Source organism: Taudactylus pleione, unplaced genomic scaffold (assembly GCF_031769625.1).
Source record: "Taudactylus pleione unplaced genomic scaffold, aTauple2 ptg000019l, whole genome shotgun sequence".
Taxonomy (NCBI): domain Eukaryota; kingdom Metazoa; phylum Chordata; class Amphibia; order Anura; family Myobatrachidae; genus Taudactylus; species Taudactylus pleione.
Window position 1 is genome coordinate 13,938,529 of NW_028284421.1, and position 72,089 is coordinate 14,010,617.

Here is a 72,089-nt window from a genome sequence, read left to right on the forward strand (position 1 = left end):
GCAGCAATGGGGCGTCCCTATACTTAGCTAAGCTTTGGAAGGCATTAGCATATTTTAGCAACTGCGATCCATGAAAGAATGCAGTTGTAAATGCATTAGCATAAATCTCTGAATCAGGCCCAAAGTGTACCAGAGACACTGGGCTGTGTCCAGGGGCGTTTCTATAGAGGAGGGGGCCCGTGTGCAGTGCAGTCTCTGACACGGGCCCCCTCCTCTCCTTCCGGTGGCCAGCAGCGCACTAGAGTGGGCCCGGAGTCTATAGCGCATGCGGCGGCCATTTTCCCTGTACTGCACATGCGCAAACGATGGGAAAATGGCCGCAGCAGCCATTTCCCAGCTGTCTTTAGAGCGCCGCCCCCCCCCGCACCAACATGGGACTCCGGAGAGGTAAGTATACTATGGGTGCAGGGTGTGCGGTGCGGGGCCCCCCATCATAGATACACCCCTGGCTGTGACTTTAACTACACAGGAATAACTTTTAATCATGTACAAAGTCGCAGATGAAGCACAATGGAATTTGGTGTGAGAAAAGGCCGTGGTCACTGTATCAGGCAAATTTGTATAGAGATTCCAACTCATTCGCACACAATGTACAAATGTTGCACATTAAATAAATCAGTACAATCTAGCAAAGTAGTTTTGTCGCTTCCAGTTTTATTTGTGCGGGTAAGAAATCGTCCTCATCTGAATCGGGCCCATAATAAGTAGGTTTAGCATACTATCCCTTTTAATCGGGACACTCATGAACTACACAGGTTCTGTGTCTGACTAAAACCAGGTGAAATGCAGACATGAAGTGCCAGAACTTGTATAATCCATGAGTGTTCTGAAGGGATAATATGGTAAGTAACATACCTCCCAACATTCAGCGGGACATTCCCGTTTTTCTGGGGCTGTCCCACCCACAGGTCACCGTGTACCGTGGTGGGGGGAAGTTGGTGGGAGCAGAAACCGCTGCATGTGCACAGCATCTATTCAGAGTTGTCTTAACAGCAATGTGGGCCCTGGACAAAGCAATGCGCTGGGGCCCCTACCAACTATTCAAGGGAAAAAAATGTGAATGGTCAATAAAATTAAACCCTCCTGCATGCCCACCAGACCTCCCACACATGCAGAGAGAGGGGAAACGGATGGATGGGGGGGAGGTTAGATCAGAATACAGTGCACCGGCGGCCGGCATATACAAATATCACAAATATACCAATGGCCGCGGCTGCGGGGGGGTGGGTTGGCGGGCCCCTGCAAGCTTCAGGCCCTTGGGCAACTGCCCAACAAGCCCAATGGAAGAGATGGCCTTGCATCTATTCATTAGTGTAAGGAGAGCCTGGAGGCTGCCCAGAATCTTGGAGAGTGCTGGGCATGCCTCCACAGTGACGTAAACGGGGGTGCCATGAGGCTCCGGCCCATTTTCCCAGGCTCAGTCCCGTCTAACTGATAATCTGCCCCTTTTACACAAAGCCCCGCCACCTTTTTGGAACTTAAAACTTGGGACGTATGTGGTAAGCTTAATAATAAGCTTATTCCAGTAATTAAGGATAGTGTAATAAATATTGGTCAATAAGAAACATTTTTAAAAGTGTTCAAGCAAACTGTAAAAAGCACACTCACTTACACATGCATAAATCATACTTGCCAACTCTCTCGGAAGCTGCGGTGGCTCCCGACTTTTCGGGTAACCCCCCATCCCCCCCACACCTCCAGAAGTGTAGGCACTTCTCCTTGCATCCCTAGTGAAATGGGCAGAATGGGGAGAATTTTCCCAGGGCTGGTAGGTGGCCAATGATGCGATTCTATGAGCATCTATAGCAGCTTATAGGCTACCATGTGGCTACTATGTGGTATAAAAGTGGTTAAAAGGACGCGCTGTCCCTAGATAATATTCTGCAGCCTACTCCATGTACGAAGGCACCCCCCATGCAAGCATTTCTACAGAGCTACAGATGACTATAGTAGCCTATATTTAAAAAGAAAAGTGTGGAACAAATGGAAAAAATGCACTGATTGTGTTAAAAATCCTTTTGATCACACTCAGCGCCATTTTCTCCATTTCTTCCACACTTTTCTTTTTTTTTTATATCCTGCAAATATGCCAAAAAGACACAAAAGCACTCACCATCAAATTTCAAGATGACAAATGTATTGTACTAAACGGAAGAAAGGCAATGGATCAAAGACTAAAGGCGCATACACATGTAAAGATTATCTGTCCAACCATCCAACTAGTTGATTGGTTGGAATGAAAATCTGGTAAGGTATGAAAGCAAATGACAATCAGCAATTTGCTCCCAAACGCCGGAAAATGGACAAAAGCTGTTGTTTGAACAAATTGTTTAGATCAAACATTTAACAAACTTGTCTGACGCCCATTTGCATCTGTTTTCTGGCATTTAGGAGCAAAATGCTGATCATCAGTTACTCCCATATGTTACCAGATTTTCATTCCAACCAATCGACTAGTTGGATGGTTGGACAGAAAATCTTTAGGCGTGTACGCAGCCTATGAGTATCTTCATCATCCAAACACCACACAAGCTACAGTCACTTTTATAATAAAGAACAATGATGAAGTATTGGATAAATTACAGAACTATGGGCCTGATTCAGAGCTGTACACTATGCCGATATTTACGCAGTTGGCCAACGTTGCTATTATTACAGCGTATGCGTCTAAGTGGTATGGCGGATTCTTCCTGGTGCCTCTAAGATGTTGATTGCAGAGAGGATTTAGGCCTATATTCAATTTGGAGCGAAAAGCCGAGATCAGCGAAAAAGTTTCGCCGATGCCGGCATTTTGCCAGGCGGAAAAGTATTGCTGTATTCAATTTCAAAGACTTTCCGCCTAGGCGGAAAGTCAATGCAATGTAATAGGCGAAAAAGTTTCACTTATGAATAGCAGGCTGAAAAAAGTGCAGAATTGGGGTTTTGGTGTGCAACATTGCGGGTACCCCTGTGCAGCCTTCAGACAGTCCCCCAAAGGTAATCTGTGTCAAACAATTCTTAAAAAAGACTTAATACCCCAAAAAAATACTTTCATTTTGGGGGCAAAAAAAAATAATAATATGGGTGACAAAGTTAAAAACTAGCGAAATATACTCCAGGGGTGTCCCCAAGTATGCCCCAGGTGTTTTTTTGATTGCAGGTGTTTGCGGCAGATGGATTTTGTACATATTTTTAAATGATACTTTAGCAACTGTAAAATATGCTACCCCTCATTTTCAGGTACCCAAAATTTGCAGGGACTAGTTATTTTCTCCAGAAAATAAAACAAAATGCTATTCTTCACCACTTATGCAAATATGCAAAACAGCGCCTATTGAGACCATTTAAAAACACCAAATACCTTCAGCAGGCCAATTCGGGGGTATCCATAGTGAGCCCCATGTCAGTGCATCTTTTGGGGGGTGCCAGGCTGATTACCCAATTTTGGAGAGGACTTTCCGCCTGTTCAAGTATCGCCGGGCGCCGTTTTCGCGTACTTTCATATTGAATACGGGGAATCGTGGGGACGCGCGTAAAAAGTTTCCGCACCCAAAACACGTGATATAGGGGAAAAGTCCACCAGGCGAAGAGTATTGCGAGTGCGAAACATATTGAATACAGGCCTAAGATGCAGAGTGATTGACAGTTTCTGGGTGTTAACAGGTGGTAATAGAGGTGGGTAGAAAAAACGTGTATATCGCAACTGTTTCATAGACGTGTCGGATTCAGCGACTGTGTTCTGTACGCAGCTTCACTAGTGCCACTGTCTTAGTTCTATCTATAGGCTTACTCTGGACTACGATAATTGAATGATCTCAGCTGATGCTGCATCTTTGTACACAGATGTTGTGACTTTCTACTTGGATTCTTGGACTTGCAAAGCCGCAGGTGGGTGTACACAGATGTAGCAGCGGCGTCATTAGAGTAAACTCTGAATCAGGCCCTATGTAACAATGACTAGTAACAAGTTTCAGTGAGATTCACTCACATTTCAAAGTGACAATTGATGCTTCTGTATTATGTGAATTTACAGTAGGGATGTGCAGGCTCGGTTCTACTCGGTTCCGTTCGGTTCTTTTTACCGGATCTTATTGGGTTTCAGCTGTCACGAGTTTTGGATAGCCAATAAGATTCGGTAAAAAGAACCGAACGGAACCGAGTAGAACCGAGCCTGCACATCCCTAATTTACAGGAGACAAAATAAAAACCTCTTAAGAAAACATGGCACAGAGCATCAAAAGACAGTTCCAAATACACTGGGGCAAAATAGGGTAGCTAAAAAGAAGAAGAAAAACCCCTGACTGAAATGATCAGATGCATGCTCACTGTCTCTAGATTATCTGATAAAGCGTTGGGTATGACATACCGGCGGATCAGTAGTCACTGATTCAAATCCCCACATTGGCAGCCCGAACATGCAGAATCCCGACGGTGGCTGTAAGTATAATAACCCTCCCCCTGTCCCACCACTAACCCTCCCTTAGTGGTGCCTAACCCTAACCCCCCCTTTCTGCACCCTAAACCTAACCCTCCAGGGGGAGGTGCCTAACCCTAACCTCCCCTTGGGGGTGCCTAACCCTATTTCCCCCTCCCCGCAGCATAATCCTAACCCTCTCGGGAGGATGCCTAACCCTAACCCCCCCCCCGGGGGTACCTAACCCAATTTCCCCCTCCCTGCAGCATAATCCTAACCCTCTCGGGAGGGTGCCTAACCCTAAGTCTCCCCCCGGGAGTGCCTAAACCTATTTCCCCCTCCCCGCAGCACCTGGGTCTGCTGTCTTACGATCGGGATGCCGGCTGTTGGGATTCTGACGCCGGTATCCTGATCCCTAAGGGAATAGCGGTGTTGGCATTTTGCCGGGCAGCAGGGTTCCGGCGGTATATCGACGGCCGGCATCCCGTCCGCTGGCAATATTACTACATCCCTCTGAAAAATTCCGGGGTGAAGCAGCAATAACCTCTACCTACTTGAAACAGAATGGGTATGAAATCCCGGCAGTTGGGGTGCCTGCTGTCAATATATATCAACAGCAGCATTCTGCTTCTTAGGATCCCGACCAGGGACGGGTAAGTATACCTACCTACTTTCCCTAACCCTTACCCTCTGTTTCTACATCCTAACACTAACCCTCCCCCTACGCCATCCTAACCCTCCCCGTTAGTGCCTAAACCTTCCTCTCCCCCTTACTGCCTAAACCTAAACCCCACAGTGATGCCAAACCTTAATCCACCTAACCCTAACCTCCCCCCTCCCCTAGTCTAACCCTAACCCCCACCCCCCTGTGATGCCTAAACCACCTAACACTCCCCCCCCCGCAGCAAAGTCATAACCAGCCCCACTATACTTATGTTCGAAATCCTGGCTGTCGGGATTCCGGTGTCGGGACGTCACCTCCTGTTGGTATTCCGCTGCGGTCTTCTAGCCGGGTAGTGGCATTCCGGCGCCGGTATTTCTTCAGCCGGGATGCCGCATATCGGTATAATAACTACATCCCTTGAAAAACAGACTAAACAAGGTATGGAGGAGAACACTAAATAGACCACCAATGATTGTGTGCAGTGTGGGGTTGGATACCATAGATGAGTGCAGACAGTCAAAAACAGAAAATGAAGTAAGACATTTCACATGGGGAAACCACCTGTACACCTCTCATATAAAGCAAGTGCAATGATGTAAGTGAATCAACATTAAAGGAAGACAGCTTCCTTTCGGAAGCCAAAAGATGGACAAAAGTAACAACTAAATGTAGATACTCTTTGCCTCCGACAACTCACTGCAGCCTTGCTAACTGTTGCGCCACATTCCTCCCAGTCCCTGCCCACCGTCCAAAGCCTGGTGAAGAGAGAATTGTGAGATGATGATGTCATCATCTCGAGAGACCTCAGACCAGTAGCTCTGCAGCTACGGCATGGCGGGTGGAGACAAAATGAGTGACCCGCCCCTATCCTGTCCCTGCCCGCCTGTGGAATTTTAATGAACGGTGAATAAAAAATAAAGTCTACACGGTGCAGTGGGTTACTTGCTGGGCCGGCGGGCCCCATAAGCCGCCGGGCCCTATAGCAAGCGCACCCCTTGCACCCTCTATAGTTACGCCAGGGGTGAACGTACTTTACCCCCTTGGGCTTTATTTACGATGCAGCGGGCATCTCAGATGGTTTCAGGGTCAAATTTAAAGCTGCACTAATACTCAGTGTAAAGTCTAGCATGCTTTACACTGATTGTTAGTGCCGCCTTAATTTTCCCCTGAAAAAGAGTGTCATACTGACATATGAAAATGAGCCTGTACAGCTAAACATAGCTGCCCCAAAGCAGTGTCTGAGCAGTGACCATCATTGTTACTACCGCAGGTGTTTTCTGGAATATAATTCCGACCACCATAATCCTGCACTCTGAGAGCTGTAATCACTATTGTACAAGAGAGCTGGCAGTATAGAGCTGGCAGTAGCTAGAGAGCTGGCAGATAGAGCTGGCAGTAGCTAGAGAGCTGGCAGTATAGAGCTGGCGGTAGCTGGAAATCCCTATTTGGTCTTTCAGGGCTCATTTACACAAATGATAATAAATGTGTGGAAGGTGCATTAAATACACAACAAAAGAGTCAATGATGAAGTATCTACCATTGTGATCTAAACTTTTAATGGTACATTCAACATTTTCTAATACTCTGCATCAAGCGGTGTGTCCAGTCATCATTATGTTACCATCCTGGCAGTCGGGATGCCGGTGCTGGAAACCCGACAGTAGTCGAAATCTTGGCGGGAGAATCCCAACCGCTGGCACCCCGACGGTAAGTATTAGGATTAGGGGGGGGGCTTAGGTTTAGGGTTAGGCATTAGGAGGAGGGCTAGGGTTAGGCTGTGTGGTTAGGCACTAGGGGGAAAGGTTAGGGTTAGGCTGCGGGGGGGAGGGTTAAGGGTTAGGGTTAGAACACTTACCTAGTTGGGTTGGGATTCTGACTGCCGGGATCCCATACCCAACCCTTATATAGTACATGCACAACTCACTGCACTGCACAGTCCCAGGACAAAGATAATTAGGTGAAGGGGAGGGCACATTCATTATTCCAATAGCATGTCAGGATGTTGGGTGCTATGTTCTACTCACTGTGGCTCTGTGCAAAGTAGTAGTGAACAGATGCTAGAAAGACCTGCTGCCATAGTGCACCCAGCAATGCAGGGGAAGTTTAAGGAGGGCTTAGTAAAGAAAAACATCACCCTGAGGGACCTGACACACTGTTATTGTGGCACAACCATATTCACAGTGCAATGTTCTCAAATAGGGGGTAGCCATGGTCTAATTCCAAAACATAGGGGTCAATCCAATTACTTGTAATAGTGCGATTTGCCATTTCCATGGCATTAAAACGGGTTTAGTCTGCCATAAAATTGCCGCGCTAACTAGCACCCCCGGTGTAATTTGGATTGGCCCCATAGACTGTTATGTAGTGTTTTGCACTGAGGCCTACCCTAAACTGTAGTTACACACTGCTCCTTGATGTGGAATTATGAATGTGCTACAGTCAGCTTACAGTGGCAATCACATTCATCACCATACACATTACATAAAATGAATACTGTTCTGTTAGCATCATATTTCATATTCCTTATATAGTTCTTTTTTTATATTACTTTTTTTTAACACATGGAGCTTGATATGGCCCCAAGTGAAATGATATCCACAGACTTTAAGTTACTGCAGAAGCATCTTTATACACTACAATTATATATATATAAATAGTGATAAAATATTACATCTGAAAAAAAATAATATAGTAACAAATACAAACAATGCACACACAAAATATTTGCAAACATTCTGAAACATATAATTCAGTATAAATAAACATATATATATATATGCTAAAATATTGTAACTGAGGATTTACCTACCGTAACACGAGTTACCAATATATACAGAAATGACCCATTATCTATAAATATACTTGGATAAAATGGTCTTCACTTAGCCCTGTATTTTCAAATACCATATTGTATGAATATACTGATAAAAATACACTAATAAAAGACCTACTTAAAAATGAGCGAATTAGTTTTATAGTTTTTAAAAGACATACCTTTTGTAGTAACGTTAATATTTCTAGATGCAACAGTAAGGAACACACACACACATACATTGAAAGCAGGGATCAGCAATGCACATACTAATACAGAGAGGTGCTAGAAGTGAATGGTATAAGGGACCATTACCTTTTGGGATCCAGAAGATGAGCCCTTTAGTGATGTGCGTTTGAAGGATCCACTCATCCTTCTTAAAGAACCTGAGAGTTTCCCTCCTCTAGATCCAATGGGTCTTTTGCCCCCTTGCCCCTTTCCTTCCATGAATAATCTAGCAGCACCAGGCCATTAAGAAGAACTTTATTTTCATGCATATAGCCTGAGCCGTAGTTCAAGGGTCTTACAGCTCAGGAGTGTGGAAGAAAGCATATGTCTAGGGGAAGAAATATCACATTTATATAAAAAAGTCCCAGAGTATAAAGGCTCTAGTGGACATAGCTAGGAGGGAATGAGCTATCATGGAAAGGGAACAAAACAGAGCAACACATGGGTACAGACTGCTACATCCCATCCCCCTTGCTACAGCCTCTATAATCAGGCTTAATGCACGCAGCTCCAGCAAGCTATGGTTTTTAATGGATGGAGATTTAATAAATGGTGATTGAAGGTAAATCTACTTTGTAAAGCATCAGCCCAAAAAGTTTTTTTTTTTTTTCTAAAGCAAAACATAGGTCAATCATTCTGGTTTCACTGCATAAGGAGCAGATGGTCTCCAGGCCAGAAGCTAGGAGCCTGCACAGCGAAATGTCAGGAGCAGCTTGTGTAGCAAAAGTGCCTACAGCAGATCGACAGATAAGGACAAGATCTGGATCTTAAAAACAAGAGTGGGCTTAGCATAATGCAGAGCAAAAGAGAGCATTCATCCAAAGTCCAGCCTTAAAAAAAACAACACACAAGCGTTCACATCATGTTGTACTTTACATTCATACTCCCGGAGAGCATGGATACAGAAATCCCTGCTTAGAGGAGATTACAACTTTATTTATATCCCTTGTAACTTTTGTACCTCTTGGCCCTTAAAAACAAACTACTTATACTGAAACATTGAAAACTAACAACACTGGAATTTACATAAAATGGTTAATAATTTTTCAAACTCTGCCCTGATGTTTTACATACAGTAAGTGTGTAAGAGTCAGTGCTGTTTGATGGTTATTTTTTCATTTAAATACAATTTGAATGTAAAAAAAGAAAGGTACATATGAGATCAAATCATATACATGACATTCTGTATACAGAGAAAATACTCTACATATCTATAATAGAGAACAAGTTTCCAAAATGTAAAACATTGTAAATTGTAGAAAACTCTGGACATCTTGTAGCTGGTTCAGTCTCTATGAAAGTATAACCATGGGAGATAGAATCAGTATAACCAGGGGCGTAATTAGAACTTTGTGGGCTCCATAGCAAAACTTTTAAGGACCCCTCCCCCCCATCTCAGGTCTCAAACAGAGTATAAACATATATTTACATGTATATACGTTTATATACACATATATATGCAGTATGTTCTGTGTTGAGCTCCCGACCTTATCTGTATGTTCTGTATTGTGCTACCCCATCATCTGTATGCACTGTGTTGTGTCCCCTTTCTCCCTCCTGTGTCCATTATTATGTTTTCTCCCTGTGTCCATTATTTATGTCTCTCCCTGTGTCCATTACCTATGTCCCCCTCTGTGTCCATTATTATGTCCCCTCTCTGTGTCCATTACCTATGTCCCCCCTCTGTGTCCATTATTATGTCCCCTCTATGTGTCCATTACCTATGTGCCCCTGGTGTCCATTATTATGTCCCCTCTATGTGTCCATTACCTATGTGCCCCCTGTGTCCATTATTATGCCCCCCACCTATGTCCATTACTTATGCCCCCCTTTGTGTCCATTATTATGCCCCCCCTTTGTGTCCATTATTATGCCCCCATCTGTGTCCATTATTATGTCCCCCCTATGTGTCCATTACCTATGTGCCCCCTTTGTGTCCATTATTATGCCCCCCTCCTGTGCCCATTATTATGTCCCCCCTATATGTCCATTACCTATGTCCCCTCTGTGTCCATTATTATGCCCACCCACCTGTGTCCATTATTATGTCCCCCCTCTGTGTCCATTATTATGTTATCTCCCTGTCTCCATTATGTCCCATCCATCCCCCCCAGTGTCCATTATATTGCTCCTCTCTGTGTCCATTATTATAACCCCCCTCTCTATGTTCATTGCTTTGCTCCTCCCCTCCACCCTTCATATGTTTAGTGTTTTGTAGTTTAGTTACCTTCTTCTCTCTGCCTTGCCTCCTCCTCCTCCATGGGGGCTTACATCTTCCATGGATCTTCCTGACAGGAAGGTACAGCACAGCCACAGACAACGCTCCAGTAGTAAGTCAGTGGCGCCTCCTCCTCATTCCATCATTGGGTAAATCCCCGTGGCAGGCACCCACCCATGTAGAGCCCAGCGCGCAGTGCATGGCGGCACTTATGTGGCGTCACGCGATGTGACATCACACGACATAGACTAGAGGAGGGGCTGAGACACAGTACGCGGCGCAGGGCTTATGAATCAAAGTCATCCACTGCGCTGTGGCTGCTCTAGTTTGTAATTAATATGTTCATCAGCCAGGACTCGGAGGATTTGTCAGGGTGCAGGGGGTTGCTTGCTGGGCCAGTGGGCCTCCTAAGCCCTTGGGGTCTATAGCAAGCACACCCCCTGCACCCTTTATAGTTACGCCACTGAGTATAACATAAGGCAATTTGGAAAAAGAAATAATCGGTTGAGATATAACCAAACTACATAATAATATGGGTTCCCGACTTCTTCTCTAACTTTTAAGGAGGTGTAATAGAAGAAATAAAACAAAGAGAGACAGGTAGAAAAGTAGGAAGAATAAATAGAAAAGAGTGAGATAAAGAGAATGGGGGAGAGGGGAAGGGTTGTAAGGGTTAAGGGAGCCCATGTCTACTTGTAGCACACTAATGCCTTCAATTAAAGAGAAAAAGTAATTATCTAAGCAGCAATAAAGATGGGTATACACCTAGCATAGTTCTAAAGAACTTTCAGGACATTAGGAGAGATCATGCATCAGAGACCACATAGAGTTTTCAAACACTTTCATCATTTTTTCAGTTGTGGTTGAAGGCAGATAGTCAAGGTATATTCCCTATCTATTATAAAACTTTGCAACTCCCTTTTCGATATCCAGGACTGCAGTGCATCTATCGTAACATAATATATTAAATAGTTCTACCTTAACAAGCTCTAAGGCAGGGGTGCGTGAAGAGATCCATTTTTGTAGTAGTATAGTAAGACGGGAGAATGTTAGGAGGTATGAGTGTTGGTGACCAGGAATCAAAATCCGCTAGTATGATTGCTTCCCATGAAAATGGTATTATAATGCCTGTGATGTGTATAATAAAGAAATTAATTTTGTACCAAAATGTCTTTATCTTTGGGCATTGCCAGACAAAAGTTGCATATGATTCATGACACTTTGGGCAGGCGCTCAATTCTGAAGCTATCATACAGTACAGTATGTCTCTTGGGCTTGGGAACTATAGTCCCTATTAAGTAATTTAAAATGAATCTCCTGTAATAATTAAGCTGAGCCCACAAAACGCATAACAGATGTGAAAGAATCTATGATGCATTCTGTAAAAATCTACATTTGGAAAATCCTGAGTTCATGATAACCACACCTTGGATCATAAACAGGTGAGATCATTAGGTAATAGGTGAAAATATAAAAAGTGTAGTTTAAAATTAGCTGAGCTGGAAAGTATAAAAATGTGAGTGCAGATTGCACTGGGCTGTAGGTATACTATGAAAAATAATAATAATAATAATAATAATAATAATAATTTTATTTATATAACGCTTTTCTCCATCATGCCTCAAAGTCTCTTTACAACATCAAAAACAATTTCATGGGTTTAGTATTACAGAAAGAAGAAAACAAACCGAAAACAGTCAACATAATGGCTATGAAGGACATAATGCAAGCTTGGAGGAGGCATTTTGTGTAATAATTTTTATGGGTTATATATCCCACTCATGAAGGGTACCAGGCAAGGCAGCCATTTTAGGCGCAATACATAGATTACCCTGGGTGGAATAGGTAACACTTAGAAAAGATAACACACAATGGGGAAGTTGCAGCCTAGTAAATCTAAGAGCAGAGACCTTACATGGCCAGCAGATCCCAGTATTTTCTTTCATCCCACCCATGATGTACCAGGTGAGGCAGCCATCTCAGACGCACTACGAAGGATACAGTGTGTGAGATTTCATGCAGTACTGTACATATCACAACACACATGTTTCAGTGACCCGTATCTGTTTCTTGTATGATTAGATCCACAAGTTACTCATTCTGCCAATGTCAGCACCATTTGAGGTAGCCATCTTGGGCGCACTGCATAGGTTACATTTGGCAGGATGTGCAACCTGTAGAAGCATAACATCCAGGGGAAAAAAAAAAGATGAATAGAGAGGCAAAATTGGCAGTATTAATACAAGGGTGACAGTAATATAATATCTATGGAAAAGTTAATATAAGCTTAAGAGGGAAAGACCATGAATAGATCAAAAATTGCGCCAAGCCTCATAATTTGGTGACCACAAATGGGAGGCAAGTTGCTGTATACATAATATCTAACCTGCAGGTAGAGAAACAAATTGGGAGTTGAGAACATTGTCCATATCTCTGAGCTGTTGAAAAAGAGTAGAGTTGACCTCCGGGGTCAAAAACATCTCAAGCTGCTGCTATCCCTTTTTGTGTCCAGGTGTTATAATGACAAAAAGTGAGAGAGGGAGCAAAGTCAGGGTTTCTCCACAATGGTAAACACTTAGTAAAATGAGAGCTAGATCCTATTCATTTATGTACATCATGTTCCAGGCTTTGTAAGTATTCTTAAAATAATTGTAAAATATATTTAAATGTAGTCTGTATAATAGAAAACTAGTAAAACTGAATTGTAAGAGATCATCAGCTAATAAAGCCTGCATGATACATCATTTATTATGTATTATTAGATTATGTTCACTTTATAAATAACTGAAGTAGCTCTAAAGTAACATGAGAAGTGGACTGGGATGGGTCACAAAAAAACCATAGCTTGGGGCTCCAATATGTCCTAGATGTTCATCTCCCAATATTTGATAAAGGAAACTTGTGATAACCTAAATAAAATTAGTTCCCAGCCTACACCCATAATTCACAGAGCCAGGACTCCAATCTGCCCAACCGTGCCTTCATTTCACCAGTCATACCTCATTATTAAAGACCACTCCATTTAGGGAGTAAGAAATCAGAACAGTCCTGACAATAATCAAGACTTCTGGGAGGCAGTCTTTCATTCTTAGACTAGAGTACCTTCGGACAGAGGCATATTTGGTCATCAAATTGGTTCTGGAAACTATTTTGAAAGTTGGCTCATGTTGTAGGTGGGATCAAATCAACTGGAGGCCGGGAAATGCATGTGGCTCAGTGTAGCAGAGCCATCACACTGATGTGGGTGCTACTATAGCATTTGTGTGGGCATAGTCAGCATGAAGGGGCATGACTATTCCTCTTAGGCTGCTGTCCAACTTCTTTCCTTTCCCTTTAAACACACCTGCAATGCTGTGCACAATGCTGTCAGCTGCATGGGGGTATAAATTTTTTTAATAATGATGTTGGAATGTGACTAGAGCAAAAAGTGGCAAAATACTGTAGGCTCAGCATAGGGATGAGAGGGTCTTCAAAGGGATTATGAGAAAGTGGAATCTTCACAATACTTAAATGGATTACATTGAGTATAATGAAGTATAATACAGTTATTTATAGATAAGATCAGAAGTGTATTTACTGCTATGCAACACAAATGGTCGCTTAGGAACCAGGGGCTCCCAGGGGGGGGATGTAGTTAATTTGCCGACCCAGGACTAAACATAGTCATCTAAAACCCAAAGCCAGTTTAGATACTGATGCCGGAATCCCGACAGCTGCCATCCTGAATGTAAGCATAGCCGGGCGGCTTAGGTGTTAGCTGCGAGGAGGGGAGGTTTAGGTTTAGGCACCACGGGAGGGTTAGGGTTAGGCTCCAGGGGGGGAGGTTAGGGTTAGGCACCACTGGGGGGGTTAGGGTTAGGCACTAAGGGGGGAGGGTTGGGTTTAGATACCAAGATGGGAGGGTTAGGGTGTGGGGTGGGGAAGGTTAGGGTTAGAGGCAGAAGGGAGAGGGTTGCTGTTGTCAGTATTTTGACAGCTGAGGTCCCAACTGCCGGTATTTCATATCCAACACAGCCAGCAAAGCAGTATAATGGATGGCATTTTGCTTGCGCTAGGCTTGTTGAATACTTTCTGGCCCCGGAAGGCTGTCAGCACATTGGTTCGACAGCTGCCGGGTGCTGACTCCAGCTCACACCACTCTGTATAAGTGAATTCACCACTGAAGCAAGCTAACATTGCTGCCTTCAGGTGTGGGGTGTGGTGTGGGCAGAGTAGGGATGGACATTGGAAGCCGATGGTTAGCAACCATCAATGTTTCTGATTAAATGGAAGTGCTTTTTCCAACAAATACTGGGAATTAGATGGTTGCCAGCTATTGGATGCAGCTTTCCGTTGCCCATCTAAAGGCTGGCTTAGGGAGGGGGAGCACACAGCCATGGGAAGGGTGAGCAGCAGGAGAATAGATTCCATGCACAAGTGCATGGCATCTATTCTCTGCATAGGGGGAGTTTGGCGGCAGCCCAGTATCTTGGAGTGCTGGGCACGCCCCCACAGTGATGTGGACGGGAAGAGTGTGAGGCTTAGTCCACTTTCCCACAGGCCCTGCCCCCTTTTCACACGTAAACATCACATTGCGATGGTTATACTATCGAATTCTAGCAATGCAATGGCTAGTTGCCATCGCATCGCATGATTCTATGTCAGAAGCCCGGCAACTATTCGATGCCGGGCTTCTGATGTCCATCCCTAGGGCAGGGAATTGGTATGAAATACCGTCGCCCGACAGAAGCAGAGTGCGACGCAGCGGAAGCCCGACAGCGCTGGAAATCCCGATCGTGGATAGGTAAGTATCCACTAACCTAACCTAACCCCCCTAACCCTAACCCTCCTTAGGGGTGCCTAACCCTAACTTCCCCCTCAAGTGCCTAACCCTAATCCCCCCTCTAAGTGCCTAACCCTAACCACCCCCTTTCCCGCTGCCTAAACCTAAGTGCCCCGGGGGGGTGCCTAACCCTAAGTCCCCCCCGGGGGTGCCTAACCCTCCCTCCCCCTAGCCTAACCCTAACCCTCCCGGGGGGGTGCCTAACCCTAAGTCCCCCCCGGGAGCCTTAAACCGTAACCCTCCCCCCCGCGGCTGTCTGCTCGCGGCGGCCGGCATCACTACGATCGTGATGCCGGGCGCCGGTCTCCCAGCGTCGGGGAAATGCGGGCGTCTACATCTAGACGCCTGGCATTTCACCCTTGCCGGGATAAGACAGTCGGGAAGCCGGTTGCCGGTATTTAGGCAGTCGGCTTCCCGATTGCCTCCCCTAGGGCAGAGCCATCAGCGCTGATGGGAAATGGGGAGCAGGAGCAGTGATGCATTGTGCCCATCCCCTTTAGCACCACCCCCAGCACAGAGTGACAGAGGAAGATGACGGGCCCCTCTATTCAAGAATAACATCTAGCCACACACTACAGTAAGTAACCTGTGCTCCTCCTCCCCTCTGTGCTTCCTATCTCAGCATCTCTGTCCTTGCCGTACTTCACATTATGGACCTCATTCAGAGTCGGTCGTTGCGGCCGCACGGTCGTAAGGGAAAAGGGGCCGGATATGCAAATGATGCACTCGCAAGTTGCGTCCTTAAGATCGGATCGTTAGCTGGCCGACCAAGGGGAGGATGCGGCCGTAAGACAAAAAATATGCCCCCTTCTCGTACGCATTACACGTCATCTCCGGCCATATAAGGATTAATCGAGACCATCGGTAACCATCGGAACTGGTCGTAGAGCTTAAGGTTGACCATACCCTCTCTTAAGCACTACGATCAGGTCAGTGTACAAACCACCCATGTCACGTGTGCCATGACACTACTTTGTTAATTATGCACTCCCATAAAACGCCGTTCGCATAATTAGGCACGCCTGCGTTCGGATCTCCACTCCCCCGTTTTCAAGCACCTTCCCCTGTTACCACCCACAAATGCCTCATCCTGTCACTCAAACTACCGACCTGGCTGTGTTCAAGGAGAGAGAAATTTCTGATCGTAGCAGCTAGTTTGCGCACGCGCATTGCGAACTTTACGCGTGCGCAGTTTAGCGAACATCGGTGGCGTACGACCGTGCGGCCGCAACGACCGACTCTGAATGAGGTCCTATATGCCTGTCTGTCTCTGTGTGTATGTCTCCATGTCTCCCTCCCCTCACCAGCAGTGTGTATGTCTCCATGTCTCCCTCCCCTCCTTCCTCTCACCAGCAGAGAGTATTCCATGTCCCCCTCCCCCCACCAGTAGTGTGTATGTCTTCATGTGGATGTAGATAATAGACCGGCAGACGCGATGCTGCCGGTCTAAATCCCGACTGTACATGACTATAGGCACCCCCCAGGATGGTTAGGATTAGGGTTCGTGAAGGGGGGTTAGGTTTAGGCACCCCCAGGGGGACTTAGGTATAGGCACCCCCCCAGGGAGTTTTAGGGTTAGGCACCACTAAGGGAGTGTTCTGGTTAGGGAGGGAGAAGGGAGGGTTAGGGTACTTACCAGCTGGCATCGGGATGTCCTCCTGTCGGGCTGCCGTAGTCAGGATTTGAACCGGCGGCTAAACAGTAGTCGGTATTTTAATCCCATTCCGTCTCCATGGACCCCTTTCCCGTGTATGTTTCCATGTTCTCCTCCCCCACCAGCAGTGTGTATGTCTCCATGCCCCCCTCTCCCCCACCAGCAGTGTATATGTTTCCATGTCCTCCTCCACCCCACATATCCATCTCCCCCCACCAGCAGTGTATATGTTTCCATGTCCTCCTCCCCCCACATATCCATCTCCCCCCACCAGCAGTGTATATGTTTCCATGTCCCCCTCCCCCCACATGTCCATCTCCCCCCCCCAGCAGTGTATATGTCTCCATGCTTTTCTCCCCCCAGTCACAGTGGGTACGTCTCCATGTCCCCCTTTTCCCCAGTCACCAATGTGTATGTCTCCATGTCCGCCTCCCCCCACCAGCAGTGTATATGTCTCCATGCTCTTCTCCCCGCAGTCACAGTTGTATATGTGTCCATGTTCCAACCCCCCTGTCATGGTGAGTATGTCTTTGTGTGTGTCTGTGTACCTGACCTTTGTTTTTCCTCCTGCATTTGTCTGTCTTCCATTACTCCTTCTATATCTGTCCCCCACCTAATTCTATCATTTATCCCCCACCACCCACCTTTCCCTTGTGCTCCTACCACTGTTCCTCTTACACCGCATGACCTTCCGCCACCCCCTTTCTTCTTTCACTTGTCCCTTCCTAATCCCTAACCTTCCTCTTCCTCTTCTACTGAAGGTGATGGAGTCCTGCTAGGCGACGATGAGAAGCGACGTGGAGAAACCTGAGGATGGCAGATAAGCACACTCTTCTGTTTTAATAATTTTTTTTCTCTATAATGCTACTGTCGCTGGCAAAAACTTGGGCGGCAGTAAAATATGCCAGAGAAGCTTCCCCATATGAACAGCACAGGTATTATGGCGGTACTTTTATCTCCACAGTACCTGTTATTTCAGCAGATTAAAATCCTGTAAAAAATGCTTTATTCCTTGCAGAATATTTTTAGTTTATGTAGAATTTATAAATATATTTTTTTTTTGTAGGAATGGGCGGGGGGCCCCAGACTAGTAACTTGCCTAGGTCCCCATGACGTGCAAATACAGGGGCTCTGGGGGGAGGGGCTCTGGGATGGCTTATAGACATAAGGGAAAGGGGACTTTGGGATGGCATAGAAGTACTTGAGGTGACCTCTGGATGGCAAATAAAGACAAGTTAGTTGCTTTGGGTTTTCATATAAGGGGGAATATCTGGGCTAGCATATAAAGGCATAAGGGGGAATCTCTGGGCTAGCATATAAAGGCATAAGGGGGAATCTCTGGGCTAGCATATAAAGACATAAGGGGTTCTCTGGTCTGGCATAAAAAGACATAAGAAAGGTCTCTGGTTTGGCATATGAAGACATAGTGGGGGTTCGGGGCTGGCATATAAAGACATAAGGGAACTCTGGGCTGGCATTTAAGATTTTTTTTTATCAGCAAAGAACCCCTACCCTGTGTCCCTTCAATCAAAGTAATTTTCTTTATATGGTACTAAGGTCATCTAAAGGTAATGGCCTCAAGAAACAGGTAAATTAGAAAAAAAATTAATCCATTAAATTTAGCTACAAAACATTATGGCCCTGATTCAGAGCTGGACGCTCTGACAGAGAGCTCGCTCTGAATCAGGGCCGTCCTTCCTGATTTTAGAGCGGCCTACAGGCCGCTCGCATAGCTGTGGGTGACCACCCACAGCTATAGCGAGCGGCCAAAAAGATGGTCGTGATGGTGAAGACCATCGCGACCATCGGGCTTGCGACGAGGCCCTTGTGGCTATCAGAGTCGAGAGCACTCACTTGTGATGTCAGTGGGGCCGGCCCCAGACGGTAGGTGTTCCCATGGGAACGCCTCCATCTGGGCAGCCACGCCCCCGGCACGCCCACCAAAGGGGGTGTGCTGTCACTCACCATCGACAGCACGCCCCCTTTGTAGCGAGACCCATAGCGACGGCTTGGCCGTCGCTATCCGGGTCTCGCGCATGTGCACGATGGAACCGGATCCCTCGTGCGCATGCGCACTGGGCCAACATCGACCCGCTTGAGAGCGCTCAGCGCTCGCGAGTCGATCTGAATTAGGCCCTATGTTCAAATCATATGTAAATAGAATTGATAGAACAACAGCTTACAAAATAAATTATATTTATAAATATAATTCCATAAAGATACAGTAATGTCAAAATGTTATACAGTATATAAAAGTATAAAGACTTTCAATGAAAAGAACATCATTGCTTCGAGAGATTTTGAGTAAGGGTCAGAAGAGCTGTGCCTGTTATAAAGCCATAACTGGACTGGGCTCAAGATTAAACTACCAGAGCGAATACAAATGTACCTGTCTTATGCACAATTACATATTTTAATTCCTTCAAAGTACTTTAAATTGAAATAATAACATATTTATTCTCACATAAGCAAGATAGCATGCAAAATGCAGACCCAGAGCTTGTGAGCAAAGTATTGATTGATTTATATTAGGGGTGTGCACCGGCCACTTTTCGTGTTTTGTGTTTTGGTTTTGGATCTGGATCTTTCTTCGTGTTTTGGATCTGGATTGGTTTTGCCAAAACCACCCTTCCGTGTTTTGGGTTCTGGGTTTTGTGTTTTGGATCTGTATTTTTTTGAAAAAAAGCATAAAAACAGCTAAAATCACAGAATTTGTAGGTTTTTCTGCTCCTATGCTATTATTAACCTCAATAACCTTAATTTCCACTCATTTCCAGTCTATTCTGAACACCTCACACCTCACAATAGTGTTTTTATGTCCAAAAGGTTGCACCGAGGTAGCTGGATGACTATGCTAAGCGACACGAGTGGGCGGCACAAACACGTGACCCATCTAGGAGTGACACTGCAGTGGCAGGCAGGATGGCAGTTAGAAAAACTAGGCCCCAAACTGTACATAATGCAAAGAAAAAAAGAGGTGCAAGATGGAATTGTCCTTGGGCCCTCCCACCCACCCTTATGTTGTATAAACAGGACATGCACACTTTAACAAATCAATCATTTCAGCGCCAGGGTCTGCCACACAACTGTGGCTGAAATGATTGGTTCGTTTGGGCCCCCACAAAACAAGCTGGCAATTAATGTGTCCCTGCACAAACTGGCTCTACGGAGGCAAGATGTCATCCTCATCCTCCTCATCCACCGATTCCTCACCCTCTTCAGTGTGTACATCCTCATCCTCACAAAGTATTAACTCGTCCCCACTTGAATCCACCACCACAGGTCCCTCTGTACCTTCTGGAGGCTGGTCTCCCTGGAAGAGCTGATAATTCATTTTGATGAACATCATCTTCTCCACATTCTGTGGAAGCAACCTCCTACGCCTTTCGCTGACAAGGTTCCCGGCTGCACTAAACACTCTTTCGGAGTACACACTGGAGGGGGGGCAACTCAGGTAAAATAGAGCCAGTTTGTACAGGGGCCTCCAAATTGCCTCTTTTTCCTGCCAGTACAGGTATGGACTGTCTGACATGCCTACTTGGATGCTGTCACCGATGTAATCCTCCACCATTCTGTCAATGGTGACAGTATCATATGCAGTGACAGTAGACATGTCAGAAATTGTTGCCAGGTCCTTCAGTCCGGACCAGATGTCCAAACTTGGTCCTGCCTGCCCTGCATCACCGCCAGCGGGTTGCTTAGGATACCTAAGTTTTTTCCTGGCAGCCCCAGTTGCGGGAGAAAATGAAGAAGGAGCCGTTGACGTGTCACGTTCCGCTTCAGCTGACAGTGTGTTCACCAGCAGGTCTTTGCACCTCTGCAGGCTTGTGTCGGCCGGAAAGAGAGACACCACATAGGCTTTAAACCTAGGATCGAGCACGGTGGCCAAAATGTAGTGGTCTGATTTCAACAGATTGACCACCCTGGAATCCTGGCAAAGCGAATGAAGGGCTTCATCCACAAGTCCCACATGCCGAGCGGAATCGCTCCGTCTTAGCTCCTCCTTCACTTTCTCCAGCTGCTTCTGCAAAAGCCTGATGAGGGGAATGACCTGACTCAAGCTGGCAGTGTCTGAACTGACTTCACGTGTGGCAAGTTCGAAGGGCTGAAGAACCTTGCACAACACGGAAATCATTCTCCACTGCGCTTGAGTCAGGTGCATACCCCCTCCTTTGCCTATGTCATAGGTGGATGTATAGGCTTGTATGGCCTTTTGCTGCTCCTCCATCCTCTGAAGCATATAGAGGGTTGAGTTCCACCGCGTCACAACCTCTTGCTTCAGGTGATGGCGGGGCAGGTTCAAGAGTGTTTGCTGGCGCTCCAGTCTTCGGCACGCAGTCGCTGAATGGCGAAAGTGGCCAGAAATTTTTCGGGCCACCCAAAGCGTCTCCTGCACGCCCCTGTCGCTTTTCAGAAAATTCTGCACCACCAAGTTTATTGTGTGAGCAAAACATGGGACGTGCTGGAATTTGCCCAGATGTAATGCCCGCACAATATTGGTGGCGTTGTCAGATATCACAAATCCCCAGGAGAGTCTAAGTGGGGTAAGCCACTGGGCGATGATTTCCCTCAGTTTCTCTAAGAGGTTGTCGGCGGTGTGCCTCTTACTGAAACCGGTGATACACAGCGTAGCCTGCCTTGTAACGAGCTGGCGTTTCTGAGATGCTGCTACTGGTGACGCTGCTGCTGTTGCTGCGTAAGGTGATACATCTACCCAGTGGGCTGTCACAGTCATATAGTCCTTAGTCTGCCCTGTTCCACTTGTCCACATGTCCGTGGTTAAGTGGACATTGTGTACAACGGCATTTTTCAGGACACTGAGGACACTTTTTCTGACGTTTCTGTACAGTCTCGGTATCGCCTGCCTAGTGAAGTGGAATCTAGACAGGATTTGGAACCGGGGACACACTACCTCCATCAATTGTCTAAATCCCACTGCACTAATGGCGGATACCGGACGCACGTCTAACACCAACATAGCAGTCAAGGCCTCAGTTATACGTTTTGCTTCAGGATGACTGCTGTCGTACTTCATCCTCCTCGCTAAGGACTGTTGGAGGGTCAATTGTTTAGTAAAAGTAGTGGTGTTCCTACTTCCTCTCTGGGATGATGAACGACTCCCAGCAGCAGCAGCAACAGCAGCAGCGGCAGCAGTAGGCGTAGCAATGCAGGATCCTCCGGAGGAATCCCGGATAGGAGAGTCAGTCATGCCAGTGATATGGCCTGCAGGACTACTTCCGATCCTGACTAAGGAGGAAATTGACGAGGAGGGAGTTGACGGTGTGGTTTGCAGGCGCTTGGATACAACAGGACAACGGGATTTAGGTGTCCCTGGACTGCTTACGGTCTGAGCCAAAGTTTCTGAACTTGACAGTAACTTTTTATGAACGCGCTGCAGGTGCCGTATAAGGGAGGATGTTCCTAGGTGGTTGACGTCCCTACCCCTACTTATTTCACCTTTACATATGGTACATATGGCAAGACAGTTGTTGTCCGGATTTGGATAGAAATATTGCCAGACCAAAGAGGTGGAATGTTTGGTCTTCTGCCCAGGCATGACCGTGATGGGCTTTTTCATCCCACGGACAACAACTGTCTCCCCCGGAGCCTGATTTAAACAAACCACATCACCATCAGAATCCTCCTCGCCAACTTCCTCCTCAGCGCCAGCTACACCAGTATCCTCATCCTGTTGTACTTCAACAGTGACATCTTCAATTTGCATATCAGCAAGTGGACTGTGGGTGCTCCTTTCAGCACTTGCAGGGGGCGTGCAAATGGTGGAAAGAGCCACCTCTTCCCGTCCAGTGCTGGGAAGGTCAGGCATCGCAACCACCACCACACTTGGACTCTCTTTGGGGATTTGTGATATCTTCTTAGAAAGCACAGTTCTTCGCTGTGCTTTTGCCAGCTTAACTCTTTTGATTTTTTTAGTGGGAGGAGTGCTTCCATCGTCATGTGAAGCTGAACCACTAGTCATGAACATACTAGGGATCGACCTTAGCCGTTCCTTGCCACTCCGTGTCGTAAATGGCATATTGGCAAGTTTACGTTTCTCTTCAGCTGATTTAAATGTCTTTTTCAAGGTCATTTTCCTGAACTTTGCCATTTGGGATTGTATGTGCCCTCTACTATGACATTGGGCATCGGCCTTGGCAGACGACGTTGATGGCATGTTATCGTCTATGTCATGACTAGTGGCAGCAGCTTCAGCACTAGGAGGAAGTGGTTCTTGATCTTTCTCTATTTTATTTTTATCGGAGAAAGTTTGGTCCTCCATTTATGTTATATCGATTTGATATATACGTGCGGCTAAACACAGAAAATAAATTTTTTTTTGGTTCGGACTGGAGTGTACTTTGTGGGTTACAGCACCCTTTAACGGTCAAGCCAGCCGGCCCTTTACTTATGACACAGGCGCACTCTTGGCACTACTTTGTTGATGCACGTGCGGCTACTGCGCACACAATTCACAAACACAGAAAATAATTTTTTTTTGGTTTGGACTGGAGTGTACTTTGGGGGTTACAGCACCCTTTAACGGTCAAGCCAGCCGGCCCTTTACTTATGACACAGGCGCACGCTTGGCACTACTTTGTTGATGCACGTGCGGCTACTGCGCACACAATTCACAAACACAGAAAATAATTTTTTTTTGGTTTGGACTGGAGTGTACTTTCGGGGGTTACAGCACCCTTTAACGGTCAAGCCAGCTGGCCCTTTACTTATGACACAGGCGCACGCTTGGCACTACTTTGTTGATGCACGTGCGGCTACTGCGCACACAATTCACAAACACAGAAAATAATTTTTTTTTGGTTTGGACTGGAGTGTACTTTCAGGGGTTACAGCACCCTTTAACGGTCAAGCCAGCCGGCCCTTTACTTATGACACAGGCGCACGCTTGGCACTACTTTGTTGATGCACGTGCGGCTACTGCGCACACAATTCACAAACACAGAAAATAATTTTTTTTTGGTTTGGACTGGAGTGTACTTTCGGGGGTTACAGCACCCTTTAACGGTCAAGCCAGCCGGCCCTTTACTTATGACACAGGGGCACTCTTGGCACTACTTTGTTGATGCACGTGCGGCTACTGCGCACACAATTCACAAACACAGAAAATAATTTTTTTTTAGGTTTGGACTGGAGTGTACTTTCGGGGGTTACAGCACCCTTAACGGTCAAGCCAGCCGGCCCTTTACTTATGACACAGGCGCACGCTTGGCACTACTTTGTTGATGCACGTGCGGCTACTGCGCACACAATTCACAAACACAGAAAATAATTTTTTTTTAGGTTTGGACTGGAGTGTACTTTCGGGGGTTACAGCACCCTTAACGGTCAAGCCAGCCGGCCCTTTACTTATGACACAGGCGCACGCTTGGCACTACTTTGTTGATGCACGTGCGGCTACTGCGCACACAATTCACAAACACAGAAAATAATTTTTTTTTTGGTTTGGACTGGAGTGTACTTTCGGGGGTTACAGCACCCTTAACGGTCAAGCCAGCCGGCCCTTTACTTATGACACAGGCGCACGCTTGGCACTACTTTGTTGATGCACGTGCGGCTACTGCGCACACAATTCACAAACACAGAAAATATATTATTTTTTTAGCACTTGGGGGGAGCACCCCTGATGGACAGAGCACCCCCTGGACAACACTACAGCACCCCTTTAGGACTGGGACACTGCACAGGACTTTGGAACTGACTGCACAACACAGTCCAGCCAGCCCCTATGGACTTTGAAGTAGTGGACACAGCCCCTATTAACAACAGCAGCACAGCACAACACAGCCAGCCCCTATGGACTTTGAAGTAGTGGACAACAGCAGCACTACACTACACTACACTACACAGCACTAACTCCCACCCTCCCTCTTCACTGTCCACAGCCGAGTGAGAAAATGGCGCCGACGCGGGTACCTTATATAGGATCCAAAACCCGCGAGACTCGGAAGGCGGGATGATGACGTTTTGCCTCGATGTCAGATCCGAGTCAGGCGGGAAAAGTCGAGCCTGACTCGGATCGGACTCGGATCGGGGGGGCTCGGGGGGGTTCGGATTTCAGAAATCCGAACCCGCTCACCCCTAATTTATATATCAATAAATGAAAAAAAGGTGTGAATGTTAAAACAATATGCTCTAAACCTTTCTTTTATATTTTAATTATACCTCACAAACAAGGACTTACCGCATCCATGCTGCTAAATGTTTCATACTTCCACAGCAGCCAACCTCATGACTGGACAAAAGCTGCACACCCGAAAAAGGGGTGTGGCCTCATGGGGAAGTGCATAACAAATCTGATTTGTCCCGTACAATGATGAAGAGGTACCAATCCTATTGTACCACTGTTATCCAGGCAGGGCCGGACTGACCATCGGGCACTTCTGGCAAATGCCAGAAGGGCCGATGGCTGCGTGAGCCGGTCTGTCCGTCTACATGGAAACAGTACTATTGAAATTGTCTCTCCCAAAATGGCTGCCGCCTCATAGGAGACAATGTAGCACATTGACATTTGAGAAGTCTTCATTTGCCATGTTCTGCTGCCAGACGCTAGAGGACCAGCTGTACCTCTAGTAACAGGGAGCAGCTAGTTCGGCAAAATCTCGGGCAAGACCTGCATGCTGCCTCCCCTGCCTTTCAGGTAAGTGTTTTTTTTATTTTTTTTCATTATGTGTGTGTCTACTGGGGGCTGGCACTACTGTGGGGGGATTACTACTACAAGGGGGGGACAACTACTAGGGACACTGCATATGGGGTGGTACTACTGTGGGAGGATTACTACTAGGGGAACTACTATTACAAGGGAGGGGACAACTACTAGGGGTACTATTGTGGGGTGATTACTACTAGGGGGACTACTACTACAAGGGGGGGCTACTAATAGGGGCACTGCATCGGGGGACCACTACTGGGGGTACTGCATATGGGGGGACTGCTAATAGGGGCACTACAAGGGGGGGACTACTACTAGGGGCACGGGGGACTACTACTAGGGGCACCACAAGGGCTACAAGGGGGGACTACTACTAGGGGCACTACAAGGGGAGGGGACTACTACTAGGGGCACTGCATAGGGGGAGACTACCACTGGGATCACTGCACCACTACTGGGAGCTCTATATAAAGGGCCTGTGTCATAAGTAAAGGGCCGGCTGGCTTGTCCGTTAAAGGGTGCTGTAACCCTCAAAGTGCACTCCAAACAAAATAAAAAATTATTTTCTGTGTTTGTGAATTGTGTGCACTGTGGCTGCACGTGCATCAACAAAGGAGCAGCGCCAAGCGTGCGCCTGTGTCATAAGTAAAGGGCCGGCTGGCTTGTTCGTTAAAGGGTGCTGTAACCCTCAAAGTGCACTCCAAACAAAATAAAAAATTATTTTCTGTGTTTGTGAATTGTTTGCACTGTACGTGCATCCTCAAAGCAGCAGCGCCAAGTGTGCGTCTGTCTGTTAAAGGGTGGTGTAACCCCCAAAGTGCGCTCCACAAAAAATAAAAAATTCTTTTTTTCCTGTCTTTGTGAATTGTGCACACTGTACGTGCATCAACAAAGGAGCAGGGCCAAGCGTGCGCCTGTGTCCCATAAGTCTGTTAAAGGGTGGTGTAACCCCCAAAGTGCGCTCCACAAAAAATAAACAATTCTTTTTTTTCTGTGTTTGTGTGCGAAATGTATGCACAGTAGCCGCACGTGAATCAACAAAGCAGCAGCGCCAAGCGTGCGCCTGTGTCATAAGTCAAGGGCCGGTTTGGACATCTGGTCTGGACTGAAGGACGTGCCAACAATTTCTGATATGTCTACTGTCACTGCATATGATACTGTCACCACTGACAGAATGGTGGAGGATTACATCGGTGACAGCATCCAAGTAGGCATGTCAGACAGTCCGTACCTGTACTGGCAGGAAGAAGAGGCAATTTGGAGGCCCCTGTACAAACTGGCTCTATTTTACCTGAGTTGCCCCCCCTCCAATGTGTACTTCGAAAGAGTGTTTAGTGCAGCCGGGAACCTTATCTGCGAAAGGCGTAGGAGGTTGCTTCCACAAAATGTGGAGAAGATGATGTTCATAAAAATGAATTATCAACTCTTCCAGGGAGACCAGCCTCCAGAACGTACAGAGGGACCTGTGGTGGTGGATTCCAGCGGGGACAAATTAATACTCTGTGAGGATGAGGATGTACACAACACTGAAGAGGGTGAGGAATCGGTGAATGAGGAGGATGAGGACGACATCTTGCCTCCGTAGAGCCAGTTTGTGCAGGGACAGATTAATTGCCAGCTTGTTTTGTGGGGGCCCAAACGAACCAATCATTTCAGCCACAGTCGTGTGGCAGACCCTGGCGCTAAAATGATTGGTTTGTTAAAGTGTGCATGTCCTGTTTATACAACATAAAGGTGGGTGGGAGGGCCCAAGAACAATTCCATCTTGCACCTCTTTTTTTTTTCTTTGCATCATGTACTGTTTGGGGCCTAGTTTTTCAAACTGCCATCCTGTCTGCCACTGCAGTGTCACTCCTAGATGGGTCACGTGTTTGTGCCGCCCACTCGTGTCGCTTAGCATAGTCATCCAGCTACCTCGGTGCAACCTTTTGGACATAAAAACATTATTGTGAGGTGTTCAGAACAGACTGGAAAAGAGTGGAAATTAAGGTTATTGAGGTTAATAATAGCATAGGAGCAGAAAAACCCACAAATTCTGTGATTTTTAACTTTTTAAAAAAAAAATACAGATCCAAAACACAAAACACGGAAGGGTGGTTTTGGCAAAACCAATCCAGATCCAAAACACTAAGAAAGATCCAGATACAAAACACGAAAAGTGGCCGGTGCACACCCCTAATATACACGTATTGGGCCTGATTTAGAGCCGAACGCTCTGACCAGAGCGCTCGCTCTGAATCAGTGTCCTCCATGAAAATGGAGCGGCCTCCTGGCACAGCATATGTGAGCGTCCATGATGATGGTCGCGATGGTCTTGACCATTGCGACCATCGGGCTTGCGATGGTGACCCTGCAGTAGGGTCTCGCTGCCGCAAGCCCTGGAGTGATTTTGGCTCTATCAGAGCCAAAATCACTCCCACTGACATCACTACTGATGTCAGTGGGGCCGGCTTCAGACGGTAGGCGTTCCCATGGGAACGCCTCCATCTGGCAGGCACGCCCCCGGCACGCCCACCAAAGGGGTCGTGCTGTCAATCAACATCGACAGCACGCCCCCTTTGGTGCGAGACCCGGAGCGATGGAGAGCCCGACGCTTGCCGGGTCTCGCGCATGCGCACGACGGAGCTCCCTCCGTCATGCGCATGCGCAGTGGGGGAACATCGACCCGCTTGCGAGCGCCCTGTTCTTGCGAGCGGATCTGAATGACCCCCATTGTTTCCTATATTTTTCTCACTTTTCACCAAATTTTTTTGATTGTTAAAAACTGAGCTTTTCATACTTACCCTCCCCCATCTCCCCCTAACCCTCCCCTTTAGTGCCTAAACCTAACCCTCCCCCCTTCGTGCCTAGACCTAACCCTCCCCCTATTTCTATACTCATTCTGCTCTCCAGCTCCATTATGCCCCCTGTTCCTCTCTCCCCATGTCTGTACATGTTCTGCTCTCCTGTGTACTCTGCCCTCCCACCTGAGCCCCCTGTTCCCCTCTCCCCATGTCTGTACATGTTCTGCTCTCCCCTCCCACCTGTGCCCCCTGTTCCCCTCTCCCCATATCTGTACATGTTCTGCTCTCCCGTGTGCTCTCCCCTCCCACCTGTGTCCCCTGTTCCCCTCTCCCCATATCTGTACATGTTCTGCTCTCCTGTGTACTCTGCCCTCCCACCTGTGCCCCCTGTTCCCCTCTCCCCATATCTGTACATGTTCTGCTCTCCCGTGTACTCTCCCCTCCCACCTCTGTGCCCCCTATTTCCCTCTCCCCGTGTCTGTACCCCTTCTGCTCCCCCGTGTACTCTGCCCTCCCACCTCTGTGCCCCCTATTCCCCTCTCCCCATGTCTGTACCCCTTCTGCTCTCCCGTGTACTCTGCCCTCCCACCTCTGTGCCCCCTGTTCCCCTCTCCCCATATCTGTACATGTTCTGCTCTCCCGTGTACTCTGCCCTCCCACCTCTGTGCCCCCTGTTCCCCTCTCCCCATATCTGTACATGTTCTGCTCTCCCGTGTACTTTGCCCTCCCAGCTCTGTGCCCCCTATTCCCCTCTCCCCATGTCTCTACATATCCTGCTCTCCCGTGTACTCTGCCCTCCCACCTCTGTGACCCCTGTTCCCTTCTCCCCAAGTCTGTACCCCTTCTGCTCTCCCGTGTACTAAGTGCCCCCTATTCTCCTCATGTCTGTACCCCTTCTGCTGTTCTGTGCTTTTTAAATGCGCTACACGCATTGAGGCATAAATTGTCATAGGACCTAGACAGTATGGAGTAGGACCCCATTTTTTTTAAAGTGAGGGGTCCCTGGGACCCACACTTTTTTTAATTTAGCGCGATCACTGGGTGTAAGGGGCATTACTGTGTGTAACTTGAATGAGGGGCACTACTCTGCAGTGTAATGTGACAAAGGAGCACTATGGTATGGAATAATTTGAATTGGGGGTACTATTGTGTGCTCATGCCCCTTCTCAGCGAACACACTGTTTTTTTTCGACACGCGCCTACGGTGCGCATACTACCATATTCTTTTGTGTCGGGGGGAAACCAAAGCTCTTTATGTCTACAGGGCATCAAAATGTGTAGTAACAGCTCTGCTTTGGTGGCACAGACGTGTCCTCCTCTGCTCAGCTCGCCTGCCCTAAAAAATTCCTACAATGAACACCATCTAATCCTCTACAACTGCTAGGCTAGGCCTTGGTCAATTGGAAAATGCCTTTCCTTTACATTGTGTGTGACATATACCAACGTAGCGCCAGCTTTACCTAACAGAACTAACCAAATGTTTAAATATGGCACATGTATGAATCCCCTGCAGGATGTGCTCTTTTGTGTGTATTTTAATACAGAGAATGATGTACACTTTTATGTTCTAATATTAATTATATGTGTAAGCACATAGACTAAGATGTGGGAGGAGTCAGGATTAGTAAGGGGAGGAGTCTATGCAGGAGCCAGGTGCTGACGCAAGGTGGGCCTGTGTGCTTTAAAATGCCAGGGCCTATTTTTAGTCCCAGTCCGGCCCTTTATCCAGGTGTCACTGCCAAATACAGTGTAAATCCAATGGCTGCAGTGATGATACACAATAACTATGGAGTATAAGTCACCAGCTCTAGATGTAGCAGAGCGCTGGTGAAGCTGAACCTGCAGCAGGATTTGTCAATCAAAACAGCCATGCACAAGCTTGGAGCTAGCAGTGTAGATCACTGACTGAAGGTATAGAAAGAGTGCTACTTGTAGTGTATATGCAGCAAATATCAGCAACAGTCTACTCGAGGTGTGCTGGTAACACCTGGGTCGGGAATCGGTGGCTGTGTTCAGGGCTGCCATCAGAAATTGTGGGGCAAATAGCTCCATCTGTAAGGTGTCTGACTGCCATTAGAGAGGTGATAGGTTTGAGTCCTGGGTTTGACAGTATTTTGAAATGTGTGTTAAATAAAAGAGGATGTGACTATATGTGCTTGGGGAGGTGGCCAGATGGAGGGCGAGTTGGCCAGGGAAGAGATAAGGGTGACCTGGACATATCAGGGATAAAATATATGGAAACTACAAGTGAGACTGATTAGAAATAGAAAATTGACAGGCCCGAGCAGTGCCTCCAGCTCTGAGGTGCTCTGTGTGGTGGCACATGTCGCATCACCGTAGTTATGGCCCTGCTGGACAGGACGCCATGTTAAGGAGCATTCGAGACCTGCTTGATGTTATTAAGGATGCTGTGCCAGTGACATAGCCAGAACTTTGTGGGCACCCTCTAGAGAGACATATATAGGGCCTGATTCAGAGCCAGACGCTATTTGCACTCGCTCGTTCAGAAAAAAGGGGCCGGCTATTCAAATGAACCGTTCGCTCTTTGCGGTCTGTTCACGCCTCTAGGTCTGAACGAGCGAACAAAACTTGCGGTCGTTTTTTGGAAAACTACGCCCCCTGGCTGCTCACATCCTACGTCATGTCCGCTATTTATTAGATTAATCGAGTACATCGACCAGCGTATGAACTGCTCGCTATTCTTGGGGTTGGTTTTTCCTACCACAATCTTGCGAGCAGTTCTAGCTATAAAATAACCCAGTGACGTGGTCAATGACGCTGCTGTATTAATTATGCACACCCATAAAACGCCCGTTTTGACCTTTAAGCACGCCTGCGTTCTGATCTCCACTCCCCGTTTTCAAGCACCTTCCCCTGTTACCACCCACATACGCCTCCTCCTGTCACTCAAAATAGCAGGCATTCGCTATTTAGCGAACAAACGATTTCGGCCGCACTGACTGGTTCGCGCATGCGTATTACGATCCGTACGCATGCGCAGTTGTGCAAACATCGCTCGGAACGAACGAGCGGCCGCTTACGAGCGGCTCTGAATCAGGCCCATAGTGCCAAGTTAATTTAATGCCCCATAGTAGTGCCCTACAGTTAATTTTATGCCCAATAGTAGTGCCCTAATTAATTGTATGCCCCCTAGTAGTGCCCTAGTTAATGTTATGCTCCATAGTAGTACTCTAATTCATGTTATGCCACATAGTAGTGCCTAGTTCATTTTATGAATCATATTAGTACCACAGTTAATGCTATACCCCATAGTAGTTCATTTTATGGGCTGGAACCAAACTGCTCAGCAGGCAATTTTGGGAACTTGGAAGACAACTATATGACCTACAGTAGGGCTGGGGCGCCCTAAGTCACTGGGCCCCATAGCAATGGCACACTCTGCACCCAATATAGCTACACACATGTGCTGTACTCTGTAGCTGAGTGAAGTTGCAGTGTGAGATCCTGGTGTGCCTGGTTTGGGATATCGAAGGCTTAATGTTGATGATATCATTGATGACACCATCAACACCTAACCATCAATGGCAGGTAAACATCAGCTTCAAACCATTGATGTTTACAAACATCTATGTAGCCTATTGCAGGTGCATTCCACAGATCCATCCAGCTCGGCATGTGGGTGTAAAATATGTACGCTTAAGTAAAGAATATTTATACACTTTGAGCTTATCAACATGATTTTCTGTAATGATTTTATAAAAAAAGAAAAGTACATGCCACCTTCTCCCACAGTGTAACAAGCGCCCACCCCATCCTGATTTTGAGCTGCTACCACTGTGGGTGGAGGGCCACACTTTTCTTTTATTATATTATCTTTATTAAACCATTTAAACACTGAGAAGATATGTGTTAAACTCTGCATCTATCCAACAAGAAAGCACAAAATGTGCTCTCCCATACTATGCATGTACACTAGGGGTGTGCACCGGCCACTTTTCGTGTTTTGTGTTTTGGTTTTGGATCTTGATCTTTCTTCATGTTTTGGATCTGGATTGGTTTTGCCAAAACCACCCTTCGGTGTTTTGGGTTCTGGGTTTTGTGTTTTGGATCTGTATTTTTTTTAAAAAAGCATAAAAACAGCTAAAATCACAGAATGTGTTGATTTTTCTACTCCTATGCTATTATTAACCTAAAAAAACTTAGGCCCTCATTCAGGTCCGTACGCTCTGAGCAGAGCGCACGCTCTGAATGAGGGCCGCCCTCCATAAAAATGGAGCGTCCTCCTGGACGCTCGTATAGCTGTGGGTCACCACCCACAGCCTATACGAGCGTGCAGTTGGATGGCCGAGATGGTCGTGACCATCACGACCATCAAAACTGCGAGCCGGAGCCTGCGGTTGAGGTTTTCAACCGCAAGCCCCGGAGTGATTTTGGCTCTATCAGAGCCAAAATCACTCCCACTGACATCACTAATGATGTCAGTGGGCCGGCTTCTGATGGGAGGCGTTCCCTTAGGAACGCCCCCGTCAGGGAGGCACGCCCCCGGCACGCCCACAAAAGGGGGCGTGCTGTCAATCAACATCGACAGCACGCCCCCTTTGATCAGACACAACGAGCGAAGGAAAGTCCTTCGCTCGTCGCGTCTGGCGCATGCGCACGACGGAGCTCCCTCCGTCGTGCGCATGCTCAGTGCAGAACATCGACCCACTTGCGAGCGGACAGCCGCTCGCGAGTGGGTCTGAATCAGGGCCTTAATTTCCACTCATTTCCAGTCTATTCTGAACACCTCACACCTCACAATAGTGTTTTTATGTCCAAAAGGTTGCACCAAGGTAGATGGATGACTATGCTAAGCGACACGAGTGGGCGGCACAAACACGTGACCCATCTAGGAGTGACACTGCAGTGGCAGACAGGATGGCAGTTTGAAAAACTAGGCCCCAAACAGTACATAATGCAAAGGAAAAAAAGAGGTGCAAGATGGAATTGTCCTTGGGCCCTCCCACCCACCCTTATGTTGTATAAACAGGACATGCACACTTTAACAAACCAATAATTTCAGCGCCAGGGTCTGCCACACGACTGTGGCTGAAATGATTGGTTCGTTTGGCCCCCCACAAAACAAGCTGGCAATTAATCTTGCCCTGCACAAACTGACTCTACGGAGGCAAGATGTCATCCTCATCCTCCTCATCCACCGATTCCTCACCCTCTTCAGTGTTGTGTACATCCTCATCCTCACAGAGTATTAATTCGTCCCCGCTGGAATCCACCACCACAGGTCCCTCTGTACGTTCTGGAGGCTGGTCTCCCTGGAAAAGTTGATAATTCATTTTTATGAACATCATCTTCTCCACATTTTGTGGAAGCAACCTCCTACGCCTTTTGCTGACAAGGTTCCCGGCTGGAATCCCCGCTGGAATCCACCACCACAGGTCCCTCTGTACGTTCTGGAGGCTGGTCTCCCTGGAAAAGTTGATAATTCATTTTTATGAACATCATCTTCTCCACATTTTGTGGAAGCAACCTCCTACGCCTTTTGCTGACAAGGTTCCCGGCTGCACTAAACACTCTTTCGGAGTGCACACTGGAGGGGGGGCAACTCAGGTAAAATAGAGCCAGTTTGTACAGGGGCCTCCAAATTGCCTCTTTTTCCTGCCAGTACATGTATGGACTGTCTAACATGCCTACTTGGATGCTGTCACCGATGTAATCCTTTAACAGACAGACGCACGCTTGTCGCTGCTGCTTTGAGGATGCAGGTGCGGCTATAGCCCACACAATTCACAAAGACAGGAAAAAAAAGAAATTTTATTGTTTGTGGAGCGCACTTTGAGGGTTGCACCACCCTTTAACAGACAGACGCACGCTTGTCGCTGCTGCTTTAAGGATGCAGGTGCGGCTACAGCCCACACATTTCACAAAGACAGAAAAAAAAGAAGAATTTTTTTATTGTTTGTGGAGCGCACTTTGAGGGTTACACCACCCTTTAACAGACAGACGCACGCTTGTCGCTGCTGCTTTAAGGATGCAGGTGCGGCTACAGCCCACACATTTCACAAAGACAGAAAAAAAAAGAATTTTTTCATTGTTTGTGGAGCACACTTTTGTGGAGCACACTTTTAGCGGTCAATCCAGCCAGCCCTTTATTTATGGGACACAGGCGCATGCTTGGCACTACTTTGTTGATGCACGTGCGGCTACTGCGCACACAATTCACAAACACAGAAACATTTTTTTTATTTTGTTTGGAGTGCCCTTTGGGGTTTACAGCACCCTTTAGCGGTCAATCCAGCCAGCCCTTTATTTATGGGACACAGGCGCATGCTTGGCACTACTTTGTTGATGCACGTGCGGCTACTGCGCACACAATTCACAAACACAAAAATTATATTTTTTTATTTTGTTTGGAGTCCCCTAAGGGGGTTACAGCACCCTTTAACAGACTAGTCAGCCGGCCTTTTACTTATGGGACACAGGCGCACGCTTGGCACTACTTTGTTGATGCATGTGCGGCTACTGCGCACACAATTCACAAACACAAAAAAATAAATTTTTTTATTTTGTTTGGAGTGCCCTTTGGGGGTTACAGCACCCTTTAACGGACAAAGCCAGCCGGCCTTTTACTTATGGGACACAGGCGCATGCTTAGCGCTGCTCCTTCGTTGATGCACGTGCAGCCACAGTGCACACAATTCACAAACACAGAAATTTTTTTTTTTATTTTGTTTGGAGTGCCCTTTGGGGGTTACAGCACCCTTTAGCGGTCAATCCAGCCAGCCCTTTATTTATGGGACACAGGCGCACGCTTGGCACTACTTTGTTGATGCATGTGCGGCTACTGCGCACACAATTCACAAACACAAAAAAATATTTTTTTTTATTTTGTTTGGAGTGCCCTTTGGGGGTTACAGCACCCTTTAACGGACTAGCCAGCCGGCCTTTTACTTATGGGACACAGGCGCACACTTGGCACTACTTTGTTGATGCATGTGCGGCTACTGCGCACACAATTCACAAACACAAAAAAATATTTTTTTATTTTGTTTGGAGTGCCCTTTGGGGGTTACAGCACCCTTTAGTGGTCAATCCAGCCGGCCCTTTATTTATGGGACACAGGCGCACGCTTGGCACTACTTTGTTGATGCACGTGCGGCTACTGCGCACACAATTCACAAACACAAAAAAATATATTTTTTTATTTTGTTTGGAGTGCCCTTTGGGGGTTACAGCACCCTTTAATGGACAAGCCAGCCGGCCTTTTACTTATGGGACACGGGCGCATGCTCGGCGCTGCTCCTTCGTTGATGCACGCGCAGCCACAGTGCACACAATTCACAAACACAGAAACATTTTTTTTATTTTGTTTGGAGTGCCCTTTGGGGTTTACAGCACCCTTTAGCGGTCAATCCAGCCAGCCCTTTATTTATGGGACACAGGCGCACGCTTGGCACTACTTTGTTGATGCACGTGCGGCTACTGCGCACACAATTCACAAACACAAAAATTATATTTTTTTATTTTGTTTGGAGTCCCCTAAGAGGGTTACAGCACCCTTTAACAGACTAGTCAGCCGGCCTTTTACTTATGGGACACAGGCGCACGCTTGGCACTACTTTGTTGATGCATGTGCGGCTACTGCGCACACAATTCACAAACACAAAAAAATAAATTTTTTTATTTTGTTTGGAGTGCCCTTTGGGGGTTACAGCACCCTTTAACGGACAAAGCCAGCCAGCCTTTTACTTATGGGACACAGGCGCACGCTTAGCGCTGCTCCTTCGTTGATGCACGAGCAGCCACAGTGCACACAATTCACAAGCACAGAAATTTTTTTTTTAATTTTGTTTGGAGTGCCCTTTGGGGGTTACAGCACCCTTTAGCGGTCAATCCAGCCAGCCCTTTATTTATGGGACACAGGCGCACGCTTGGCACTACTTTGTTGATGCACGTGCGGCTACTGTGCACACAATTCACAAACACAAAAAAATATTTTTTTTTATTTTGTTTGGAGTGCCTTTTGGGGGTTACAGCACCCTTTAATGGACTAGCCAGCCGGCCTTTTACTTATGGGACACAGGCGCACGCTTGGCACTACTTTGTTGATGCATGTGCGGCTACTGCGCACACAATTCACAAACACAAAAAAATATATTTTTTTATTTTGTTTGGAGTGCCCTTTGGGGGTTACAGCACCCTTTAGCGGTCAATCCAGCCGGCCCTTTATTTATGGGACACAGGCGCACGCTTGGCACTACTTTATTGATGCACGTGCGGCTATTGCGCACACAATTCACAAACACAAAAATATATATTTTTTTATTTTGTTTGGAGTGCCCTTTGGGGGTTACAGCACCCTTTAACGGACAAGCCAGCCGGCCTTTTACTTATGGGACACGGGCGCATGCTCGGCGCTGCTCCTTCGTTGATGCACGCGCAGCCACAGTGCACACAATTCACAAACACAGAAAAAATATTATTTTTTTAGCACTTGGGGGGAGCACCCCTGACGGACAGAGCACCCCCTGGACAACACTACAGCACCCCTTTAGGACTGGGACACTGCACAGGACTTTGGAGTGGACACAGCCCCTATGGACAACTGACTGCACAACACAGTCCAGCCAGCCCCTATGGACTTTGGAGGAGTGGACACAGCCCCTATGGACAACAGCAGCACAGCGCAGCACAGCACAACACTACACTGCACTACACTACACTACAACACTACACTACACAGCCCAGCCAGCCCTAACTCCCACCCTCCCTCTTCACTGTCCACAGCCGAGTGAGAAAATGGCGCCGACGCGGGTACCTTATATAGGATCCAAAACCCGCGTTACCCGGAAGGCGGGATGATGACGTTTTGCCTCGATTTCAGATCCGAGTCAGGCGGGAAAAGTCGAGCCTTACTCGGATCGGCCTCGGATCGGGGGGGCTCGGGGGGGGGTACGGATTTCAGAAATTTGAACCCGCTCACCTCTAATGTACACTAACATTGATGAATTCTCAGTCTGTGTACATGCAGCAATGCATAAAGGGGCAAGGAAGGAGTGGGTTAATGTAACCAGAGTACAGCAAAGGTGCATTCAAATGAAAGTACTATGTAGGTTGGAATGATACTATAAAATAATTATTGGCTTTAGGATTCCATTTTTATGTCAATATTTTTGTATTGTTTTAAAGCTGAGATGACACTATTAATAATGCTTATGCTGCATTGTATAAAGTGTGAGTAAGGCACCATTTCAGTTACCTCAGGATGCAGGATGGCTAGGTTCACCTAAAGGTAGGCTTGCCATATCGGCACTTTAATTCAGGACACATATGAATTACATTATGTGGCTGGCTGCCTTCAAGTCTCCAGTTCACCTGGTTTTAATCAACCACAGAATCCGTGTAATTCACATGTGTATTGACTTAAAGGATGATATGGAAAGCATACTTCTAGGACAGGGGTTCCCAACCAGGGTCCTCAAGGCACACTAATAGTCCAGGTTTTAGGGATAGCCATACTTGAGCACAAGTGACATTAGTACCTCAGTTATTTTGATTTAACCATCTGTGCTCAATCATGGATATCACTAAAACCAGGACTATTAGTGTGCCTTGAGGACCGAGGTTGGGAATCACTGCTCTAGGATGTCCCCGTGGTATGAAATCCTGCCTCTTTCTTAAGATAATTGTTAATTGGTTTATTAGGCCACACGTTTTAATGCGGGATGTAGTCAGGATCCAGACTGTCAGAATGTTTTTAGAAGTGGAGATGTTGCCCATAGCAAGCAATCAGATTCTACTTAACATTTATCTAGCACCTTCTAGAAGACAATAGCTAGAATCTGATTAGCTGCTATGGGCAACATCTCCACTTCTAAAAACCCACACTGTGTTAAATATACCCCATCGTATCATAGATGCTGTAGTCAAAAGCAGTAATTAACTTGGAGGAGTTTAAATTCACTACAGGACTTTGTGCATGTGTGAATATCCTAGTATACAGTATATAATGAAATAATTTACCTTACAATTTTCTTTTTATTGATGATGAAACTTAGAGAAGCAAAGCTATCATTAGAATAGGCACTTTGCTTTCAAAATCACAAGACACTGGAAAATAGGGTTTATCTTTCAATACTCTGATGAGGCACAATATGTCTAGGACTGCCCTGCTAGACATAACATTTCACGCCACTTAAAGTCTCATGATTATCCAACTGAAACTTGTCCTTATGTGACCAATGGAGTAGCTTTTACCAGGTGCAATTGTATTTGTCAATAGTGCCACCTGTTGGCATTTATAGGAATTTCTAAATATTTATAAAAAGAGGCAAGAACACAAATTTTAGTCTTGTGGGTCTAAAGGATAGTACTTAGATCATTGACTAAATTTCACAATGTATCTAACTGTTATTTGATGAGTATAGTTTGTATAACATGTTGCAGTATTTATATAACATTTTAAGAAAACAATTATGGATTACTTTTCCCTGTATTTAAAAAGTAAATATGTTAATTTCAATGCTATAAAACACATATGAAAAGTCACTACATAATTTGCAATATCTCCTATAGCCTACAACAATGTAAACCCCGATTAGGGATCACAAGACCCCAGTGTTCAGTCTGCATTACAGAGGTCCTTCATAACACATACAGTATTTGGTGTACAAGCTTAGAAATACATACAGTATAAACAAAAAAAGCTTTAATATATTAATGTGTTCTACATTGGTAGAGTGTGGGGAAGTTCAGCAGCTATTTCTGAAGAGGTTGAATTAGCATATGCTGATATTTCTGGCATTTGCACTTGAGTATAAGGGAAGTGTTCCTGTTTAGTTTTCCAAACAGGACATACTTCGAAAACCAGCTATCAGTAATGTCTCATTACTCCGGAGATGCAAGACATCAATTATATGATAAAAAGTAGAAGCAGAGTACAATGACCTCAGAACTCTATAACAAGCACTACAAATCAGAGAAAACACATAATAATGTATGAATAAACCAATTCCACTATTGCTCATCTCTCGGCATTTATCCAGGCAAAATTGGGACACACAGTAATAAACTCTTCCCTGATCCTCTCAATTTCAAATGAAGCCTGACCCACTTTTCAAAGTTCAGATTCCATGAATTGGGACTTATGGAGCTAGAGGTTAGTGGCTTGGAACTTTTCTTCAGGTACTAAACTTATGAATACTACTGGTATGTAAGGTCTCTTGTGGTGTCAAAAACTACAATTGAGACCTGCCAAATGAATGATGGAGTCTCTAGAAATTATATATACAGTATGTGTCTATTTTGTCTAAGTGTTGGGTTGCTTAAGGATCATTGTGCCAATTGAATAAAAGTGCGTCAAAATTACCCAATAACAAATCCCATTAGCATTATGTGGGTGAGTCTGCCCTGTCTCCAATTCTGTAATGCATAGGCACAAAGAGGCAAAGAGCATTCAAAGCAGAGATAACATTTATTTCACCAAGGGGCTATTTTACTCTTCCAAAGTTATGGTGAGATCGCTAAAAGTATTACAGTACAAAACCCCTGAAAAGGAAGCACTGCAGTCACCATTTTCCCACATGATGGAAGGATCTAGGTGAGCAGTACTGTACGTTTATTGTCTATTCTTTCTGCCAGAGGGGCATTGGCCAAGGCATATGACACACATTGACCAAAGGACAGCACTCGCCATCTGTAATTGGACATACCCTCTGTATAGTGCCTTGTGCAAAAGATATATAAGAATTGTGCCTGCTTCTTTTGGTATAATGGGCAGGAATCATAGGGATCCTTGTCCATTATACTTGGGCCACTGTGATGGTTATCATGTCCGTGGTCCAAATATTGATACTTGTATTACTTTAAACAGTGATCTATGAAATGCAGTTGTGGTCCCATTATTGTTGCAGGACCAGCCTCCATAGAAAATACCATTAGAGCCATGGCATTCAGTTATAAGGATTGATTCAACTAGGTGCGAGTTGGGTCCTGCAAGCCGTTCTCATGGCAAACTCACACTGCAATTTACATTTGCAATTCAATTCCCAACTCGTATTGATTTTTCATAGGAAATTCACGTTTTATTGTGCTTTTCCTTTGTAAACTGTAAGTAAAATAATGTTACTCTACTCTGCAGAAAATATTTATGGATGTTTTTTATTGTTTTATTGAAACAATTAACGTGTTACTTTGGGGTAAACTCAGGTTTAAAATATCTTGTGCTACAAAAGAAATATGGTTTTCAGCCAAACGGGCCCCAAGAAACATACAGACCTTTTAATGAATTCAAATGCAGAAGCATTAGTTACTCCTCATTATACTGCAATTCATCTAATGCTGGTCACTGGAAGCAATTATCACTGGCTTCTTGAAATGAAGAGTTTGAAATGCAAGACAATTGCATTACATCCAAACATGTCATGAAAGGGATTGCAGTGCCCCATGGTCTGCTGAATGTGTGATGAGCTTAGACACGTTGGCTCAGCAGCAAATTGTTCTTGGAAATTATTTAAAATATGTTGGTTACTGTAATTAGAGACCCTTCAGGTTCAGGAAATCTGTATTTTTCAAACATTACATCCATGTAACAGGAGGTTTTCTTAGTCCACACAAGTCACCTTTCTCATGCTTCCTTTTACTTGCTAATTACTATAAAACAGGTATAGAAATGATCTACTGTTAACTATCACACTTGTCCAACATTAAGGGGGGCCCTAACAATAAAATTGTCAATATGATATAATGGTGATGTTATTATATATACTATAATGTGTAAACACTCCCAGCAATGCAAATGTGTTGAAAACTCTGTTCATATTATGCCACACGGAACCCCCAGTTCCCATTATACCACAGTGTTCCTCTATGTGTGGGGGCCCCGGGACGACCTCCCTGCTGTTAATCTATCACTGGATGTGGATGCTCACTGGCTTATTAGAATCATTTGTGTCCAAGTAATATGGGGCAACTCCAGTGGCAGTAACAACACCTCCATATTTGCTCTATGTGGGTCATAGATTCTGAAGTAGCTTTAAGAGAAAAATGTGGTATTTTATATCCCAATTCTATTGTGTATCAGATAAGCATCTTTATTATTAATTATACTTTGTAAGGGTTCTTTTATATACAGTAAAAAATAATTTGGTTACATTGATAGAGCTTGTGTTGTAAACAAATTGAATATATGCATACATTTATGAAATGTGTACAGGAATGCGTTGATTATACATTTTTGTATACTTTTCTGTAAGTGCCAGTGCTGCTAAGAGTATATAAGATAAAGCAACCACAGATTCTGTTAGTATGAATACAAATCACTCAAACCAGTAGCAACAATATGTATGGTAAAAATGAATTGTATCTTTATTAAGACAAAACAACCAATGCTTTATAAGTCAATTAAAGCAATAAAACACATGTAAGTAATAAAATTACATATAAATAATAATAATGATTCCTAAATTGTATATATAGAAAAGAAAAAAAAAAAAATTGTATGAATGAAAAGTCCCGGACTATTGAATAAACATTTAATGAAACCCTCTGAGGAACTCCTCCATGGACAAATATAATTTTTGAACTTTTGTTAATTAGTTCATCATCCGGTGATAAAGTTAAATTGTAATGAATAGATGTTAGTATTACCTTCCGTGTAGTTGGATCAGACCCAGATCTTTATGTTTGACCACAGTATGAATGATGGTTGCCGTGACCATTGCTTTAATTGACTTATAAAGCATTGGTTGTTTTGTCTTAATAAAGATACAATTCATTTTTACCATACATATTGTTGCTACTGGTTTGAGTGATTTTTATTCATACTAACAGAATCTGTGGTTGCTTTATCTTTTATGCATTTTCTTTTATGGATTGACTACCCCACACAACCACATTGAATCTGTTAGTACATATCAACTCCACAGCGCCTGGGCTATATCTTGTGTCTGCTAAGAGTATATACCTATAATTCGTTATCGATCTTTATATTTGGGTTGTCTAAATGAACCAGAAGTAAGGAAAATGTAAAATATTAAAATACACAGAAATTTTATTTACATTTCCAGGCAGAAAAATGCTCAGTAGAGTAGTTTACCGAGTCTTTTCCTTCTATGCTTCATTAAGCAATCACCCAAGTGGTCGGTTAGATGCCCTTGAGATCATCATGAGATGTATGTCCTGACCTACCGGGACTCATATTGTGGCCGCACCTCACCTATAGTAATTCACCACCCTTTTGCCCATTATGGGAAAATAAGATTATTCACTAAACGAGTTACATCAGACCTTGAAGACACTTCACCACACCAGTCCTTGTTCAATAATATATTTGCTGTTCAATCAATAACCTCTGTATAATTCAAAACAAAACTGAAGTTTTGCTCTGTCATTATGCGACATGATATTTTGCAGCGTATATGGAAATCTGCACTTGGCAAAATGTATAATCTATGAATAGAGCAGGAGCAGTGACAGGTGTTTCATTGACCTGTGCCGTATCATTGGGGTAGGTTTGGAAGCAGCAAAGGCCAATATGCACAAGGAATATGTGTGAAATTTAGCAGCCAATAGCAGAACAAGGCAAATATTTTGCTAAATGATTTTAAAAATGTTGCACTCTTCTGGCATTTAATGCTAGCTGTATACAATGCAGAAGCCACTGTCTGGTAACTAAACCATTTGCAGGTGTTAAGTATGCAACAGAGAGGTTAGTATGCACTGCAGAGCCCATTAGAACGTAGTTAGCATTCAACAGTGAGACCATCTCTAGTGGTTAGTATGCTAGAGACCAATCTCTACATTTTGCACTCTCTCCTTCTGGAGTGAACACTGATTGGCTGGGGGAAAATTCACAAAGCAATCCTTGAATTATACTCTATCAGAGTTGTACGCTATACACATAGCAACGGCAGTGCAAAAATGCTAATGCTGCAGAAGGCATCTGAGAACAAAAGATGCCTCCTGCAAGCTTCGATCACCATTGCGACCATGGAAAATGCAGACACACTCCCAGAAAATGGGGGTGACGCCCTCATTTTTGGGACCGCTGCCCCCAAACGGCAGATGGGGAGGGACTGTGTGCGATGATGCTGGACCCATTCTGCACATGCGCAGAACGGGTCATGACATGCACAGTCCTCCCACCATCGGACTTGTATGCAAACTATAAGGTTTGCTTACAAGTGTGAATTAGGCCCTATGGCAATGGCTTCCTGTCATCCGGCTTTCCCATTAGCAATGGAATCATGCAGAGCTGCTCATTTTCATCCTAGCCATTGCACCTGTGGAAAATATCTGTGCTTTTGAATTAATCACAGGATGTGCTTATTAGCAGATGATATGCTGATTTGCTAATTGGAGCCTGGAGGACTAGCAACATGTGGCGTTGTCACGATTCTAGTTGTTTTGGGCTGATGGCAGGGTTCAGATGAGGCCATGGATCTCAGTTGTCAACAAGGCACTGTACATGCTGGTGGTAGTTCCATAAGTGTTGCGGGTGTTCACGTGGCATGGATTAGGTCCGTTAGTGCACCTGAACATGTCATTGACCGGTAACTGCTACGTTGCATTGCTGGATGACCATTCGCAGTCCTTCATGGACTTCATGTACCCCCGCAAAACTTGAATATTCCAGCTGAATAATGCACCATGTCATCAGTCCCAAGTTGCAAAAAATTGGTTCAAGGAGCATTTTAGAGAGTTTCAACGAATGGTGTGGCAACCACATTTGCCCGACATGAACCCAGTTGAGCATTTATGGGATGTGGTGGAGAGGGCCATTTGCACCCCAAGATCCTGCACCTACAAATATCAGGGAGCTGTGGGAAGCTATCCAGGTGGCATGGGTCAACATCTCTCAAAAGGTCTTCCTCCAAGAAACCAAGTTAGAAGGGATCCTACATGATACTAGGCATCTATCCTATGACTTTTGGTACTTCAGTGTAAATCTAATTAACATTATACATACAGTATGAACTAACATTTGCAAGTGTTTAAAGAATTTTCAATGCTTATACTGAATACTGTATAGTGGCAGATAAAAAAGAGGTAATATTTTTGTTCGTACAAAAAGAAATGCGACCATGAAATAATTGTTGTTTGCAGACGGGATAGTGTCTCAGAAACTGCTGATCTCATGGGATTTTTACACACACATAAGAGTCCTTGAATATACAGGGAATGGTGCTCAAAACGAAAAACATACAGTGAGTAACAATTTTTTGTAGGTAAAAACAACTTGTTAATGAAAAAGGTCATAGGAGAATGGCCAGACTGGTTCACGATGACCGGAGGCCAATAGCAAATCAAATAAAAATCTGTTACAACAGTGGTATGCAGAAGAGCATTTCTGAACATACCTTGGGGTAGATGTAATATTAACGTGCCGCTATAACGCTTCCTGCTTCGCCTCTTTACCGAGGCGAAGCAGGAAGCACTACGATGAGATGTATGAACATCTCATCAGCTGGAGAGGGGGAGCGTTAACTCCCCCCTCCGGCGCTACCCGCTAAAGACCGCAACGAATCAGCCTAGTGCTGATGCGCTGTGTCTGTCCCGGCCGGCTCCACTGAGCATGCGCGGGATCTCACAAGTATCGCAAGATCCCCGCGCGCAGCCTGGAGCCGGCAGCCGCCGCTGCAGGGACAGCACTGTCTCTGCTGTGGGGATAGGGCAGCGCCAGGCTGTAGCTGTTGATAGCAACAGCTACAGCGGGCCGTATGGTCAGGCGATCTGACTGATCATACATGGCCCAGGCTATCGGCGCTGCTATCTTGTAGATAGCAGCGCAGATAATGACAGGGGCGCATAGCGCATCTGTCATTTGCTGCCCAACCTCCCGATCATACATCGGGGAGAAGCGGTATCAGCGCACATAACGTGCAGCAGAAGGGCAAAAAAATAAATAACGTGCGCTGATACCGCTTCAGGGCTTCATACCATAAAACTCGTTGAAAAATGAGGGCCCTCAATCTTTAAATCCATTATACAAAGCAGATAGGGAAGCTTACATTTTATTGTGTACTGTGGGCCTGATTCAGACACGGTCACAAGCGCTGTGCGCTCGCAACCGGGTCGATGGTGGGCCAGTGCGCACGCGCAAGCCCCAGAGCGAGCGCAAAAGGCGCTCGCTCCGGGACTCACTACAAAAGGGGCGGCTGTCGATGTTGATCGACAGCTCGACCCCTTTTGTAGGCGTGGCCGGGGGATGGCTTCACAAATGGAGGCGTTCCCAAGCGAACGGCTGCCGTTTGTGGGCGGCCTCACTGACTCTGTTAGAGCCGAAAGCTCTCTGGGGCTTGCAGCCACGAGACCCTACCACAAGGGTCTCGACGCAAGCATGATGGTCGCGATGGACTTGACCATCGCGACCATCATCATGGCCGCTCGCATAAGCTGTGGGTGGTAACCCACAGTTATGCTAGCGGCCAAGAGGCCGCAACTTAAAAACCAAGCGCCCGCCCTGATTCAGAGCGAGCGCTCCCTTTTTGTGAGCACCTCTGAATCAGGCCCTGTGTGTTAGTGTATTGCCTTTTCTGCCAAACCACTTATGAGTATTCCGATCTCACAGAAATAATATGGATAGAAGAGTTTAAATAGATTCAGAGCCTAAGGGTCATAGTAGGTGTATTGTATTATAAGTATACAATAGGTTGGGATATTTCATATATATGTTAAAGATCTGGTACTCCCTCCATTATCTAGGTCCAGGGGTCTTCAACCGGAGCCTTTCCCTGTGGCCCACCGAGGGTTACTGTAGTGCAGACCGCAGTAAGTGCAGTCTGCACTTCAGAGAGAAACAAACACACTGCCGTCAGTGCCGGCAGCAGTGTATTTGTTTTGACAGCCAGCCAATGACAGTCAGACAGACTCTCATTGGCTGCTGCACCCACTGCAGGAGCTGGCCTGCCAGCTCCTGCAGTGGGTAATGGGAGAGACGTCATGACGTGTCTCCCATAATTCAGAGCGGGCCGGCCCGGGAGGAGGGACTGTGTGCGATGATGCTGGACCCATTCTGCACATGCGCAGAACGGGTCATGACATGCACAGTCCTCCCACCATCGGACTTGTATGCAAACTATAAGGTTTGCTTACAAGTGTGAATTAGGCCCTATGGCAATGGCTTCCTGTCATCCGGCTTTCCCATTAGCAATGGAATCATGCAGAGCTGCTCATAATTCCAGCTTATACAGTGATCACAGTAAGCCATTAGATGCGACAGTAGATCCATCCTGTCTCAGCAGAATGTTTTTCTTCAGATGTGGGCATCATTCCAGAGCATGGGAGCAAGTCAAGAAGGCTGGGGGAGCAGCAGAAAAACCTAGCACTGCCCTGGACATATATATGTACATATTGGTCTCCTTATGTACTGGGTAGTGTATTATTATACAGTATTAATAATTAACCCTATTGATGGTCTATAGCAGTGCATACCTAACATTGGACACACCAACTAGGACATGTTTTCCACATGTCCTAGTTGGTGCACAGGTATATTTATTACCAGCTGACACATTTTAAAAATTCCACAGGTGGTGCTAATCATTTCATTTGTGATACTGAGAAGAACATGCAGCACTAGTAACATTCTATTATATTACTATTTATATTGTGGTCATGGTGTGTGCTGGAGAGGGGGGTTTCCAGGCAGACGGAAACCCCCCCCCCTGCATTTGCCTATGACTACTGTACGGGGCAGTGCATAATGGGGACCACTGCTGTGGCCACTGCATAGGGGGGACCACTACTGGGGGCACTGTATAAGGGGCACTACTGAGGGCACTGCAGAGGAGGGCAGCTATGGGACATTATTAAAATTGTAGTAGGAGGCAGTTATGGGTCATAATTGTGTGTTGAGGGAGCAGAGTTTAAATACCGCAGTATAGCTTAGTGGAAAAAATTAGTAGGGTTCCCCTGTATGTTCCAGAACCAGCACTGGACTTTTTCTAGCGGGAGGCTGATGCCACAGCCAGGGGAGCCCTTTCACCGGGCCCCCCAGCCGCAGCATCAGCCCTGACCGCTAGTCAGCCCAGGCCGGGGATCCCTGGAGAGCTGGGGACCCCCCCAATAAAGGGATCACCCTCTCCAGGGCACCCCAGGCCCAGGCTGATAGCCCGGGGCTATCCCCGCCACCCCTGGTGGCGGTGGGTGGCGGGTTGATTGTGTGGTGTGGTGTAAATAAAGAATATCAAACATTGTCTTTACAAGTAGAACTGCAAGTCCCAGCAAGCCTGCCCCGCATGCTGGTACTTGGAGAACCACAAGTACCAGCATGCAGGGCATTAAGGGTCCACTAGTACCTGTAGTTCACCTGTAAAAAAATGTTTAAAAAAAACACAGGACACACACACCGTGACAGTATAAGTTTATTAAACATACATACACACACACATGTACACATACTCACCTATGTAACCTGTAGCATCGGTCCACTTGTCCGGTAAAGTATCCATAGGGGACCTGTGAGAAAAAACATACTCACCATCTCCTATGCGAGGTTCTGTCCTCTTCGTTCCAAAGTAGGCATCCCCGGACTTGGCAAAAAAAAAAAACGAAAACGCGATCCACGAACTTAGTACCGTTCTATAGAACGGTACTTCCCGAATGAGAGCTTAGCTGCGGGGTATCACCATGGAAACCCCGCTGCTAAGCGTTCATTGGCTGAGAGTGGTCATCTCCCGTCTCTCAGCCAATGAAAGGCTCCCTCCATTGTAGTCAATGGTGGGAGCCGCAAGGTTATTAAAGTTTACCCTGCGGCTCCCACCATTGACTACAATGGAGGGAGCCGTTCATTGGCTGAGAGACGGGAGATGACACCTCTCAGCCAATGAACGCTTAGCAGCGGGGTTTCCATGGTGATACCCCGCCGCTAAGCTCTCATTCGGGAAGTACCGTTCTATAGAACGGTACTAAGTTCGTGGATCGCGTTTTCGTTTTTTTTTTTTTTGCCAAGTCCGGGGATGCCTACTTTGGAACGAAGAGGACAGAACCTCGCATAGGAGATGGTGAGTATGTTTTTTTTCACAGGTCCCCTATGGATACTGTACCGGACAAGTGGACCGATGCTACAGGTTGCATAGGTGAGTATGTGTACATGTGTGTGTGTGTATGTATGTTTAATAAACTTATACTGTCACGGTGTGTGTGTCCTGTGTTTTTTTACAGGTGAACTACAGGTACTAGTGGGCCCTTAATGCCCTGCATGCTGGTACTTGTGGTTCTCCAAGTACCAGCATGCGGGGCAGGCTAGCTGGGACTTGCAGTTCTACTTGTAAAGACAATGTTTGATATTCTTTATTTACACCACACCACACAATCAACCCGCCACCCACCGCCACGTGGCGGGGATAGCCCCGGGCTATCAGCCTGGGCCTGGGGTGCCCTGGAGAGGGTGACCCCTTTATTGGGAGGGTCCCCAGCTCTCCAGGGATCCCCGGCCTGGGCTGACTAGCGGTCAGGGCTGATGCTGCGGCTGGGGGGCCCGGTGAAAGGGCTCCCCTGGCTGTGGCATCAGCCCCCCGCTAGAAAAAGTCCAGTGCTGGTTCTGGAACATACAGGGGAACCCTACTAATTTTTTTCCCCTGTATTTCCAGAACCAGGACCGGATCAGAGCCTAGAGCTGGTTGCGCAGAATACGGGGGACCCCTACGTCGTTTGTCCCCCGTATTTTGGCAACCAGCACTGGTTCTGACTAGCCCGGTGCTGGTTGTGCTTAAGTACAGGGGACCCCTACGTCGTTTGTCCCCTGTATTTAAGCACACCCAGCACTGGGTTACTAATGCCCGGGGCTGGTTGCTCTTTTTTGGGGGGGTGCACGCCATTTTTTTCTTTTTTTACACAGGTTTTTTTTTTTTTTTTTACCACAGCAGCACAGACGGGTCTCACGGACCTGTCATTGCTCTGTGCCAATTACACAGATGCATGTAGCACGGATCTCCCGGGTTCGTGCTACATGCAAATGGGCACCATAACGCTGATTGGCTTCCTGTCTGCCACTGCAGTGCCACTCCTAGATGGGCCACGTGTTTGTGCCGCCCACTTGTGTCGCTTAGCATAGTCATCCAGCTACCTCGGTGCAACCTTTTGGCCTAAAAACAATATTGTGAGGTGTGAGGTGTTCAGAATAGAGTGGAAATTACTGGAAATTAATGTTATTGGGGTTATTAATAGCGTAGGAACAAAAAAAGGCCCATTCTATGTGATTTTAGCGGGTTTTTTTTATTTTTTAAGAAAAAATCCAGATCCAAAACACAAAACCCAGAACCCAAAACACGGAAGGGTGGTTTTGGCAAAACCAATCCAGATCCAAAACACGAAGAAAGATCCAGATCCAAAACCAAAACACAAAACACGAAAAGTGGCCGGTGCACACCCCTAGTTAATAGTTCAAGCTGCTGCTGCTGGTTGTGTAATGGTGTGGGAAATATTTTCTTGGTACCCATAAGACACCTTAGCACCAACTAAGCATTGTTTAAATGCCACAGTCTGTATGAATATTATTACTGACAGCTGTTTTGTCGGAACTCCTGGAGACAATGGAAACCCATGCATTCTGGAGCCAGTTGTCAGGGGGGGGCACAGATAAATACTTCTATAACCGCTGCCTTCTGATCATTGGAGTGTCGCAGGCAGCAGGTATAGCTGAATCTATCTGTGTGGTCCGGGCAGCAGTGGCGTAACTAAGGGGGGTCGAGCAGGGCGTGTGCCCTGGGCGCCGTTGGATCGGCGGCGCAGGGGGCCGCCGCCGGCCTAGGTCCGGCCCGCCCTAATTAGGCAGTGTAACGCCGACCACAGTGAGTGTGGTCAGTGCTACACATTTACACAGGACCGGCGCTAGGGTTCCCTGTGCTGCACAGCCGAGCCCCTTCCCTCCCCCTGAGTGCTTGCCCAATAGCCCCAGGAGGAGGGTGTCAGGCTGTGCTAACACACACATCGCCGCCGAGTGGCAGTGATGTGTGTGTTAATCAGCAGCCAATGAGAGTCAGACAGACTCTCATTGGCTGCTGCTGCTGCACACACATCTCCGCCAGTGCTGGCAGAGATGTGTGTGTTAAACAGCAGCCAATGAGAGTCAGATAGACTCTCATTGGCTGCTGTAGCGCCCACTGCAAGAGCCGGCTCCCTTCTGGCTCCTGCAATGGGTAATGGGAGATACGTCATGACGCCATGATGTCTCTCCCATAATGCAGAGCGCGCGCGCCCGGGAGGGCGGACGTCGCTGCGGCGGGAGCCGGAGCAGGAGCGTGGATGCAGGTAAGTTTTATTTTTATTTTATTTTTTTGCCATGTATTTGGGGGGGCACCTCTACTGGGGGCAATAATCGGGGGGACTACTACTGGGGGCAACCTTTACTGGGGGCTATTATCGGGGGGACTACTACTGGGGGCAACCTCTACTGGGGGCAATAATCGGGGGACTACTACTGGGGGCAACCTCTACTGGGGGCAATAATCAGGGGGACTACTACTGGGGGCAACCTCTACTGGGGTAATAATCAGGGGGACTACTACTGGAGGCAACCTCTACTGGGTGCAATTATCGGGGGAACTACTACTGGGGGCAACCTCTACTGGGGGCAATTATTGGGGGACTACTACTGGGGGTAACCTCTACTGGGTGCAATTATCGGGGGGACTACTACTGGGGGCAACCTCTACTTTGGGCAATTATCGGGGGGACTACTACTGGGGGCACTATATAAAGGTCACTGCATAGGGGGACCACAACTGGTGGCACTGCATGGGGGGGACTGCTACTGGAGGCACTATATAAGGGCACTGTATAAGGGGGTCTACTACTGGGGGCACTGTATAAGGGGCTTACTACTGGAGGCACAAGGGACACTGCACTGGATGCACTAAATAGGGGGGACCACTACAAGGGGCACTGGATAGTGGGGACCACTACAGGGAGTCTGCATAAAGGGGATTACTATTGGGGGCAATGAATAAGGGGCACAACTGGGGGTCTGTATAAGGGGGACCACTACTGGGGGCACTGTATAAGGGGAACTAATGGGGAGCTGCACAAGGCTGACCACTACTGGGAGTGCTGTACAAGGGGCACTAGTGGGGGCCTGCTTAAGAGCCACCACTACTGGGGTTACTGAACAAGGGGCACTACTGTGGGCCTGCATAAGAGGGACCACTACTGGGGGCACTGCATAGGGCGGACTGTATAAGGAGCTCTACAGGGGTTAAGGTGCATATGGAAAGGAATGTTAAGAGTGACAAGAAAGGGGTATATGTGTCCTGTCGACACGCCCCATTGTTAAGTGACCCCGCCCCTTGTGACCACGCCCATTTTTGCCGCACGCGCCTATGGTGCGTCCATACGGGGGGGGCACCATTTTAACATTTGTTCTGGTCTCCAAATAACCTAATTACGCCACTGCCGGGCAGCCACTGTCTCTTGACAACAGCTGCTGGTACAATAACTTTTTTTCTTTATTGTAACATGGCGCGCATGACATCATGACCACTGACAGAGGAGCTGGCCACACCGCTGACAGGGGAGCAGCCACCCAGAAGATAAGGTAAGGCTGGCTGGAGAGACAGAAGGATGCTTACTTGTGAGACAGGAGGGTGCTGGCTGGAAATACAGAAGAGTGCTGACTGGGGAGACAGAAGGGTGCTGGCTGGGGAGACAGAAGGGAGTTGGCTGATGAAAAGAGTGCTAGCTGGAGAGACAGAAGGGCCCTTGCTGAGGAAATAAAAGGGGTCTGGAGAGACAGAAGGGTGCTTTCTGGGGATACAGAAGGAGGCTGGTTGGAGAGAGAGAAGGGGTCTGGCTAGAGAGACAGGATGGCACTGGCTGGTGAGACAAGGGTGTCGAGAGGAGAGACAGGAGGGTGCTGGCTGGGGAGATAGAAGGGTGCTGGTTGGAGAGACAGAAAGCTCCTGGCTGGGAAGATAGAAGGGAGCTGGCTGGAGAGACAGAAGGGTGCTGACTGGTGAGACAGAAGTAGGCTGGAGAGATGAAAGGGCACTGGCTGGAGACAGAAGGGTGCTGGCTGGGGAGATAGAAGGGGGCTGGAGAGACAGAAGGAGGCTTGCTGGAGAGACAGATTTGAACTGGCTGGAGAGACAAAAGGGGGCTGGCTGAAGAAACAGAAAGGTGTTGGCTGGAGAAAAAGAAGGATGCTGTCTGGAGAAACAGAAGGGTCTGGAGAAACAGAAGAGATCTGTCTGGGGAGACACTGGGGGACTGTTAAGACAAAAGGGGGCTGGCTGGCTGGGGGACACTGCTGTCTATTTCGCCTCTGGGCACCTGGTATGAACTTACGCTTCTGACTGACCGGGTGTTCTGCTTTATGGCCTTCCAGTAGCACAGTGGTTCTCAAACTCGGTCCTCAAGACCCCACAAAGTACACTTTTCCAGATCACCTCGCAGGTGCACAGGTGTACTCATTACTCACTGACACATTTTAAAAGATCCACAGGTGGCACTAATTATTGCACTTGTATTCTGTGAGGAGACCTGCAAAACATGCACTTTTGTGGTCCTGAGGACCGAGTTTGAGAAATTGTGCAGTAGCATAATGCGGCATGTCACAAAGCACACAGCCTCTCAAGCTAGTTCCATGAACATAACAATGAGATCATTGTACTGAAATGGCCTTCACAGCCTCCACATCTCAACACATCTTTGGGTTGTGGGTGGATGAGATATTCACAACATGAATGTGCATTCAACAAATTTGCAGTGATGTGATACTATAATGTCGACATGGTTCACAAGCTCTAAGGGATGTTTTCAACACCTTGTAGAATCCATGAAACAAAGAATTCAGGCTTTATTTTGGCAAAGAGGAGTCCTACACAGTACCAGAAAGCTCTACCTAATTTACTAACAGACAATTTTTTAATATTGACTTTTAAGTGTTAGTAAATGTGTGATTTAGCCCCTGAAACACAAATTGATGTTGATCGATTTAGTTAAATTTTTAATCTATTAAAATCGCCCTTTGGTAAATTTGCCCCATAGTGGCAACTGAGTATACTTAAATGACTGGACTATTATGAAGATATATTTAAAATAAATATGTTGTGTAAAACTTAATATTCTTCAACTTATTTGCAATTTGTAATGTAGCATTGCAAAATAATTAATATATTTGATTATATTAATTGGGTATTATTTATTGATAGAGTGCAGTACCTTTATAAAGCCTAAAGATGTCACTGTTGCAATTGCTGATATAAATTGCCAAGCAAATTTAAATTGGCTCATGTACAAGGTTAATAGAGAATAGTCACCTACCAAGGTTCAAATGTATTAATTATATGGACTTGGTCTCAACAATTCTAATTTTTATTGCCGCAAAAAAATAATTATATTAGGCATGAATTATTAATTATTCACATGCAGAGACATATAGTCAGATTCAGAGATGTATGCAATGCTGATTGTTATGCAGATCGAGCGATTGGCCGCCATTGCGCATGCTTGTAAGCCACACTGCACATGCACAGCGATTGTTTTGCAATTACGCCTGCACAAGAATCCATACGCAAAGTGAATGACATGTCAGCTTTTGGGGTAGGTAATGGGGGTGGCTAGACGTAAAATGCGTAAAGTAAAGTGGTCGTTAATTACTGGATTTGGGAACCCAAAGCACTACTACACATTCGCAGTCATCAGACTGTGCATGTACTGGCAGAAATTGTTGGTGAGGGTTCCCAGAAAATATTGCTATTTGTTGCCATAGGAGCTTTCACATTAAGAGACTTGGTAAATTCGTCATTTTCTCTGTGATTTCTGCGACACCAACAGAAAGGCAAGTATCGTCTATGAGTGACCACAGGGGCTTATGTACACCGCATAGCCTGCACCAATTACACTAATACACTATGTGCCTGTACACTAATAAATACACTATATGTGTTTGTACAATAATGCAAATATCTGTCTATACCCATAAACGCATTATTTGAGTTGGGTTTGTGCCTTTACACTAATACACTACCTGTGCCAGCACAATACACTAATCTGTGCCTGTATACTAATACACTGTGCCTGTACAGTAATACACACATTTGTTCATATACACTATTACACTATCTGTGCCTGTACACTAATACACACATTTGTGCATATACACTATTACACTATCTGTGCATGTACACTAATACACTAGAAATACCTTTACACTAATACACTAATCTGTGCTTGTACACTAATGCACTTATATGTGCCTGTACATACACTATGCCTGCACACTGTCTTCTGTGCAATATATTAGTCATGTGTTCTATTCAGCCCAGATGTAGCTATCTATCATTCACACCTATAGTACCCAGACAGGACAGGAGGAGGTCTTACCTGTCAGAGCTGAGGTGCGGTGGGTGCTCTCTTTGCTTCGTGCCAGTCTGTGCGTGGCTCCCCCAGCTCACTGTGCTGCTATCCACAGAGGTGAGCTGTGTGAGTGGCGGAAATTGAGACCCGAGTTCCCCTAATATGCTGTGCTCCGTTAAGCAGCGGCCACCCAGAACCAGCAGGCAGCAGAGAGAGAGAATGAGGTGGGCGGCCGGTGTTCCTCCCTCAGGGCTGTTGCGCTCTTTGCAGTGGCACCAGCTGCACCACCCTAGTTACAGCCCTGTCCATTATAGATACTGTACACCTATGTTTTGAAGACAGTGCCACAACAGGACTTTTCTGCACCCTGTGCCGGCCATGCCCCCTAAGTGCATGACGTAATGATGTCATGTGGAGGTGACAGGGCTGGCAGCACCAGGAATTACAGCACTGCCTGGAACAGAACGGGGCATGTGCAGTCCTCCCACCATTGGAGTTGTATATTCCTTATCACATGGACGCACAATCACAATAGGATTAATTCTTTGTCAGCAGCCATTTAACCAACCAGTATATTTTTGGAGTGTGGGACGAAACCCACACTCCACAGATCGTCCATGACTGGGAACTGAATTAATGACCTCAGTGCTATAAGACTGCTAACTGCTATGCCAACTGTGCAATATTGGTATTTAATCACTTTAGGGATAGATACTAAATTCTCATAGATAACATTTCAAATGTTAAAAATATATTATCAGAGGTTCTGCAAGGCTGCTGTGCTTAGTTTATAAAAATGCATCAACCTGCAATATTTTAGGTATACTAAAATATATTGTTGGTCTCCAGAACAACTGTCTTTATCAGGAGAAGTAAGACTGGGTTTCTGGATTTAACTTTGGTCTATAACTATGTCACTGGTCAGAGTAGTGCTATTTACTTTATTTAAATCATTATTGGATTTTGTGAAAGCCCTTCCTGCATTCTTAGTCAGTGTCACTGTCAATCAGAAATTTATGATACCAGTTTACACTGGACAGTGGATGCCCTCCCAGTGCTTCTGTACTATAGGCCTGATTCAGAGTTGTACGCAAATGCTAATGCAGCAGGAGGTGTCTGGTGTAAATAGATGCCTCCAGCACATAGGTAAAACTGGGAAGTGGTCCGGGGGTGCATCGGACCACACATTAGCCCTGTTCGCCAATCTTGCTCGCAGAGTGAGGGGGACATGGGATTCAGTGGTGTGGATTTCAGCCGGGCCGTCTGCAGCAGCCAAGCATGATGAAACAGTGCCGGCGGCATTTCAGACAGGGAGCCGGTCGCAAGCCAATCACCGCTTGTGGAATGGCAGCCAATCAGGAGCAGCCGCAGATAGCAAAAACAGTCTATAAGTGTAAGTGTAATTCATATTTATTGACTTGTATTTAGGTTTGGTAAATCCAATTGTGTCTTTTCCAAATAAAGACTTTTTGATAAATAAAATGATATTCAATAAGTTATTTCTCCAACCATAACTGTCTCCTGTGAAGAGAGACACCCTTTAGTTGCAAAGTGTATTCATTTAGTAATTCATGCAAATGCAATAAACGTTACCAAGTTACCCTAGTAAGGGCAGATTACTCAAATAAATAATGATGATCATTATTGCTGACATTGCAGAATAAATTCTTGCTCGCATTTTACCCTTAGAAATACATATTTGCTTGTCAAGCTGTTTTTCTGTCATACAGCTTCTACCATCTGAAAAGAGATTTATGTCAGAAAGCAGGTGACTGGCTCAACCAGTTTGACCATTTTCATAAAAACACCTTAAAATAATATTTACCAGTTTTGTGACTTTTTAAGACCTCATCAGTCGTCAGCTTATACTGGAGCCACTTAATATTATATACTTTCATTTCAGCACATTTCAGTCCCAGAAAAAAATACTGCATGAACTGTATTCAGCTGATTAATATATTTCATTTTTTCCTGCAGATCATCCATCCTTGTAATGGGACATAGAACTATATACATACATACATCATAACAATGCTCAATCGCTGCTTGTATTTCTTCTCATTCATCATGTACTATATGGCACTAGGAAGTAGGGATCCAGAGTATCCAGCACAGACAGGGTCATATTCTATTTCACTGTTGTCAGTCATACTGGTCTATAATGAGCTGCTGTACTCAGTGTTGGACTGAGCCATGAAGAGCCCACCAGGGAATGCAGTGGTAAGGGCCAAATATAAGGGGTGTGCTCTGCCACCACAGAGGGACTTGGCCAACTTTAGAGTGGACATGTAAAGAACAGGGGCCCTCATTCAGAGCCGTACGCTCTGAGCAGAGCGCACGCTCTGAATGAGGGCCGGGCTCCATTTTCATGGAGCGTCCTCCTGGACGCTCGTATAGCTGTGGGTCACCACCCACAGGCTATACGAGCGTGCATTGTGATGGTCGCGATGGTCGAGACCATCGCGACCATCAAATTTGCGAGCCGGAGCCTGCGGTTGAGGTTTTCAACCGCAAGCTCCGGAGTGATTTTGGCTCTATCAGAGCCAAAATCACTCCCACTGACATCACTAGTGATGTCAGTGGGCCGGCTTCTGACGGGAGGCGTTCCCGTGGGAACGCCCCCGTCAGGGAGGCACGCCCCCGGCACGCCCACCAAAGGGGGCGTGCTGTCAATCAACATTGACAGCACGCCCCCTTTGATCGGACACAACGAGCGAAGGACTTTCCTTCGCTCGTCGCGTCTGGCGCATGCGCACGACGGAGCTCCCTCCGTCGTGCGCATGCTCAGTCCATAACATCGACCCACTTGCGAGCGGACAGCCGCTCGCGAGTGGGTCTGAATCGTGCCCAGGGTCCCTTTATAAAGTAAGGTACAGAAGTGCGCCAGGACCACCCACTTTGATTGGCATGAAGACCAATCTTGGTGTAGATTCCATAGAAACAAACCAAGCACCCAAGTTCATCCATGATTGAATGATGAGGCCCCCTGGTGAATTTCCCTGTACACCTGTGGACCAGTCCGACTCTGGCTGTACTGTAACCTGTATTACTATTGACTGTATGGGGTCATCAAGAGCACTTGGAAAAAAAGTTAAACCTCCCCTATAATCAGAGACTGCACTATAGCAGATGCTTGCATAGACAAGTAACACAGAAGAGTTAAGCCGCGTATCCACTTGCCGATTAAACAGAGCGATTGAACGATAACGACATCGTTATCGTTCAATCGCTCATTAATCGTGCACAAACCGGGCATGAAAATTTCGAAAACGACCAGCGAAGCTGGTCATTTTCTACATCAATTATCGCCTGAACATGCCGGTCAATCTGCCGATAACGACAGATTGGCCATGTTCATGGATGAGGGTGGGTGCCTGCACTGAATGACATATCATTCACTGTAGGCACTACAGGGGAAGGGGAACGACTGTACGATTACAATGTTGTAATCATACTGTCGTTCCGCTATCTGCAAGTGGATATGCGGCTTAAGTTTGATCATAAGTAAGCAGCTATATGAGATGTGCACATACTGCATACCATAAACACAGCTTGGTGTCAGCTGAAATTAATATGGTTTACAAAGGGTCTTGTTATTAGTACACTGTATAAGTCTGCTATGAAAGAGCACACTCTACAGCCTCATACAAGATATTATCTGTGAGGTACTGTATTTTCTGCACAGTGTCACTATTGAGAAATTCCATAGGAGGAAACATTGGTGTTCTAGGAAAACTTCAAACAAGTCACCAACTAATTGTAAATAAGCTGCGGATGTGTGACCTCTCCCGTCTGTGAGCTTATAATTACTGCCTACTCTGAATCCTTCCTGTAAACTATAAAAATATTTTGTGAACTTCATGTAGATCAGTCCTTTTCCTCTTCCAACTGAATATGTTCTTGGGTACTATGCTTATAAGACTGAAATGTGTGTGTTTACTATTTCGAACCACAGTGCAGGCAAATGTAGTGAGGAGAAGACGATATGGCAATAATGTAAACTGTTAGGGTGATGCAGATCAGCAAGGATAAAGCAAGCACTAAAGGTCAAGGCAGGTGACAGGTTTTAGTAGGGTAAATATCAGGGTCAAACAGGCACTAAGGTGATTGTAGGCCAAAGCCAGCCGTCAAGATCAATGCAAAGTGTACGACTGACAGAGTTCAGTCATGGTCAAGGATTCAGGCTAAGTACGTTCACAGGAAATGGCAAAAATTCACGACACAGAACCTGACCCTGTAATAGTGACTGCATGGACAAACATCTGTTAATTATGAGACAAGCACCAATCAGCAGACTAGAATAGTTCATGTGACCATGTCAGAACTGACATACCAACTGAACGTCTTAACCACGCCCCTGTTGATAAAGTAGTCAATACTAAGTATATTATTCATATCATTCAAATGATTCATTTAGAAGTCAGAAGCATGCCTCTATCACACTAATTGCCAATCAAAATACACTTGACAATAGTCACATTTTTCTATCATCCTAGATGGAAAATTTGCTGACAATCGCATATATCTGTATATGGAGTTGTCTTAGATCAGTACATTTCACCAGATCTCAGAACAAGCACAATGTGGTATCCATGTACATGGCAAAAATGTATAAGTGACTATTATTAATATAACGTAGTATTTTAATTGTATTAATAGTGTTTATTGTGTATGAAATGACATACAGTAAGTGGTGCACTGCTCAAAACACCAACACTATGAACATTGTTTACAGTGATGGACTCTATCCCTTCATATCTACAGTAATGAGAAAATATGGCATTTTATTTTTATTGTGTTTGAATGCAGGTCTGTTAGTAATTTAAATATTTCAATACACATTCCAATAATATATAGTTAGAGCCTAATTAAAACACATAAATAGTATCAATTAAATAATGCTAAAATTACTTTTTGCATTTTACTGTTTAAGCCTGATGCAAATAATACACAATGGATATTTGCTTGTATCTATTTTTTTAGGTACATCCTTATTTTATATAAAAAAGGTCTGGGCAGTCACGTATGTAGCGATTGTGTAATAAATGGGTGCTCGACCACACTGTACCCATCAATGAAAGAAGTAGTATCCTTTCTATTAGTGTGGTCTCATTCGATTTGTTTCATATAAATTAAATATAACACATGAGCACATATTCACGGGTAATTCATCATAGCTGTCAGCCTTTGAATGCAATTTCATGAGGCAGCACGTGCTGTACAATCTAGACTAACATAGAGCGCTACATTATTTACTAGGAATATACCACTGCAGATGACTACAATATAATTCCTACTTTGCTGAATATATATATATATATATATATATATAATATATACATACATACATACAGTCTGCAAACTAATATATTAGTTCATCCCAGAACACAAAACATAATAATAGTCCTGTACATTATTACTCATTTTCATCGCAAAAATGTTTACTATTGGGAATATCCCTGGAAGTCAGGATCAGCAAATAGATATAATTTCTGGCATTTGCAAAGCTGTGAGAGTCCACACCTATTGTTTAGAAAATAAAAATGACAAACCTACCTTGTCAGACATAGAGAAAGCAACATATCCTTAGGATATCTCCTAATCGTACAGAAGGCGGATAGTATGACATAGTCTTCCAGCAGCCATTAATTCCTAGTTGGTCTTTAAACTCTAGGACAGAAGAGCACCAAGCATTGGCTGTTGTTCTAATAAAAGCTAATTCCTAATTCCTTGGGATAAGCCTCACTACAGCTAAAGGCTGCTACGGCTTTACTCGTCTTACAAAAGACTTCTGAGTTGACCAAGGTAACAATATTGTGTGGACAGTGATATACCAAAGGTTGGGGAAATCCTTGGCAGAGATTAAAACAATTTAGTGACTTCTGTTATCCCTAAAAAACTTAGGACAAAGAACTAATTGCTGGCAAACCTGTCTTCATTTTAAAGTATGTACAATAGGGATATACAGTATATTTGAAGGTACTGCCGAATTATATAGTATGTATGTACCCAAACCACAATGTATATCAAATAAGACTCAACATACTGTTTAATGCATGTCACATCACAAACCAAAATACTGTGTATGCCAAATCTCTTACTCAATTCAATGTGAATGTCATATCACAAAGGAAGATAACTGTGTATGCCAAATCTCATACTCAAACTAAAGTGTATGCAGGGTTGGACTGGCCCACAGGGGTACAGGGGAAATCCCTGGTGGGCCCCACCACTTCATCTGCCAGGTCTAAGACTGTGCACTTGAATTGTACATTGTTACTCTATTAGAGGGTCATTTATATGGTATCTAATGTTTGTCCAAGCCTCGATGGGGGCTAGCCTCATCCCCCGTGGTAACTGACCACACCCCAATGCATGGGCCCCTATCATTGCATTCCCCTGGTGGGCCCTTTATGCTCCAGTCTGACACTGAGTGTATGTCACATCACAAAATAAGATAACTGCGTATGCCATCAAATCATAGTATACAGTTTAGCAAGTCCCAAACGAATAACTTTCCCAAAGCACAGTGTACACCATTTCCTAAACTAAATTCACAGAGTTTGCCAAATCCCAAACTAAAATCAGCGTACATTAAATCACACATTAAAATCACAGTGTAACAGATCAGTGGAGGGCTGGGCCGGGGGGCAGGGTGCCATGTGCCCCCCGGGCCGCAGCGTCATGCGGGGCGCGGGCCGCAGGCAGTATGTGTCACTGTGACACAGACTGCACCGCGTGTGTAGCGCTGACCGGACGGAGTTCGGTCAGCGCTACACAGCACAAACACACAGCTGCTGGAGCTGTGTGTTTGCTGTAATCAGCAGCCGCTGAGAGTCTGTCAGACTCTCATCGGCTGCTGCTGCTCCCACTGCGGGAGCCATCTTCCGGCTCCCGCAGTGGGTAATGGGAGAGACGTCGTCATGACGACGTCTCTCCCATAATGCAAAGCGGCCGGGGGAGCAGGTAGAAGCGTCGGGACCAGGAGCGGGAGTTTCAGGTAAGTGTTTTTTTTATTTTTTATTAAGTCTCTCTCTACTGGGGGGGCTTCTGGGGGAACTACCAGGGGGAGGATTACTATGGGGCACTACCAGGGGGGTGGATTACTACTGGGGGCACTACAAGGGGGGGGGAACTACTACTACTGGGGGCACTACAAGGGGGGACTACTACTACTGGGGGCACTACAAGGGGGGGCTACTACTGGGGGCACTACAAAGGGGGGGACTACTACAAAGGGGGGGACTACTACTACTGGGGGCACTACAAAGGGGGGGACTACTACTACTGGGGGTACTACAAAGGGGGGGGGCTACTACTGGGGGCACTACAAAGGGGGGGACTACTACTACTGGGGGCACTACAAAGGGGGGGGACTACTACTACTGGGGACACTACAAAGGGGGGGGACTACTACTACTGGGGGCACTACAAAGGGGGGGACTACTACTGGGGGCACTACAAGGGGGACTACTACTACTGGGGGCACTACAAGGGGGGGACTACTACTACTGGGGGCACTACAAGGAGGGGACTACTACTATTGGGGGCACTACAAGGGGAGGGGACTACTACTAGGGGCACTGCATACGGGGGAGGGTACTACTACTAGGGCCACTACATAGGGGGAGGGGACTACAACTGGGGGCACTGCATCAAGGGACCACTGCTGGGGGCTCTATATAAAGGGCAATACTGGGGGTACTGCATAGGGGGGAGACTACAACTGGGGCCACTATTTAAGGGGCATTGCATAAGGGTTACCACTATTGGGGGCACTGCATGGGGGTGGACTGCTACTGGGGGCACTATATAAGGGGCACTGCATAGGGGGTACCACTATTGGGGGCACTATATAAGGGGCTTACTACTGGGGGCACAAGGGGCACTGCACAGGGGGGACCACTACTGGGGGCACTATATAAGGGGCTTACTACTGGGGGCACTGCATAGGGGGGGGATCACTACTGGGGGCACTACTGGAGGCCTGCATAAGGGTGTTCTCTCCTGTGGCACACGGGGGCACTGCATATGGGCACTACGACAGGGGGCTGCCCCTAATCTTTATTTTTACCTTACATTAACCCCATATGGACCCGCCTCCTCCCTGAAACACTTGAGGGGGGCGGCGCCTTAGCACGCACGTTCTTCGGGCACCCTGGCTACACGCTACTCCTCTGCCAGGGCCGCCTGCATGCATTTGCCCCCCAGGCTAAAAGTTGCCAGCCAGCCCCTGACAGAGATTAAAAAAGGGATTGTGAAGAGAGGATAAGAAGGAAAAAGGAAGATATACAAGCATGAGTCAAATATAACAGACTATATTATAGTGACAGGCAGCAAGACAGAGGGGCTGATTCTGAGTCACATGCCGCGTCAGCGACGTTATGCTAATGCTAGTATCACCCTTTTCCCTGTGTGCTTTTAGATGTGTATGGACTGAGACACCACTTTATGTCTTTAGACGCTCAGATGCACCATCCTCCACACTTGACCTACTGTATACTAGGAGCAGATTTTCTGTCAGAGTATGGTCTCCAATGTAAGCAATTAAGTGATTAAGAGACTGACAGGAGAGAGGATGATAATTAGTGTGAGGACGGTAAAAAGAGTGATATTCCCAAGGTAAACATTAGTGTTATAGCGAAAAAGAGATAGCGTAGAGCTGTAAAAGCTACTGCCACCGGTTCAGAGTTGAGAGCAAATCAGCCACATTTGCAGCTTATTGTTTGCCCACAGAGACACAGCATAGAATCGGATGACGGTCTAAGAATTTTAGTGGGCATCCCTGGGAGGTAAAAGCGGAATGTGACCGGCGTGTTACTGAAGGCGGCTGCGTTCTAGGATGAATAGCTGCTTGCATAGGAGTCCGTGGTCGGATGGAGAACCTGCACCTGCCATAGCATAAAGACTCAGATGAGAGTGTGGCGAAAGACGGAGCTGCCGCATCTGCGTCCACCTCAGAGTCATGCCCTAAATGCAGACATTCATGTTATACCCTGCTAGATGGTGTAAGAGTGTGTTTTGATGCTCTGATATTTTTCCAAGATAGTAATGGATTGTCACACTCTGTATTGGTTGTCTTGTTCCTCCAGAGAGGTAAGGAGAGTTGTTCCAAACATGAATAAGTATACGTTTTTCAGCAGCGATTGTTTAAAAGGAAACAAGTCATCAATTAAATCTACATGGCTGCTCAAAACACAATTGTCTCAAGAATGTATATCCACAACAACATTAAATATATAACACATTGTAAAATCCAGAAATTAATCTTTATTTAGCAGGAACATCTTCAATACTTGTGCTGTAAGGGAAATTTTGATTAGCATCCCTCAATAGTTGCAAACACTATGTGATCAAGAGCAAAGTTCCTTCATCAACAAACTATCAACTTGGTAAACATTACACTTTCAATACTTAGCTCTACACTCGAGAGTTTATCCTACTTTCCTAAATTTATATAATAATAATAAAAAAATTCAACAGTAATACGGCACTCATTGGCAGACATTCATGTAATACTTGCTCTGGTGCCCTCCTTACAGGGAATGGTGTCCCCACCGGAATCAGTATGATTTACCGCCGGACCCATGCCCGGCGGTTGGAATCCCGGCAGAGGAGGAAATCCCGATCGTCAAAGGTAAGTATATACTAACCTATTTCTACCCCCTAACCCTAATCCTCCCTTAGGGGTGCCTAACAATAACCTCCCCCCCACAGTGCCTAACCCTAATGCCCCCTCTAAGTGCCTAAACATAACCCCTCCTTCACCACCGCCTACACCTAAGTCCCTCGGGGGGTGCCTAACCCTAAGTCCCCCCCAGGGGTACCTAACGCTAACCCTCCCTTCCCCTAGCCTAAAACTAACCTCATGGGGGGGTGCCTAACCCTAAGTCCCCCCCTGGGAACTCTAAACCTAACCCTCCCCTCCAGCGGCTATCCGCGCTCGGCGCCCCTTCGATCGGGATGCCGGGCGTCAGGCTCCCGGCGTATGTCTAATGACAGGCGTCGGCATATCGATGCCTGTCTTTAGACCCATGCCGGGATATGACAGTCGGGAAGCCGGCTGTTGGGATTAGGTCCGCCGGCTTCCCGACTGCATATATCCCCACCATATAAATACACAAGAGGCGGCACTCAGAATTCTGAGTGCCGCCTCTTGTGTATGTATATAATAATAATAATATATCTTATCGCACTAACAATTACCTAAAAAATATCAATAAAACCATATAATAATCTCCTCAAAGAAGATCCCACTTTTTGGCAAAGTATTCGTTTGTTGGTGCACTTTTATTATAAAGTTTGGTTGACCGGATATTTGTTAAGGTTCATTAATGTCACTAACAGCTGGACTCCGAAATTAATCTGATATCCAAATAGTTGTATCCTTTTTTTTGCAACTAGGGACCTGATTCAACAAGGCAGTTCAACTGAGATAGTATGCTAATTCATTGTGATCGATATGCCACCGCGGCACTAAACAAGGACGCCCACTTTACCTTATACACATCCGTAATGTTTAGCAAGACTGCAAAACCACCTGTACAATCGAGTACCATAGCAGCCTCACGCACACTTGCACAAGCCCTGACCTTACTCAGAAATTACTAACTTCCCAGCATGCTATGAGTCCTCAAGCTGCGTATGCTGTCACAGTGGCTAATTTATGCACGCGCCTGTAACGGCGTTCAAACACACTGGCGCGCCTGCGTTTCCTCGACCACCCACCCGTCACCGCCCACAAATGGCACTTCCTGTCAATCACTCTGCGATGGGTCTGCATAGTTACTGCGATCGCAGTCCCGATTGCAGTGGAGCATTTGTGCACACGCACTGTGACGCATACGCATGTGCAGTGCTTAACAATCGACCCATTGCTTGCAGAATCAGAGTTGCGATCCTTGTTGAATCAGACCCTAGGTTCCTTAGGTCTATTGAACTAATCAATAAATTATGTAGGTGTCTAAATAATTATACTGTAAGTCTGTTCCTCCTCCTGTTGTTTTAGTGCAGTGTTTATAACTTATATATTAAGTCCTTGAAATAAATAGTTCACACATTGCTGCCCCTCAGGTAGCTGCATTATGCGGACTCTGGGCCTGATTCAGCAAGGAACGCAGTTGCTAATATGCACGCAACTGGTCGATTAAATCTCACTGCGTATGCATCAACTAGCATTTGCGATCTGAACTGCGATTGCATAGGGTACGTAGACCCAAAGCAGAGTGATTGACAGGAAGTGCCATTTGTGGATGGTAACTGGGGGGGGGGTCGGGTGAACGCAGACGTGCCAGTGCATTGCAATGCGTTTCAAGGGTGTGCATAAATTATCCACTTCATCGCCATACGCAGCCTGAGGCCTCATAGCATGCGCTGAAGTTAGCAATTCCTGAGTGAGGTCTGACCTGCCTTAACTGTGCGTATGGGTCCGATGTTACTCGATGTTACCGATTATTTCGTTATGTTGCCCAAGTATACGGATATGAGTAAGGGGAAGTGGGCGTCCTTATGTTAGGCTGTGATTGCAATGCGAATGCAAACATTTCCACGCTGATATTAGCACCTGCGTAGCATGCGTATTAGCAGAATAGCGATCTTTGCTGAATCAGGCCCCTGACTGGAACTTGCTGCCTTTATGCAACTCTCTAACACCTGAGACACTTTGGTTACTGGGTAGCCTTTAGTTATCCCTCTTATACACGGAATAAAGCAGTGGTTCCTTATAAAGAAGTTTACTGTCGTGGCCTGTTTTTCAGTAGCTATACAGGGCAGGCAGCTATAGCTCACTCCTGTTTTATGTCACTATCGGTTTAGTGTCTGTTGGAACAGAAGTCATGAAGCGGTTACGTTTAGCACAGAACACCGCTCACTCCGCTGAGATGGAAAGGATTCAGATACTCCTTGGGTCTTAACCACTTGCCTGGCACTAACCCATGAGATGCAGCTGCAGCCAAGAGTGCGTTACCTGACCAGGTTGCATCTCATGCATTAGTGCTGCATGTCCAGATCCCCCCTTCCTCCTCAGGCCCCCTGGGAGTGATGCGTCATCACTCCTAATATCTGGCCTGGGCCTCGGTAATTAGTACCTGCTCCGCCCCCCCTCCCCTCTCAGCACCCCTGCACATGGGGTGGGGGACTGAAGTTAAATTGGGGACCCATTGTCCCTGGGGGTGAGGGTGGGGGCTCTGCCACAGGGACATATTACAACTAGGGAGGAGGGGTTAATATTGATGGGGATTTTTTTACACTGGGGGGGGGGGGCTATTTTTGATGGGGATGGGAAATGAAATTTCATTGTGGGCCTATGGACACAGAGATTGTGCTTAACACTCCCTAGGTATATTTATTTTAAATTAAATATTTAAATATATTTTTAAAAATACTTTTTAAACTTAATTAAAAAAAAATTTAAAAATGAAAATTTCTGTGCGGTTTTGACGAGAAAAATTTGTCAGTTAAGTCATACTTACCGACTTCCTATAAATGCTTTCCGGGAGCAGCCCTACCGCAGGCCGAATCAGGGGGCGAGGCAGGACCATTGACGTAATTAGGCCCCGCCTCTTTCCCAGAAATGTCTGCGAATCACGGGTCTGTGAGGAGGGGGCGGGGCTAAATTACGCAAATTGCGCCGTTTAGCCCCGCTTCCTCCTTGTGGATCAGCGAATTCGTGATTAAATCTCCCCATCCTGTCCACTTCACTAGATATCAGTCTTACTTATTGCATGGAAAGCTGCTTTTCGGTGCTGCTGTCGCCATACTGGAATTGTTGAAATGCTCCGGTAATTAAGAATCCACCACAGTAACTCGCAGTGATTTGGATACTTAATCCGGCCCCCAATGGTGAATAGGCCCCTGAGTCTTGTGAAGTAGAGATCTCTGCCCTTTGACATAACACGCAAGACAGAAGGCAAGTGGTAAGAGGCAGAGTGACACATGATACAGGTAGGCTCTGGCAACTCTCAGTTTCAACAGTTTATTTCTATAAAAATAATGCATGCTTTGTGGTTTTAGTTTCTGCCATACTGTAGTGGGGCCCCTTCATACGGACTGAAATTCCCAATAGGCATACTAATAGGCATACAACCTACAGTATACATACTACATCCCATTTGCTAGAACCAAAATTTCAGTGACCTAATTAGTGACAAAACACACATCAGTAGCAACACAACAATACATCTTTTTGTATACATAGTTCCCAACTGTCCTCAGTTTATTGAGCAACTACAGTGAACTCCTCTTATGGAATTATGTATAACTGTTTTTACTCTGTATTGTGTTGTACAGCTAATGCAGGTATTTTATGCAGTAGTTTGCAGTACTTACAGTATATGACATGTTTTACTTTATGAAATAGGAATAAACTGTACATTGTTACTGTTGCGTGTTACTTTACTTTTAAAAATGTTGAGCTGTAAAAGCACACAGGTAATAACATCACCCAGAGAACATGAGAAACAGAGTTTCATAAGGAAAATAAATTAGTACACACATGTCTGTGTGAAATATGTCACGATCACAAGCATCTGTGAAAAGTATAAATTCACTTACTATCACTTTCCTAAATGTCTCCTGTGGGCTATTATCACACTGTGATAATGGCAGCAGAAATCTTAAGTAGCATATCTGTGCTTCCATTGGATTTACATTACGGAACTAATTTATACCCTTGCTGGTTATAGGAGTTTTCTGCACGACTATCGAAAAAAGGCACGTGGTTTTAACCCTTAGTGCTAATAAGGTGTCCTTGTAATGTAATCAAGGAATATATCAGAAAATACATTATCATTTTCTATAGTCTATGGTCTCCAAACTCAGACTACCAACTACAAACCAGTTTTCAATTCATCGTAGGATTTTTTTTAGAATATCAACAACACATCTCTGCCAGTGCTGATTCAATGCACGTCTTTCTCAGGGGGATATAATTTGGCCAAAATTAGTTCCATATGTGCAGACTCTTCCTTTGTTTACTTATATAGAACTTCATGCTTACAAACAACATTGAGAGCGTTGGGGTAAATTGTTTTACATTAGGCTTATGTTTTTTAAAAAATATTAAATAATTTTGTGTCAAGTGGTTTATATTAGATATTGGTTTGACAAATGATTGACCAGTGTTTCAAGCGCATAGCAGAAAACGGTTATATGAAAATTTAGGGGGGTATTCAATTAGGCTGCGAAAAGCCAATAACGTAATTTTTGCCTGTTTCAATTATCCCCATATTCAATTTCAGAGACTTTTTGCCGGTGCGAAAAGTTTTTGTTAAAAAAACGGGGATAATTTTTCACCATGTAATACATGACGAAAAAAAGTGCAGAATTGGGGTTTAAGGGTGCAGAATAAAGAAAAATAGCCTGCATTCTTTTTAATGTCCCCTAAAAGTAATCTGTGTAAAAAAAAATTTAAAGAAATCCTCAGGATACCCCAAAAAATGTAGTTTAATTTTGGGGGTGAAAAAAAAAAATACGGGAACAAAGTTTTAAACTAGCGAAATTGATTCAGGGGTGGGGGGGTTCCCATGTATGTGGCAGGGGTTTTCTAGAATGCGGGTAGCAGTGACAGGTGCATTTTCGAAGAATTTTTAAAAATCAGTTTAGGGACTTAAAAATATGCTTGCACCCATTTTCATGTACCCCAAATTTGATGGGACTAGTCCCCCCCCCAAAAAAAGCTAAGTGATATTCTTCACCACTTTAGCAAAGCCGCATCTATGCACCAGCCGCTGCTATTTAAAAACCCTGACTACCTTCAGCAGGCAAAATCGGGGGTACCCATAGTGATCCCCCATGTCCGACCATCTTTAGGGAGGGGCCAGAAAGATTTGCTGAAAATTCCCAGGACTTTTCGATACTTACCTTTGCACCGGGTCCCGTTTTCGTCGGATCCTAATTGAATACTGGGATAAAGCTGGCACACACCCGATACAGAAAAAAACGGCGATGATGGCGAAAAGTCCGACCTCGGACTTTTTGCCTCAAATTGAATATGGCCCTTATTCTGCAAAACAGCAAGATCATGGTGAGCGAAGCAGTACGAGAGATGCAGAATAACTAATACTGATCATATGTTCATGAAACTAGCATATATTATATGATGGATGTTTCCATAGTATACACAAGCTTAATGCGTTATATAGTTATATAGTACATTCCACAAATGTATAAATCGAGAGCACATGGCTATTATCATTTATATTTTGCACAAAATCATATCCATCCAGAAGAAACATATCCCAATCATACAACATAAACAACTGTACTTTGAGTTTTTAATGCTCTATGTGATATTAAGTTACACATATGCTGAGAATTACATCCATCATGAGATAAGGGGCGTGTCGCAGTGAACTTTCCCACACATTCAGAACTAAAACATTTGCTGAATACAGAACCATGAAAGTGAAACTGTGCATTTGTCCTATGTTCCAAACACAGTACAGATGTTTATGTGAAGCAGCAGCAGGAGATTCATTGGGCCCCTTTATGGAAGGCCCTGTACAAGCGAGTGGGGTCATGGCATGTCCCATTGTGAATGTCAGAGCCCTATGGAAAAGCTGCATGCTACACTACAAAGCAGGCATGGCCAAGTAATAATGGTTAAATGGGTTCACCTCCCTGGCAAGCCTGGTCCCCCAGACAGGCTCTGACCCTGCAATACACCCCCCCATCTCTCATCCCTCTTGCACCCCAGTTTGTGTATGACCAGTGCGTTTCATCATTCAGAAGTGTTACTGTGCAACTGTCCTTACATAACAATTTAGACAAAGAATTATATTGATGGTCAGAAATACTGTAATAGTACTGGTAACAAATTTACACAAAGACTAAAAAAATATTTTTACAGTGATATTCTACATAAATTAGAAATAGTAATGCAAAAAAGGGGGTAGTTAGAACCTCCCATTGTTCTGAATGTTACAATGGAAGTTGCAGGATAACATATACGTAATTTACACTGCAATTAAACCTTCAGTTCACATAAAATACCAACGTATATGATGAACTACCATTAATTTCAACTGATTAGCAATCTCCTGCGTTCCTCATTGGGTCGCAAACAGAGCATAACACAAATGTGCTAGGTGAGAGTCATACATGTAACTGCATTCCCCCCTTACCTTGAAGTGCAGTGCAGTTAGAAACATGTGAGCTCACTCCTTCCTCTGTGGGTGCTGTCAGAGGATATAATCCAGGAATGGGCTTATTGGCATGGCTTATCTGAGGGACAGTGGCACTATAAGTAGAACTCCCCTCAAGATTTATGGGCACCCCAGGGTGAAATTCAGAATTCTAGAGGGGTGTTTTCAAATGCTTGCTTTTGGAATGAGTGTGGCCAGGAGGCAGTTATTAGACCGGCGGACTGAATGCCGCCGGTCTAAATACGACACCTAAAGCCCGACACGGGACTTCAGACAGGCGTCAAAATACTGACGCCTATCTTAATCCCAATGCTGGAAGACAGACAGATGCTGGACCGATCGAGGTAGGTCCTGCGCGTCTTAACTGTTAGCCGCGGGAGGGGAGGGGTTATGTTTAGGAACCCCTAGGTGGACTTAGGGATAGGCCCCCCCGGGGAGGGCTAGGGTTGGGCTAGGGGAAAGGGGGTTAGGCGCCACTGGAGGGGGAGTTAGTATTAGGCACCCCCGGGGGGGATTTAGAGTTAGGCACCACCCTGAGAGTTTTAGGGTTAGGCACCACCAAGGGAGGGTTGGGGGGGGGAGAGGGGAGGGTTAGAATACTTATCAGCCCCAGTTGGGATATCCTCCTGTTGGCCTTGTGCAGTCGGGATTCTAAACAGCCGTCGGTATTTCAATCCTATTCCGTGTGGCCAAACCATGAAGAGTGCATAATTAGCACGTAATAAACTATCAATTTATAATCTGCCTCATATAAAGTGCAGTGTACAATATGGGAAAGGGGGGGGTCGATCAGGGTAATCGTACCCCGTAACACACACGTTCTCCTTCGGGCAGCCGCGACCACCCTCTCCTACCCTCCCCGAGGCCGTGCTCTCAGCCAGCACCGCCTCCGGAGCTGGCTGAAAAAAACCCTCAATGCACTAATTAGAACAAATTAAATATAGATACAATGATAAATTTATGAATGGATATTAGCCAGGATCTAAGAAATAAACATTAAAGACATGAAAACATTAAAAGACATCTCTCCAAGATTAGATTCCAAACACACAAAGGGCCAAATGTAATAGGGTGAGAGTTTACAAAATGTTACAGGTTCTCACACTTTTTAAACTCTGCCAAAGTAATAGTCCGAAAATAAAGCAACAGAGCAAACTCGCATGTTTTTCAGACTCAAAAAACTCTCACGATTTAAAATCTCATCCAGATGTTTTCCCATTTTGAAGATAAAACTCCACCAATGTGACAGTTTACTGCTAAACTCTCACATTTTCTAAACTCTCACCCTATTACATTTGGCCCAAAGTGTTTATTTAGGCATACAGCATATTTAGTACAGCAACGTTTCGGGCAATCTTGTGACCTTTGTCAAAGATGCACTGTTAAAATGATAAATGGATCCCGAACACATCCGAACTTTGCTATGCTTGTCTCAAAAAAATAGCCATGCAT